We start from the raw sequence: 67,746 nt of genomic DNA on the forward strand, positions 1-67,746 counted from the left end.
GAGAGCTGTTGTCTGATGGGGTAGGCCAGTGGTCAGCAAACTCGTTAGACCACAGAGCCAGATATCAACAGTACAACGATTGACATTTCTTTTGAGAGCCATATTTTTAAAACTTCTTCTATCGCCGCTTCTTCAAAATAGACTCTCCCAGGCCGTGGTATTTTGTGAAAGAGCCACACTCAAGGGACCAAAGAGCTGCAGGTGACTCTCAAGCCGCAGTTTGCCGACCATGGGTGTAGGGGTTTCAGATTGGGGAGGAAGAGAGGTCCTGGAGAGGGTGGTGAGGTTGCACCGCAAGGTGGCTGGGCTTAGTATCGCTGAACTGTACAGTCAGAATGGTGAGTTTGTTACGTGTATGTTACCACAGCTGTAAGAAAGGAAAGAGGAAAAGGAGCCATGGCCCGCAGCATTAGCCCGCAATGCCGGGGTCTCCCCAGCCACAGGGGCCAGGCAAGTTGTGTACATGAATGTGTGACCCAGTTACTTGCAGAATGACGGTACACCCGTGACACTGGAGGGGTGGCGGCTCCCCACCCAACCAAGACTTGCCATTCAGGAATGTGGGTAGGTTATTTTTTTTCAAGAAAAGTGAAAATTCTGGATATTTAGCTGAAATTTCTGAATTCTTCAAGTTGGCAACTGATTTAAATTTTTAAAAACACACAGCAACAAACTGTTTTGGGGGCCAAATCTCTTCTGCAATTTAGATTCTGCTTCCAGGCCTCTCACCTCTCCCTCTGTACATAGACAGTCCATCTGTATCATCCGGCTCCCTTTTCTTCTTCCTCTGTCAGAATCACACCCCACACGTCTCCCTCAGCACTGGAGTGGCCAAAACAAGCCGTACCTGGGACAAGTCCCCTGACTGTCCACACTGTGTGCCCATGGGAGCCCACAGAGCATGCCAGAGCAGGCAGGGTGTGTATATGGTGCGCCCCAAAATGTATACATACACTTGGAATAATTTTAAAGGCAGTGTTTATTAAAAAATCCATTTCATTTTCAAAATTGAGCTACCAACTGTTACAGTGTGTATACATTTTTGTGTGTGTGTGTGGGGGGAACTCTGTATACTCCACTGTAGCATGTACCCTGGCATCAACATGGTGGTGGTCCTAGCAGAGCCCATCAGAGATGTTGGGGTCCTGATGTGTCTTTTCTAGCCCCAAACTCCACTATTATCACAAGCTTTTTTTTTTTTTTTTTTTTTTTTTTTTGTATTCTTAATGGCAACCTAGCGAAATTGTCCTTGACTCTCGCATCACACGTGATGCCATCCATCTCCTGAATCCTCTTTTAAAACCCAATCAACTTCCTCACTCTAGTTGATGTCCATTTTCATCACCGTTCTCAGGAGCCGGGCGATATCATGCATCTTTCTTGATTTTTGACAAATGCGGAAAATACAGCCCAGTCATTGAGATCTCAGGATAGAGAGGCTTTATTTTGGCAGAGTACCAACAGCCATGCAGACTCTAGATGTCGCCTGGAATTTCCCTTATAAGCCCAATACTGCAACTCAGCAAAAGAGCAATAGACAGCGCGTTCCGCGTTTGCCAGCAGCTTTACTTAAAGGTAGGACGGTGCTTGCAAAAGTAGGCCATGCGGGACGGTGCAGGGAGCACATCACTAATCACCTGCCAGGCCGCTTCTTGCTTATATCAACTTTGGTAGCAAAAAGGGAGCTATCGGGCATTTCCCGAGGCTAGGCTTTCTACAGTTAATTCTCAGCGACAGCACAGATGTCTCCTGCTTGTGAGAAACGATCAAAAGCTCCTTTTTGATCTAATATGCTCTTCCAAAGTGAGGACGCGAAAGTATTGCCTGAGAGGAACAGATCTGCACGCTCAGCAAACCCTGGTGGCTGATGGGAAGGTTGTAGCCCTGTAATCAGTGAGCCTTCCTGTCTCCTCCCGCGGCCCAGCTCAGCCCTGCACAGCCCTATGCCCCACGATGTGGCATCCAGCTGGCAATCTTTTCCAGATAGCTACAGCTTGCCTCTTTGAGAGCGTGGCCATTTCCCTCCCAGCCCTGTATCATTCTGCTGACATTGATGAAGGGCCTACTATGTGCCAGGAGCTGGGATATAATGAAGTTCACAATCTCTTGGGGGAAGCGGAGACATAAACAGAGTGTGTGAGTGAATGCTGTTGGTGCTCCGCCCAGATTTCCTTCCCTGGCCCAGGTACCCACCACTGCTGCTGTGCGGTTGACTGCTAACAGTTATGGGTGCCCTGCTCCTGAGAGTTGCCCCCATTCATTGGGGGCTGCTTCCCCTGGTCAGTTATGCCCACCCTGGGCAGCCACAGCCAAAGACTAACTGATACGAAAAAAACAACCTGCAATGTTATTCATGTTCCTGAGAATCCCACCCTCCCACGCGCACAGCATGAACCAGGCCAGGGCTAACCTTCACCTGGACCACAGTTTTCTGTGGCTCTCGCCCCTTAGCCTGCTCCAGGTCCTTGCAGGTCTTTCTGAAGAGCACTTCTGTAAGATGCCACATGTCCCAAGGGCCCACCTCAGGCTCCGCTCCTAAGGAACCCAACCTGTGACATTGTTATGGGGACGATGTTTGACAGAAATCTTCCTGAAATGTTATACTGCCCTTTGCCTTTTAACGCAAAGAATTCTAAATATAATTTTGGAGGAGAAAATATTTGCAAGTCACATATCTGATAAGGGGTTAATATCCAAAATATATAAAAGAACTCACACAATCAATAACAACAAAATCTGAATAAAGATGGGTGGAGGATTTGAATGACATATTTTCTTTTTCTTTTTAAATATATTTTATTGATTTTTTACAGAGAGGAAGAGAGAGGGACAAAGAGTTAGAAACATCGATGAGAGAGAATCATCAATCAGCTGCCTTCCACACACCCCCTGCTGGGGATGTGCCGGCAACCAATGTACATGCCTTTGACTGGAATCTAACCCGGGACCCTTGAGTCCGCAGGCCGACGCTCTATCCACTGAGCCAAACCAGTCTCGGCTTGAATGACATATTTTGAAAGAAGATTTATAGAGGGCAACAGGTACATGAAAAGATGCTCAATAGGGAAATGCAAATCAAAACCACAATAGCTATTACCTCATACCTGTTAGAATGGGTATTATATATATTTAAAAAATAGCACGTGCAAGCGAGGATGCAGAGAAAAGAGAACCCTTGTGCACCACTGTTGGGATTGTGAATTGGTGCAGCCATATGGAAAGCAGTATGGAGATTCCTCAAAAATTAAAAATAGAACTGCCATATGGTCCAGCAATTCCACTTCTGGGTAGTTATCTGAAGGAAAACCCCACATTAATTAAAAAGATATATGTTCCCCTATGACCATTGAAGCATTACTTACAATAGTCAAGATATGGAAACAACCTGAGTGTCCATCAATGGATGCCTGGATAAAGAAGATGTGGTACATATATACAATGGAATACTACTCAGCATAAAAAAGAATGAAATCTTGATATTTGTGGCAACATGGACAGACCTTGCTGGTATTATTCTGAGTGAAATAAGTCAGACAGAGAAAGACAAATACTGTGTGACCTCACTTATATGTCAACTTTGAAACAAAACAGAAAAACCAAATACATAGATACAGAGAACAAATTGTTTTTTTGTAAGGTGTCAGATATTAACTAGATGGATTGTGGTGATCATTTCACAGTCTACACAAATACCAAATCATTATGTTGTACAGCTGAAACTAATATAATGTTCTATGTCAATTGTACCTTAGTATATATCTATATCTATATCTATCTATCTACATATATATATATGTAGTCATATATATATGTCAATTGTACCTTAGTATATATCTATATCTATATCTATCTATCTACATATATATATATTCAGTTATATATATATAACTGAATATTTTGGAACGACTTCGCTTTTATTTCCTCCTCGGTAGAATGAGGACATTGAATGAGATGATCTCTCTGCCAACTCTTGTGTCTTGGAGTCATAACCATGAGCATCTCTCTGGGGATGGAGTGGAAGGAGGGACAGCCCTGGGTTCAGATCCTGACACCCCACATCTAACAGCCCAGGGTCCTTGCAAGCTGCTGGCCTTGCTGAGCAGCAGGTCCTTCTCCCGAGTGGGGAAGCGATGTCCATCTCAGGGTGGTTGTCAGAACGAAATGAAGTCATCCACAGCAAAGCCAAGCCAGCAACAAAACATGGCTGCTACTACCCTGTTTCCCCGAAAATAAGACAGTGTCTTATATTAATTTTTTCTCCCAAAGTTGCGCTAGGTCTTATTTTCAGGGGATGTCTTATCTTTCCATGCGCTAGGTCTTATTTTCGGAGGTTGTCTTATTTTCGGGGAAACATGGTAGTACCTGTGTGGTGTTATTACCACCTTAAAATAGGGACATCTGAAGAGGCCTGTAGGACAGCTTGCCCTACACTCGGTGCTCACAGTCTTCTGTGCTTTGTGAGGTGGTGGTGTTTGGTTTTTCCTCTGCTTTCAGGCTCTCCACTGCCTCCAGCAATTGAATTTTCTAACTCTAATCTGCTGTAGGTTGGAGAAACCATCTCACCAGACTTATTAGAATGGTTGGGTATTATTATTATTTATTATTATTATCATCTCTTGGCCTGATCAGACATGTTACATGATGTAAGTTGTAGATGTGTCACTGTTGACTAGATTATGACCTCTTAAAGCACCAAGACAATGTCTCAATCATAGATCCATGTCTAACGTCTAGCAGATAGCAGGGATCCAATACATGCTAGTTGGAACACGATTTTAATAAGAATTAAAAATGCAATGTAAGTAAAGAGGCTCAAAATGAAGACATAAACCTCTGCTGCATAAGGGAAGTCAGTAAGTTTTTCCTTCTGGGTGATTGAGGCTTCTGGGTAAATGATTTTTGAAATTAAAATAGGTATTAATAATAGGTATTCGGATACTGAAAGGGGAGAAGGGAGTCTGAATTTTAACTTTCAGTTTATGGCATTATGAGGGCCAAACCGCAGAAGATTAAAATTCTGCTTGTCTTCCCCACATTCCCCATGACGGGCAGCGTGTCTTAATATTGTGAGTTTTGCAAACAATAGAGAGAAACCCGAGGGAAAGCCACGTGGGTGTTCATCCCCAGTAGCTCCCCGTTGCCTTGCTGTCATTCTCCTTTGATGTCTCTCTTGTGTTTCCTGAAATGACACAGATTCTCCGGCTGCTGGGGGGCCCAGTGCCCGCTCTTGGAAGGTGGACAGAAGCCAGCTGAGAGATGAGAGAGAGCTAGGTTGCTTAACCAGCTGTCTTGACTGTTCGGGCCACGAGGCAGGGGCGGGCGGGAGGAGAGCTGGTCCCCCTGAGCTCCGATTCCACAAACTGCCGTGGTGCCTTCTGTGCACACAACAATTAAACCGGTTAAACAACTGCCTGACCCCGGGGTGCTGGCCAGGAGCCCAGTTCTGTCTTATCTGCCTGACAAGGAACCCACAAGGCGAGTCTTGGCTGGGCGGCCACCGGGCTTAGCATAGGAGCATTTTTTCCTTCTTTATCTTAAAGGCCCAGCAGCTTCGGGGCACATCTGATCTGGCCAAAGCTACGTGGGAGATGGGAGCGCCGCCTCTGAGTCCTTTCGGGGGCGGGTTTGGACCGAAGACTCAGCATCGGAACCCCCTAACCCCTTGGGCCCGAACAGGGACACCTGTTCTTGCTCGCTGGCCCAGGCTGTAGCCACGACCAACTACAGCAGCATCTCGGGGGCTCAGACACAGACATCAGGGCAGCCAGGGTTGGACATGAACGGGGTGAAGACGGCGGCAGAGAAGGTCAGGAGATTTGGGAGTGAGCTCGGAGAGGAGGAGCGAGGGTGAAGTTGGGGTTCATCGTCACTAGAGAACCAGGCCAGGAGTTAGCCAGGCCCAGTGACGCGGCAGAGCCTTCTACATACATGGTATTAGACTCTCGGGGCTGAGGCTCCAGTGCTGCTACCTACTGTCTCTCCATGCTCTTGGGAAATGCAGCCGGGCTTCCGTCTTCTCATCCATAAAAATGTCAGTTATGCCGAAACCGGTTTGGCTCAGTGGATAGAGCGTCGTCCTGCGGACTAAAAGGTCCCCGGTTCGATTCCGGTCAAGGGCATGTACCTTAGTTGCAGGCACATCCCCAGTAGGGGGTGTGCAAAAGGCAGCTGATCGATGTTTCTCTCTCACCGATGTTTCTAACTCTCTGTCCCTCTCTCTTCCTTTCTGTAAAAAAATCAATAAAATATATTTTTTTAAAAAAGTAAGTTACAATCTCTCCCCGGCATAGGTTTTGTGCGACAGGTAATACGCAGCTTGTGTATCACAGGTATTCAGCAGGTAGTAGCTGTTATTGCCATGGTATGCAAACTGCCCGGGTCCCAGAAAACCTCGGCGTATGCCTGCCGATACAAAGAAACAAGCCAGAGGCCTAGCTGCGTTTATTAGGACGTACGTGTGCCCCCGGGGGTGGCTGGCCGGCAGAGTTTACCGTAACCCAGGGTTTTATAGAGCAGAAGACAAAGCAAAACAGGGCGTGCAGGGGCGGGATGTGTGTGTGTGTGTGTGTGTGTGTGTGTGTGCGCGCGCGCGCTTGCTTGCCAGCAAGCTGTGTGCGGTCATTAGCTGCTTCTCTGCAGCTGTTTACAGTCTGGGCCAGGGGTCCTCAAACTTTTTAAAGTGGGGGCCAGATCACGGTCCCTCAGAGGGCCGGACTATATGAACTACTAATTCCTACTGTAACACCTCGGCTGCGCTCACTGCCCAAAAAACCTGGCGGGCCGGATCAGACTCCTCTGTGGGCCGCATGTGGCCCGCGGGCCGTAGTTTGAAGGCCCCTGGTCTGGGCTCACCTCTAGGAGTTTTCCTCCCAAGGCTCAGCGTCTACTTACGGATGGCCTTCACTACAGCCTGGAAGGGGTGGGGGGGTGCGCACGAAGGGCTCTGGGGGTGGGAGGGGCCCTGTTCTCACACCCCACACATGCAGGCAGATACTAGCCGAGACCATCGGGGCCTCTTTGGTTGGGTTTCTTCCCTACCCTGTGAGCCTTCCCCCGTGTACTAAGTTGGAGAGGAGGATTAGAAGAAATGCAAGCTGTTCAGGTTGCTATTCCAGCAGATTTCTTTTATTGTCATATATATTTGTTTACATTATTTTCAAATCAAACCCGTTGTACACATCTTTTCACATGCTCATAGGCAATTATGCATTCCCGGCGTCGCTTGCATGTCTCGGTACAAGTATTTCATTTTGACAGAAAAATAAACACGTGGAGGGAGGCCCCAGAGGTGGTGGCTGGACCTCTCCTGCTGTCGTGTGCACCACAGAATTTCCCTCGGAGGATAAATACATTTGCTGTGAAACCTGTAACCACCACTTAGTGTAACTGTGGGTGCCTTCTGGTTTTGTTTAATTCAGAGGACTGTGTTTCGACAGTTGAGAGGTATATTTCCTCATCTTGAAAAATGCAGTTGTAACCTCCTCAAATGTACAGGAGTGTGTGTGGCAACTTGTAGTCCCTCTCAGCGACACCCAAGTCTGCAAACATGGATCTCCTTGGTCCCTGCGGGAGTGCCCTTTACTTTGCCAAAATCTGACACCCATTTGAAGGCCCGGCTCAAAGCCCTCCCCCACAGGCTTCTCCCCCACAGGCCCTCTTCCCCACCCACAGGCCCTCCCCCCCCACAGGCTTCTCCCCCACAGGCCCTCTCCCCCCCCACAGGCCCTCTCCCCCACCCACAGGCTTCTCCCCCACAGGCCTTCTCCAGCAGCCTCAGAGGGTGAGGCTTTCTTCCTTCTCTCACTCCACAGTGCAAAGCACAGACCGTTCACGCATCACTAACCATGTGCTTCCTTTCGACCTGGAGGTGTATGTCCTGTGCCCCCGACCGCCTGGAGCCCTGAGCATAGAGACCATACCCAAGATGCCACTCAGGGGCGGCCCACTGGCAATTTGTTAAATGGAAAAAAAACCAAAAAAACCCCACACCTCAATTGTCCTAAATCAGAGCTTTTTTTGGGGGTGTGTGTGTTAATCCTCATTGGAGGATATCCCCCCCCCCCCATAGATTTTAGAGGGAATAGAAGGGAAGAGGGAGGGAGGGGGAGAGAGAAGACATCGGTGTGAGAGAGCCACATCTATTGGCTGCCGCCCCACATGCGCCCTGAGGTGGGAAACCTGCAACCCAGATCGGTGCCCATGACCAGAATTGAACCTGTGGCCCTTCTGTTTGCAGGCTGCTTCTCTAACCACAGAGCATGCCAGCCAGGGCAGAACTACTTTCTATTTTCATTTTCAGAGTGGATTTGCCCCCTAAATCCTGGAATTGGTGGCACATTGGGCATCACTGTCATATGCAGCTTTTCAGGGACTTAATCTGAACTCTTCCAATTCAGGAGAAAAGGGAGAAACAGTCATCTTTTTCTCCTCTGGACAAGGAAATGAATTTATGAAAAAAGAGAGAGAGAGGAGAGAGAGAGAGAGAGAGAGAGAGAGAGAGAGAGAGAGAGAGAGAGAGAGAGAGAAGATTCTGCAGTGGCAACCTCTGGTTACAAAATAAAATAGTGTCGAGTTACATGAAAACGTCTCCATGTGAACACAGCTCTCTTCTCCAGAGCACAGGCATGTATTCCAGCGTCGGTTTGAGGAGGTTTGTGCTGGAAAGCAGGGAAATGAAACCTCCCGGCACTGTTTGCCGAGGGGTTTGCTCCCCTCCTGCGTCGGAGCGGCCGAGAGCTGCTGGTTTGTCTCTGGGTTCAGGCGGAAGGGAGAATCTTTCCGGGAGAGATGGCGGTGCTCCCTGAGACAGGATCCTGGAGGGGACAAAGGAAGCATGTGGGCATTTTATAAGGGGGTCTGCATGGGGGGAGGGCGGGGGGGGGCGGGGGGCGGGGGGAGGCTGTCATTTGGACGGTTCCTGCTATTTGCACATCTTAGGGTAATCCTGCACCCGCCACCGCCTGGAGCTCCTTCCTGTCCACTTAGCCTGTCCCTCCCGCAGGGCCCTCTGATGTCAGGCCCCCTCTCTCTCCGCTCTGATTCAGTGGCTCGCTAATTGGATGCTCTGCCTGGCTAATGGCTTCCACCCAACGGCAGAGCTGACATTTACTTACTTGATTTCCACCCTCCCTTGCTCCCTGGCCTCCTTTGTGAGCAGAGCTTAAATCAGGCAGGATTTCAGATCCAGCGTCGTTATATTTCTGCTTGGGCTTGTGGGGAGGGGGACGGGGAGGGGGTGATTGCAGAGTAGATAAGAGCCTTAGAAACAGACCTTGGGCTGATCAATCCTGATAACTGCCGGTGAACCCAGACTCGTCTATACCACTAACCCAGCTGACTCGGGGCTGCCATGGGAGCACAGGGCCTCGGGTGCCGGGCATTAGGCAGAGACGTGAGAAGTTGCAGGCATAGACAGGAGAGACTTGATGGTAGACCAAGGAGCCATTGCTCCACAGGAGCCATCAGGCAAAGGGGTGCTTCCAAGCAGCCCACAGAGCAGGTTCACAAAGCGGCCACACAAAGCAACCCAGCCCACCCGGCTGGTCATAGCAACTTACACGCTTGAACAGAGGAGGCCACGTGCCCATCAGTGATACACGCAGAGGAGGTCACGTGTCAATCAGTGATACACGCAGGCAGAGGGGGCCACGTGCCAATCAGTGATACACGCGGACAGAGAGGGCCACGTGCCAATCAGTGATACACGCGGACAGAGAGAGCCACGTGCCAATCAGTGATACACACAGAGAAGGCCACATGCCAATTTGTGACTGCATGCTACATTAACATGACAGGCTACAGCCTTGCCTGCACACATGCACTGGGAAAATTGGCCTTGGTCATCCGGCGTTCTCTGATTAGGGTTCCCACAGCTGCCTCCCTTCGTTTGCTTTTTAACCTGGACTCCAGCCTTCTCATTTCAACTGGAACACGCTTGCTTGATTTTCACTTAATTGCAGACCACGGCCACACCAGCTGGTGCTCCTTCTCACCAGCGGGAAGGCTCCGAGCTGAAATGTGACCTCCTCCTCGCCAGGACTTCACACTCAGAGCTGTAACTTAGGGCGTCATCTTAACGGCTGCTTGAGTTGTCGCAATCTCAACTCACCCCCTTCCTTCCCTGTCCCAAATGTGAACATCTTTAAAGAGATAAGGGAAGCCATCCTGAAAGATGGAGCATCTTCACGCTACCACTGCCTTTCCATTGGTCTCTCAGCCTGTAACCCGAGCAAAACAAACAAAAAAAGGTGTCAACTCCCCAAAAACATTTGCTTATAAAATTGTTCTCAGATTCTGGATTATGGAATTCATGTCTTTTTAAAATATATATATTTTATTGACTTTTTACAGAGAGGAAGGGAGATAGATAGTCAGAAACATCCATGAGCCATAACCAGTTTGGCTCAGTGATAGAGCGTCGGTCTGCAGACTGAAAGATCCCAGGTTCAATTCCGGTCAGGGGCATGTACGTTGGTTGTGGGCACATCCCCGGTTGGGGGTGTGCAAGAGGCAGCTGGTCGATGTTTCTCTCTCATCGATGTTTCTAGCTCTCTATCTCTCTCCCTTCCTCTCTGTAAAAAATCAATAAAATATGTTTTAAAATAAACAAACAAGAAACATCAATGAGAGAGAATCATCGATCAGCCGCCTCCTGCACACCTCCTACTGGTGACGTGCCCGCAACCAAGGTACATGCCCTTGACCGGAATCGAATCTGGGACCCTTCAGTCTGAAGGCTGACGCTCTATCCACTGAGCCAAACTGGTTTCAGCTGGAATTCGTGTCTTCATAGTCATCTCCCGGTAGGACAGACTGGGACAAGCAGGCTTCCCTCCAGTTTGGAGCCTTTGGGCAGCGGGGCTCCAATCTCCAGCAATCACTTAAGCGAGCCGTTTGCTTTCGGTCTGTAATCTGTCTCCAGGCATCAGGTTTACATGGTTCTTAATTATATCCTACTTCCCACCCACTCCAGTCCACACACACACACACACACACACACACACACACTTCTTCTTTACTTGGGAAGCAGTCTCGGGCGTTTCTGATGCGGCACACCATTCATTCTTGGGCTGTTCTGACTGGCCGTTCCCGCAGGCCACTTCATTGGTAGGGACAGCCTGCAGGCAGTGGTCACCATGCTACCCTGTTCAGGGGCCCACGTGCAGCTCGGAGCAGGGAGGGGCTGTCTGGGAGACAGACAGTGATGGCAGAGGGGCAGCACTAACGAGATGGCTCTTGGAACACACGCCGAGCAAACTAGAGTGCGGTTCACGCTTGCTAGGTTATGAAATCAGGAGCCGGGTCCATAAGGCAGCTTAGTTCCCCAGGTGTCGCCTCTGCAGCTGAGAGGCTGATGTTCAAGCCTCAGGAGACATCAGACTATCTGAGTCTCCATAGGTGCCCGCCACCTACAACACCCATAAGCCCTCGGTGCAGGCACCTCCTCTCCGGGCAAACCTCCTCCTTCAGCTCCAGCTGTCACTCTCTCTTTCCTCTTTTCCCAGGGAGAGGGCCAGGGGATCAGAAGAGCATGAAGAGTTTCTATGTCCTCTACACCCACGAGGGATATGGCTAATTATATAAACTTATCCAAAAATCAGGGTATAACTTACATACAATAAAACCCATAGTTTGATCGGTTCTGACAAATGTATACCTCCTTATAACCATTCTCCCACCAAATGTAGCTGCATAGTTAATCCTCACATTGAATCCTTATGAGATTCATTGGTGTTACTGGCTCAGTTTTAGAGCTGAGGACAAGAAGGACCAGACAGAGGATAGTCATAGCCATAACAACAGCACACACGAAGCTGGGTGCTGATCTAAGTACTTTACACGTGTTATCTTGCTGAATCGACTCCACAACCCTGATCGTCCCATTGTGCAGATGAAGAAACTTGTCCTGGGGCTCACAGCTGAATAGTTGGATGGATTTTCTGGTACTCGGTTTTCATTTTTACCCTCGGTTTTCATTTTCACCCAAGTGAACCTTCTCAGAGAATAAAAAAGTTCCCCGTAGTTAGCTTCTCTTTTCCTTGAGAGAGACACCCCCTTCAAAAAACAAAAACAAAAACAAACAAACAAAAAAAACAAAACCAAAAAAACACACCAGAACTCACAGCCAGAAAGGAGGAGCCTCATCTCTGTGAGCCCCACCTGCTTTCTCCAAGCTCGGGATGGGCTGCCCTGCCCCACGGACAGAAGAGATTGGGCACCATAAGCGCCTACCGACTGTGGGGATGGTTTCCATTTTGGACACGTGGCAGTTAACTGGTTAAAAGGCAGCCTTGCCGAAACCAGTTTGGCTCAGTGGATAGAGCATCAGCCTGCGGACTGATGGGTTCCAGGTTCGATTCCGGTCAAGGGCATGTACCTTGGTTGCTGGCACAACCGGTAGGGGGTGTACAAGAGGCAGCTGATAGATGTTTCTCTCTCATCAATGTTTCTAACTCTCTATCCCTCTCTCTTCCTCTCTGTAAAAAAAAAAAAAAAATCAATAAAAAAAATATATATTTTAAAAAGCAGCCTTGTTTTATGACCCCTTGAAACACCGGGTTTGTCATCTAAGAAACTCCTGCAAGCCGTCTCCTCAAGTGCAGGGATCCAAATGGAAAAAGTTCAGCGTGGTGTGCTAGAACCTGTCCAGCTTTGCCAGCAGTGCTGAGCGTCTTCGAGGGACCTGCTTGCCCTCTTTGAACAGTGATGCCCTAACTGCACCCTAGCAAAAAGGCAAAGGCATGGGGTGGCTCTTGGGGACCCTAATACAAAACGTTCAGCCCACCCCCTGCCGGTTAGCCACTGCCCCCCTCACCATCCCCAAGGGGGAAACCTGCAGTGATTGGATTAGGGCTGGACTGAACCTCTGCCCTTGGCATGAATGCCCTGGCAGCATCTCAAAGGACAACCCTTCCTCTCCCCCTTCATCCTCCCCATCTGGCAGAGTCTGCTCCCTAAATCTCTTTTTTGTTGGCAGTTATTGTCTGTGTGTGAGCGGCCCCCCTCCTCACCCCGGCTCCTCACTGAGCAGGCCCTCTCGGCTGAAGCATCAAAGATGCCGGGTTTCTGGCGAGCTGGCTGAGGGCCTCCTGCTGGGAGTCCTGCCTCCTGGAGCTCAGGGGCCCTATTGCTTCCAGGCACTCTGGGGGGCCCTCTGCACAGGGCCTGGCTCTATCCTGGCCCATCTGCCAGAGGCAGCAGCAGTGGGCTCATCCATCCAGCAGGAAGCCCTGGGGACCGTGCCAACACCACCCCAGCCTGCTCCTGGGAGCAGCCTCAGCCAACCGCTGCCTGACCCTCTTCAGCGCCCCCTTCTTGGTTTCTGGCACCTGACGTCCCCTTTTCCTGGTCAGGTAAGTTTTTTCAATCCTCTGTGCAGAGTGTCACCTTGGCATTCCTAGTGCCTGCTGGGTTTTGAGAGCAGGACTGCTCTGCCCAGACAGGCCGGCCTGGGACCGAAGGCATTTTTTTCGTGAGCTGGGCCTCTGTGGTTTTGCAGGCAAAGGTTCCTGGTTTTAAACCAGATCATTAACTTCAAAGATCACTGGCTGAGGCACAGACTGACCAACACACAGCAACCTCCACAACTTTTGAATATCAACTATGTGCCAGTAGCTGTGCTTGGTTCAGAGGGCGTTGCAAGAGTGACACACAACACAGTCCCTGCCTCCAAAACGCTTAAGAAAGATAGAGCAACTGCACAGATGGGTGTGCAGGCTCTAGGGTCAGGCAAGCTGGGCTTCACTGCATATTCTGACCATGTGACCCGGGGCAGGTCTCTTAACCTCTCTAAGCCTCAGTTTCCTCAACTGCAAAATGGGGATAATAATAGCACCTACATTATAGGTGACATTACACACACACACAGAACAGTTCAATAATCAACATCTACTTCTTAACTATTACTATTAAGTTCATATAAAGTTGAAATTATGTAAAACATAATTTAAAGAACTTGGCATAGCCGAAACAGGTTTGGCTTAGTGGATAGAGCATCAGCCTGCGACTGAAAGGTCCCAGGTTCGATTCCGGTCAAGGGCACATACCTTGGTTGCAGGCACACCCCCAGTGGGAGGTGTGCAGGAGGCAGCTGATCGATGTTTCTAACGCTCTCTCCCTCTCCCTTCCTCTCTATAAAAAAAGAAAAATCAATAAAATATATATTAAAAAAAAGAATTTGGCAGAGTGCTCTAAATATCAGTGGTGATTATTATCCTGCGAGGCAGTGCTAAATGCTAACATGGATACAGATTAAGTTTTTTAGAAACGCAGAGAGATCACTGTGGGCAGCTCCTGGGGAACACTGAAGAATGCATGGGATTTCTGCCCGCTGGGAGGAGTGCTTGTCCCAGAGAGCACAGGCCACGGTGTGGGGCCTCCTGGGCACCAGCGAGAGGCTGGGCTGAACTTTGGTCTTCCGCTCTTCTGGGCTCCCCGTTCGGGGTGTGACACTGTGAATACTAGAGTGACCAGCCCAACACCGGGGTGTGGGGGAGGGTGACACTTGAATGAGAGTCAGGCTGGGGACCCTGAGACCAGGGTCCAGGTCCTGCCTGAGCCTCCAATTCAACTGGGTGTTCTTAGGCTAATCTCTTCACCTGTGACGTGGGAATACTAAAATCTGGTTTACCTCACACTTACTGCCATTACTGACCATGGCCCAGGAAGGCGAAATTATAAATCAGCCCTGGCCTGTGTGGGGATCATCCTATGCGCCAGAAGGTCACGGATTCGATTCCAATCAGAGCACTTCCCCGGTTACGGGTTGTGGGCTCGATCCCCAGTAGAGGGCGTGCAGGAGGCAGCTGATGGATGTTTCTCTCCCTCTTCCTTCCTCTCTCTCTCTCTCTCTCTCTCTCTAAAAATCTTTTTTTATAAATTATAAATCAATATGTAAAATGCAAAGTGCTATTCTTTGAGATAAAGAAGAATTAGTCTGCCATCTGCACGGCTCTGGGGGAAATGTGAAGAAATAAATCATTTGACAAGGAGACAAGAAAATCTAGTACAACACCTGACTCATAGTTTTTGAATGAATGATCGCTCCCGTAATTGATTGATTGGCTGACTCATCCATCACTCGGCAAATATTTCTGGAGCCCCCACAGCATGCTGGGCATTAGGCTTAGTGATGAGACTGATGAACAAGAGAGGCGGGGACCCAGCCCTGAGATGCTTATGAGCAACTTGGGGAACTAGCCACTTGCAAACGTACCTGTGCTTCTCTATCAGGTACCTGCTGACTGTCTTCCAACTTCTTTCAAAGATCGTTATGATTGCACATTTATTTATTTATTTATTAAATATATTTATTGATTTTTTTTACAGAGAGAAAGGGAGAGGGATAGAGAGAACTAGAAACATCGACCAGCTGCCTCCTGCACACCCTCCACAGAGGAAGTGCCCGAAACCGAGGTACATGCCCTTGACTGGAATCGAACCTGGAATCCTTCAGTCCGACTCTCTATCCATTGAGCCAAACCGTTTTGGCTGTTGCATGTTTATTTTCATTGATTTTATGCTCCCAAGACCTCCTCCCTGCAACCTCCTCCCTCCACCCTGCAACCCTCCCACCTCCCTGCCCCTGGGTCTTGCGAACGTCTCCTCTCTGCCCTCTACTGGAGGGGAGTTATAAAAGCCTTGCAGTCAACAGCTCAATATTCATTACTCATAAATACCAAGCATTCCTGCTGCTTCCCATCACCCCTGAGATGAACCACGGAGCCTTAATATTTAAAGGAGAATGCATTTATAATTAGTGCCTTCACGTTCTTTGGAGCCATTGCAGAGATATCCTATTTAAATGCAAATTGAACCTTCCCGAAGGAAAGCTAATAAGTGATGAAAAGAGATAGCCAGCCCCGAGGAAGCAGGCTGGAAGGGGGGAAGGGGTGTTGATGTGCCCTTGTCAGAGCTGTCACTGCTGTCATGTTGGTGACTCCTGCGTGGCCCGCACTCCCCTCACCAAGGGCTGGGCTCTGAGGCTGGGGGAGCCCAGCTCCCTTGTCCTTCATGTTCTCGGGGATGCCCAGGCCCATGGCCATTTGGGCGGGTCCTCCCTGGGCTGCCGGAGTTCATCTCAGAAGCCTGGTGGCCTGGAGAGGAGAGGATGTGGGCTTTGGCATCAGGCAGACCTGGGTTTGAATCCAGGATCCTCCTGATGAGCTGTGAGAGTCTGGGTGAGTTTTCTAATTTCTCCATGTCTCTGTCTTTGTAGGGTAAACAGCTGGTAATGCTTGTTCCTGTCGAGATTGCTGTAAAGATCAGGTGACAAACAGAGAAAACAATAGGTGTCCAAACAAATGCTCCTCTCCTTCCACTGTCCCAAGCTGCGGCTGAAAGGGAGAAGCAGGTGGCTGACAAAACGGTGGCCCTTCTTTCCCGTAAAAAAGCCTAAGATGGGGAGGGCGAGCATTTTCTGCAAAGGGCCAGACAGTAAATGTTTTACGCTTTGAGGGCCAGACACTTTATTGCAGCCACTCCGCTCACACCGCCACTGTAACGGGAAAGCAGCCACAGACATGAATGACTGAGCATGGCCGCGTTTCAATATAACTTTATCTATAGACACTGAACTGTGAAATGTACGTCATTTTCACGCATCATAAAATATTTTTCTTTGGGTTCCCCCCCACACACACACCCAAACATTTAAAAATGTAAAAACTGTTCTTAGGTCACGGGCTGGACAAAAGCATCACAGGCTGGATTTGGCCCCACGTCACCTTTGCAAACCACTGGCCCAGGCGATCACCAGAGGCTTTCTCCTGTGATTTGGGGGTGTCTGCACCAAGGAGCCTCTCAGAACATAACTCCCGGGTCCTCAGGGGAGGGGTGTCATCCAAGGAAGCAAAACCGGCACTTTAGGGGCCCGGACTGCCGAGGACAAAAGGACACGCAGGACCCCTGGTGGTGGTCCCTGCGGGGGTGCCAGCCACTGGGTCAGGGCATGAATAGAGGTGTCATTCTACTTCCTGTCTGGTGATGTCCAGGGCAGGACAGATGGCTGCTGGGCACTAAGCAGGCAGCCACTTTCTCCTGGTGCCAGGTGGGGGAGAGTGCCCTGCTGCTCTTAATTGGGAAGGCAGTGTAGGGCCCCTCCCTATACCCAGCTGCCATGCTGGGAGCCTGCTCGTGAGGACACAGGCCCTCGGATTCACCAAAGCCTTGGCCTGCTCTCCCCTTCCTTGGGCTCTCTTACATTTTTTTTTAAGTTTTTTAAATTGATTTCTGAAGGTAAGGGAGAGGGAAAGAGGGATAGAAGCATCAATGATGAGAGAGAATCATTGATCAGCTGCCTCCTGATTGCCCCACAGAGGATCGAGCCCACAACCCAGGTATGTGCCCTGACCAGGAATCGAACCATGACCTCCTGGTTCATAGGTGGATGCTCAACCACCGAGCCACGCCAGTCGGGCACATCTATTCTGAACAGTCACACAGCCCACTTGCAACCAGCCTCCCCCTCCTCTGTCTCTGGCACAGAGAACACAGGTCACCGCACTAGTGGGCAACCTTGCTGCTGAGGCAGATAGCTGCCTCCGGGGGTGGGGGGTAGGGGAATGAGGGGGTGGGGAAGTGGGGTTGGGGGTGAGTGGTTTAAAGCAGGGCACTGGTTGCTGCTGCTCTGCAGTCCCCACCCCTCCCTTCTATGTGCCTCTGTCTGGGCCCTTCTATAGAACCTCTGGGAAGGTGGGCATGTGTGCGTTCATGTGTGTGTATGTCTGTGAGTGCCCACATATGTCTGTGTGTGCATGTGTGTATGTGTGTGCTCATGCATGTGTGAGTGATGCGAAGCACCTGAGGATGAGAAGGGGACGAGGGGAAGAGAGACAGGGCCCGTGAAAGCCACTCCATATGGCTGTCAAGGTCCTGCCCACGGTGGACAGGCACCTCTTTCAGGCTGGAGGGTCAGCTGGACCTGCCTCTGGCACCCGTGGAGGACTCTGAGCTCTGGGGTGAGCAGGGGCACAGGGTGAAGAAGGAGGCTGCTCCCTGAGACACTGCCCTGACCTGGGGGGAAGGGAGCGTGGAGGAGGGCTGGGACCTCTGAAGGCGGCTGCCCTCACTTCCTGTTCCGTACAGGCCTGGGCTGCGGGTCATCTCACATCCTGTGGGCCCCCAAGCCCCTTCCCGCCCTGTAAAAGGGCCTAGAGCCTTGGATTCCACCGACATGGGGTTCAGATAAGACTGTGCACCAGCAGGGAGGCCAGGAAGGAGATCAGCCATGAGACAGCCCCCTAACAGTGAGCGGGCGATCAAACAGAAGCCCAGTGAGTGGTATTTATCGGGTAAGCAACATCCACTGGGAAATGAGGGGAGTCCATGGGGAAGGGGCCCCTTTCTCTTCAGGGCGAGATGAGATGGCCTCACAGCCGGAGCTTCTGGCCCCCAGATGAGCCAGTGTTGCAGGGATGAGGGACCCCAGCAGGAGGTAAGCAGGGGGGCTCTTGTTCAGGCTTCGGTGGGAGGGAGATCTTACCCCTGGGCCTGAGGAGCTCTGTGGGTCCAGTGCCTCCCCCAGGGCTCCCCCCATTCTGAGTCTGCCGTCAGGAGAGCCGGCCCCCCTTTCTCTCCCCCGCCCCCCAGCTCAGGCACACGCCATCCGTGACGGGCAGGCTGGCCCATCTGCCAATCAATCTCCGGCGCCGATTTCCCAGCTGCAGCAGCGGGCCAGCGTGTAAATCATTCAGGGCCGCTCTCAGCCCTGCCAGGACGTGAGCTCTTTTTAATTAAGAAGAATGGAGGATGCTGCTGACTCGGGAAGCGGCGATATTAACTTACTAATGGGCACTTAAAAAGCCATGTTTGCCTGCTCAGCGGCTGCCTTCCCTGGCCTGTGGCCTCCACTCTCTGCAGAGCTGCCAGACGCTCCCTCCCCCACCCCCATCCCAGGCTTTGCTACCCCCTCCCTCAGAAGGGTTGGAGGATCGCCCAGCCTGCTGACCTGGGACGCATGGACACATTTTTGCTTTTGGAGGAAGGGCCGGAATTGGGACACCTTGAGCCTCTGCCTCTGGTCCTGTGGGAAGGCAACACGCACCCAGAGGTGGCAGGACCCCATAGAAAGGGTGATGAGGTTCCCAGGTGGGTGCCCAAGGTCTGCACCGTGCCAGCCCAGTGGCAACACCTGCAGCCGTCACAGGGCCCTGACCTGGCTGACGGGGGCAGAAATGAAGGTGGTGGCCGGGGAGGCCCCTGGAAACTGCCTTCTGGTCACTGGACCTTGGGGGACCAGCAGTGCCTACGTGAGCAGGTGGGGCCAGACCTCTGGACCTTTGTACCACCCGGAAAAATGTGAGGACGCCCATTCTGGAATCGGCTGCTTTGTTCCTACGGCTAAACAATTCTTTCTTTAGCTACTTCCTGCCCTGTATGTCCTTGGGAGGAGGAATACTCCGGCTGGGAGAGGCCTCAGCCTGCTGTCTTCTTCATCTTTTTCCTTTCCCATGTTGCAGACATAAGAATGGATGCCACTCGCCCAGAGGTGCCGAGGCCAGGAAAGGGAGCGTGGGCTGGAACAGGGTCTCCTGACTCTGTCCTGTGCCCTTCCTAGTCCCAGGCTCTCCCAGGGGAGATGGCCCCATGACCTCTCACCTCACCTCCTGCTGGTGTTTGAATTCCCTGCCGCTCCTGGGCAGGACATTCTTCCTTGTCTATAACCCAGATCCTCAGGCTTTATTGTAAGTCCATTTCCTTTTACAGCTTCCTCAATAAACACAGGGCAGTCCTGGCCAAGGCCATTTAGAGAACGTGTCCCTTCCTGCTGGCATGACCATCTCCTGCCCTCAAGAGCAGAGGGGTTGTTTACATCCGGAGGCAGCTCCCTCCTCCTCCCCAGAAACACTAAATCACCCTCTGAACTCTCTTCCCTAAACCATGCACCTCCTGGATCTGAAAACCAAGATGGCCTTTCCCCCACCCCGCCATCCCACACCCGAGACCCACTTCCCGATTCTACCAAAGTGGCAGGAAGCTGCTCACCAGCGGACAGATACATTCCTCTTCTGATACCCATTAAGTCTCTCCTGGCATAAAACTAGGCCAGTGGTTGGCAAACCTTGGCTCTTGAGCTACATACCGCTCTTTGGCCCCTTGAGTGTGGCTCTTCCATAAAATACCATGTTCGGACACATAAGTACAGTGTGATTGAAACTTCGTGGCCCATTAATAATGTACCTACCTACCTATATAGTTTATGTTTAAAAAATTTGGCTCTCAAAAGATATTTCAATCGTTGTACTGTTGATATTTGGCTCTGTTGACTAATGCGTTTGCCGACCACTGAGCAAGGCCGAGGAGGGAGCAGGCGGGTAGCTGAAGACATGTGGCCTCCAGCCTGTGTGGTCCAAAGGGAAAGCCCTAACCTCTGAGGCCATTTCGAAGGACCTCACGTGAGTAACTCACCCCAGTGTCATGTGGACAAGTGCAGATGATGGTTCTGACCCCTGGCACCTGCGTCGCGCCATCTCCAATCAAGTCTCCTGGCGCCCTAAGTCCCTCTTCTGGGCTGAGGTGGGGACAGAGCCTGAGGAGGCCCGAAGGGACTCTCCCGGGTTGGGGAGAATTCCCCCTCCCTTTGATCCGGAGCAGCCTGAGTCCCACTGGGTGAGTCACCTCACTTCCCACCCCCGGAGCCCAGCAGAGCTTCTGGCGGGGAGTAGGCGGCGGTTATAAAGGAAGGGCATCAGCCGCTCTCCAGATGAGAATGTTGTCAAGCTGCAGAGGAAAAGGTCTTTTTCTCTAGGAGGGAAAATATTCTGTCCAACTCAGAGGCTCCAGCAATGCCTGCCCCGGGGAGGGAGTGGGCCGTGGTGGGGTGCCTGCCTTCTGACATTGGCACCTGCTGTTCGGGCACACGGGCCTGATACAGACAGTCAGCAGTCCGAAGGAAAGAAGACTTGGATAGGGTGCCTGGTGCCTGCCCAGGAACAGTGCTGGCCTCCTGTTCCTCCTGCAATTCCAGGAAGTAGGTTTCCTTCTTCCTTGTCCACAGACGAGGAGCTGAGATGCAGGGGACAGTGACTTATTCACGGCCACACAGCTAGGGGGTGCCGAGCCAGGAGCCAAGCCCAATGTCTCTGATTCCGGAGTCCATACACTTCCCACTCCCCCGGGATCTGGGGGGCACTGCAGAGGGAATGACGGAGAGGGGGGACCCCAGCGTTGGGAGCTCCAGGCAGGTTCTGCCAGGCAGAATGATACCCCCAGAGCATTCTGGTGGTGCCCACTGACAGGATGGTAGGTCAGTATTTCTGAGGAGGCAGAAGGAGCCGTGCAGGAGCTAAATAAGTCCCCTTTCCCCACCCCATCCCTAGTGTGCCCTACACTGGGGGTTTCACCAGTCCCTTCAAGCTCCCCACATAGCGAGTGACTCCAGCCACGGTTTGCCATGGGAATTCACCTGGTTTACAGGAAGAAATTGCCCTTCCTCCTCCCTCTTCAGCTCCCCCCAAACCTACCAGAGGTCAGGGGAGTCAGGCTCCTGCTGAATGTAATACTCAATGAGCCAAAGTATGCATTTTATTGCACATAAGTTAGACCTGATGAAACCCCAGATATGGCCGGCCAGTGTGGCTGGATGGTTGTGCATCCACCTATGAACTAGTTACTAGGAGATCACAGTTCAATTCAGGTCAGGGCACATGCTCAGGTTGCAGGCTCCATCCCCAGTGGGGGGCGTGCAGGAGACAGCAGATCAATGATTCTCGCTCATCATTGATGTTTCTACCATTCCCTTCCTGAAATCAATATATATATATATATATATATATATATATATATATATATATATATATATATTTTTTTTTTTTTTTAAACAACCCAGATGTAACTTTTTCTGGGGCTGAGCATCCCTCAACAATTTTTTTTAAATTGATTTTTTTAGTGAGAGAGGAATGGAGAGAGAAAAAATAAATTTGTTCTTCCACTCATTTATGCATTCATTGGTTGATTCCTGAGCCACACTCAGCAAGTTTGATCGATGCATAAGCATCACAACAATAAAGACTCTACGGTACCAAAGGCTTCGTCTTTAGAGTCTCACAAACACCCCTTTCCCACTTCCCTCCCCTCCCAGTGTAACCAAGGCCAAAGGTCAAACACTCTTTAAGAGAAAAGCGAAACCCAGGCCCAATGCAACGCAAAGCCTCAGAGCAGAAGGGTGTGGGTTTAACATGAGGAGGAGACTCCTCACGGGAAAAGCGGTTACACCCTAGAATGGGGTGGTGGGTCATGGGATCCCCCCCTCTGCTTGGCACTACTTAAAGCCCCAGCTTGTTGCAAGCAGCCCAGGCATGGAGACCAGGTGATGCAGGGAATCTTAAGTGATGGTTGCTAGGTTACAAGCTTCCTCAACGTGCACTCGAGTAAAGACTAAAGGACGCCACCTGGCACCTGGCGGGAGGAAGCGCCATGGGGGAAGGAGTGGGGGAGATGGAGAGAAGCCAGGACTTCCAGAACAAGCAATGATACCACGGCCTGCAGGGCGTCCTGTTCTAGGTGTTTCCCAAGCATCTGAGTCCCTAAACCCATGGTCCTCACAGGGGGTGGTGCTGTGGGACATGAGCTTTGGATTTGAAAGGGGCTCATTCTGGGGCCTATCCCAGTCCTTCCCGGCCGGGCTGCCCAGCACGTCAATGGGAACATTCCGGGGTCTGGGCTCCTCTCTTCACTGTAATCAGACAAAAAGCCAGGTGAGAGTGAGAAAGCGTGATGTCCTTAATCGTGTACAATTCTTTCATTTGGGATTTGTGATAAAGTGAAAGGCCCCTGGATACAGATGTCACAAACTAGATGCAAAATGACGTCACAAAATGAAAAGGCTAGTTAAAATAAAAGGACACGGAGGCTCAAAGTCATTAAATAATTTCAGAGCCAGAATTCAAACCCAGGTCTGTCAGACACCCAAGCTGAGCGTTTTTAAGACTTGGCTGTATTTCAGTAGGACAATCACCCCATAGGCCCCGCAGTCCATCAGACCAGGTGGCCACTGCTCTCCCGGGCAGCTTTGTTATTGGGGAAAACTGTCCTGAAAAAGCTATTAGAGAATAATTTCAAAGGAATATTTGGCAAGCCTCTGGATAGGTGCCGAGGGCCAAGATTGGATATCTATTGGAAAGACAGCCTGTGAGTGTATCTACGGTGGTGTCTCTAGTTGTGTCCACATATCCGTGCATCTGTCAGTTCCTCTGGGGGTCTCTCTATTTGCAGGGGGCGAGTGGGGGTGGATGGAGGTGATGTGTAAGTTCTGCATGGTGCATGTGTTACTTGGATGCACCTGCGTCAGCTCTGCGTGGGTCACGCCCACATCCCGTGTTTCTATTAGTTTAACCACTTGATCATAGCTTCCCCCAAAGCAAAGCTGGCTACGGAGCCAGCCTGTCGCGAACTGGGTTTGTGTATTGTAGATACACTGGGTAATTGGACTCTCCGCCTCCTCATCCAAAACAAACACATACAAACCGCCCACCCCCAAACTGGAGGGAGTCTGGGCCCCATCCTCTGGGTACTTGGGCCTAGTGTCCCGCTATTCCCAATCCTGTAGACCAGACCAACGTCTCCGCCGGGCCCCCTCGCTGCCTCCCGGCGGCCAGGCGCGGCCGGGGCTTCTGTAAAGAGGTCACAGCTACTCCGCCGCGGGGCGCACGCGGGCTCCTCCCGCACAGGTGCGGCGGCGGCTGCGGGTGGGAGTGCGTGGAGCCGGCCCGCCTCCTCCCCCGCAGCAGCAGCCCTTGTCCTTCCTGCTATCCATCTATGTATTCTCTTCCTCTGCCTGCCTGACAGCGGGGCGCGAGCCCGGGAGGGACAGAGCGCCGCCGGGCGGGGACTCGGGGCTCCCGGTGATGCGCTGTTTGCGCTCCGCGCCACGCGGCTCCACCGGGCTGGGTAAGCGGTGCGGGGGCGGGAGGCCGCGGGGAGGAGGGGGAGGAGGGTGGAGGTGGGGACTTGAACACCGAAAGGTTTTAACTCTTTGCTGACCGGGAGGCAGCCGGGCACCCCGAGCCCGAGAAAGCCCCGCCCCGCCCCGCGCCCGCCCCGCGCCCGCCCCGCGTTCCCCGCGCCCCCGCGCCCCTCGCGACCCCCGCGCCCCCGCGGATTTCTAATCCGCCCGCGCGCAGGGGCAGAGGACAAAGCGTTCCAGGGCGCGATGCCGCCACGGGGTGGCGCTCTGGGCCGCGGCGACCGCCCTTTAAAGTTGGGGAATGGCTGGGAGCCCACTCCGCGGAAGGCGAGGGCCCGTGGCGCGGCCGCCCGTGACTCGCCGCGCTTCCCCCGCAGGCCCGGCGCGGACAAGAGTGATGCGGCGCTGAGGGCCGGTGAGCGCTCGCCGGCGGCGTCGGGGCCCCGGCGGGGCCGGGCGGGACCCGGCACCAGGGCGTGGATGGAGGCGGGGAGAGGGGCCGCGGAGTAGCCGGCGCCTTGGTGCACCCTCCCCTCCCCATCCCCCCGGATTCGCACCTTCGCCGGACCCCGGCGTTCCCGGCGGGCGGGGCTGCCATGGAGGTGCCCACCGCCAAGGACTTCCAGTGGAAGCGCCTGGCGCCGCTGCCCAGCCGCCGCGTCTACTGCTCCCTGCTGGAGAGCGGGGGGCAGGTCTACGCCATCGGGGGCTGCGACGACCACGGCGTCCCCAGGGACTGCTTCGAGGTCTACTCCCCCGAGGCCGACCAGTGGACGGCCCTGCCCCCGCTGCCCACCGCCCGGGCCGGCATGGCCGTCACCGCCCTGGGCAAGAGGATCATGGTGATTGGGGGCGTAGGCGCCAGCCAGCTGCCCCTGAAGGTGGTGGAGATGTACCACATCGACGAGGGCAAGTGGAAGAAGAGGAGCGTGCTGCGCGAGGCCGCCATGGGCATTTCTGTCACGGCCAAAGGCAAGTGGGGCGAGGGCTGAGGGCGGGCGGGGAGGAGGGATGGGGAGACCTCGGGGAAGGAATGGGGTGGGGCAGGGGGATCCCATTCCTGATCCCATCTGATCCTTCCTTTAAAAAAAATTATATATATATATATATATATATATATATTTGATTTTTTACAGAGAGGAAGGGAGAGGGATAGAGAGTTAGAAACATCGATGAGAGAGAAACATCTATCAGCTGCCTCCTGCACACTCCCAACTGGGGATGTGCCCACAACCAAGGTACCAGAATTGAACCCGGACCTGTAAGTCCACAGGCTGACGCCCTATCCACTGAGCCAGTAGACACTAAAACTAGAGGCCCATTGGCCAACCATATTTTACAGATGGTGAAACTGAGACTCAGTGAGCGAAGGGTCTAGTAATCCCACATGATGCCACATCCCCACTCCACCTGGCTCCTCCTAACCAACTGGCAGGCTGGGCCGAAGGGGAGGGGAGGGAGGGTGCAATGACTCTGCACACCCCTTCTCTCAGCAGCATGCTGGAGCCCACCATCCACAACACCATCCCCTGAAACTGGCTTGCACCTGCCACCACCTCCAGACACATACTTGAGGTCCTGGGGGTGTTCACACCATCACCGCCCCAACACCAGGCTCCCCTGAGGGGGCTTTGGGGCCTGATTCCAGGGCCCTCTCCCCACCCTCAGGCTCTCCCTCTGCCTCCTAATCTCTGAGCTACGGATAAGCGCTGTACTCCTGCAGCATCTTGCCCACCCATACCTATCATGGCATGGGTGTGCTGACCATGTGGTTTTACAATTCTCATTTCATCTTCCTCAAGCCCCTACTTCCCTTCGCTTCCGGCCTGGAACAGCCCAGAATAGAGAGGGAGCTCCAAAAGTCCCTTTTGTTAAAACATAAAGGGTTTTGTGAGAAGTGGCCCAATAGGAACTAGGATAGTCCAAATCCAGACAGACTTAATGGGATGCAACTTTCCCTCCCTCTCTGGCAAAAGCATCCAGCTGCCTGCTGGGTCTTACTATGGAGTAGGCACCAGTATCGCCCGGGCACCTGCTCTGTCTCTGCCACTGGTCTAGGTCTGGGGAGGAGAGAAAGATGAAGGCCTGGGCTCTGCCCTCAGGAACCCAGGTCTGACCAATGGAGGTGACCAGGGAGAAACTCTAGCCCAGAATCCTTCAGGGCCCGATGGTCAGTGGAGCCTCCACAAACTCCCAGTAAGAAGGAGGGCATGGAGGTCCATGCTTATCCCCAAGCCTCAATAAACGGTGCTAAGAGATTCAGAACTAACATTTATCGAACCCTCACCATAGGTGTTTTATATATATTAACATCTTTGATCTTCACAACCTGTCAGATGAGGTAAGAGCGATTGTCCTCATTTTGGAGAGAAGCAGTGGGAGGCCCAGAGAGGTTAAAAAACCTGCCAAGGTTGCACAGTAAGTGATGATGGAGTCTATGCTCTTAACTGTGGTACTGAATGGGTTCACCAATCTATATTAATAAAAGGATAATATGCTAATTAGAGCGGACGTCCTTCTGGACAAGGTGCAGTGGTTGCAAAGGGCCAAGGCTCAGTCTGCTGCAGTCAGCTGCAAAGGGCAATGGTGTGGCTATGAAGGGCCCAGGCTCAGCCAGCAGTGGCAGCAGCAGTGGGGTAATAGGGGCGGCGCCTTCCCCTGATCTACCAGGTCACCTCCCGCAGAGGGAGGCCAGACAGCGGCTTAAGGCCAGGGGCCTAGGGAGAGACAGGGGTGATCAGGCCAGCAGGGGAGCAAGTTAGGGATGATCAGACAGGTAGGCAATGGGGTTAGAGGCAATCAGGCAGTCAGGCAGGCAAAAGGGTTAGGGGCAATCAGGCAGGCAGGTGAGCAGTTAGGAGCTAGTGGTCCCAGATTGCGAGAGGGATGTCCGATTACCAGTTTAGGCCCAATCCCACCAGCTCTGGGATCTGGCCTAAACTGGCAGTCAGACATCCCCCGAGGAGTCCCAGATTGGAGAGGGTACACGCCAGGCTAAGGGATACCCCGCTCCCCATGCACGAATTTCATGTACTGGGTCTCTAGTTAATTAATAAGCATTTATATGCCTGCTTGCCAGGCATTGTATTTGATGCTAGGGTCACAGATTAATTCTCAAGGACTTACAATCTATTGGAAGAACTAGACAAAGATTATTTCAGGAGAGTGTGGTGCCTGGACTGATGCAAGTGTCATGGAGGCACTGAGCAGGTGCTCTCAGCTCATCCTGGTGCTCAGGGCTCCCAGTGAGTCTGAAGGAATGAGTAGAGGGGACGGAAGGATTCCCAACGGCAGGTGTGTTTCAGGCAGCCCAGGGCCGGGAGAGGTGGAGCTTATGGAAGGTAAATTCATATATAATCAGGCTAGGGTTGGGGTTTTTGTTTGGTTTGTTTTCTTCCCCAGGAGGATTAGAAAGTAGAAGGAAATGGTACTCATTCCTGAAGTACTCTTGAAGAACAAAGGCCTCTGAGAGTCAGACGTGGGGAGGACTGGCTCCTGAGAGGTGGGAGTGGGTCCAGGGAAATAGCCCTGTGGGGGGCTGTGCCCCTGACAGGCTGCAGGCGAGGCCCAGGGACCCTTGGATGCCTTGCCGGTCCTCTCGGGGACAATGGCAGAGAAGCGCCTTGAAAAGGCACCTGCAGCCCAGAGCAGTGGAGCGTGAGGGAGAGCTGCTCTCCCAGAGCGTCCAGCTCCCTGCCCGGCAGCTTCTCGAAGGGGCTGGTTTTCTCTCCTCCGAGCCTCGTCCTCATACACCCCGAGCCCTAGTCCCTTCAGTGCAGTGCCTCCTGGAGCCCACCGGCTTCCCAGTTTGTGAAAGAGGACAGTGGGGAAGGCAGGGGGCAGTGCAATAGCTCTGCAGACCCCATGGGGGTGGCAGGAAATGGAAGAACCAGCAGCAGTCCAGTGTCCCCCAAGGCCAATGACAGCAGGGCTGACCTCATTTCCAAGGCTCCTGCTAGCTGTAGAGAGCGCCAGTCTCAGAGTGCCTGGGCCAGGCCACTTCTGGGGGGTATCAGAGCCACGTCCCTCCGCTTCCCATCCCCTCTGGCTTCTCAGGAAGGAGATGGAGGGACCAGACCTGCAGAGGATTGTCTAGGTCTGGACTCCGCCGCAATCTGCCCTACGCAAGGCCTGGTGTTTCGGGCTTAGCTAACGGCTGGACACGAGGTAGCTGAGGCATGCAGGAAGACCCAGGCTCAACATCAGCAGGGTCTTTTCAATGTGGCCTCAACCCTACTGTGTGTGTGTGTGTGTGTGTGTGTGTGTACGCGTGTGTGTGTCTCATTCAGCCAGAGCAGTGGCCTGGCCTCATTGCTGGTGTTCAGGGAGTTTTCAGAGCCTGGTTGTGATAGGTGATGAGCACAGGTGGGACTGTCTCACAGTATCTGTGAGCTGAGCCCGGGGTTGCGTGTGGCCTTTCTCCTTAGATTACCGAGTGTACGCGGCAGGCGGGATGGGTCTGGACCTGCGTCCACACAACCATCTTCAACACTATGACATGCTCAAGGACATGTGGGTGTCACTAGCACCCATGCCCACCCCGCGCTACGCGGCCACCTCCTTTCTGAGAGGTTCCAAGATCTATGTGCTGGGTAAGGACGGTTGTCTGTCCCACATCAGGCGTTCCTTCCCTCCCTCCCTCCGGTCAGTTCCCCCTGAGAAGCATCTCCTTGTGTGTTGAGCATCTCCTTGGCACTAGGGGGAAAGCATGCCAGCCCATCCATAGGGAACTCCTCTATGACTAGGTAACCGTCAGAGGGGGAGGCCCAGGCCAGTCCTCAGGAGCTCACTCCTCCGCCCACCCCCCACCCTGCTCTGGTCTCCAGGAGGACGGCAGGCCAAGTATGCAGTCAACGCCTTCGAGGTCTTTGACATTGAGACCCGCTCCTGGACCAAGTTCCCCAACATCCCCTGCAAACGGGCCTTCTCCAGCTTCGTGACCCTGGACGACCGCTTGTACAGCCTGGGAGGCCTGCGGCAGGGCCGGCTCTACCGGCAGCCCAAGTTCCTCCGGACTATGGACATGTTTGACATGGAGCAGGGTGAGCTGGGGCCATCTATCTGCGTCTGGCTGACCCCCCACCCCTCCCTCCTACCCCCACCGTACCTCTCTCCCATCCGCACTCCCAGGGCCGCTCGCCCAGCTGGGCGAGCCTTTCAGAAGTCTCCACATCCCTCTCCATTCAGGGGTTCTTTTGGGCCAAATTCTTTCATCCGCACTGAGCTCCCTTTGGTGGGCTGGTTTTGTTTCTATCAAAGCCTTTGCCACCCATTGTCTATTCTTACAACATCCAGGCAGGGCCACGGGAAGCCTCGTAGAGAATCGGAAGGATCCTGACCCCTGCGCTCACTGCCGCTCCTTAGCTTTTTTCCCAGCGCGGAGCCTGTGAGATCAGAGGTGGAACAAGTAGTTGGTTGTGGGGGATCACAGTTCCTAGGACTGCAGCAGACTTGGGAGAGGGGGTTCGCCACAGAGCGCGTTCATTCAGACAGCGGGAGGCATCGTGTGAGTGGAGAGGAGGGCTGTTTGGGACTCCGTGTGAGTTCGGGGCGCTGGGGTCGCACCTGATTCTCTCTGTGTTCTCCCACGGCCTGCAGGGGGGTGGCTGAAGATGGAACGCTCCTTCTTCCTCAAGAAACGCCGAGCAGACTTTGTGGCCGGCTCTCTGAGTGGGCGGGTCATCGTGGCCGGAGGACTTGGTAAGGATGGGGCTTCAGGTGGGTGCGGGGGCTCTGGTGCTTGGTGGATCATTGGCACTTTGCACAAGCAGGAGAAGGAGCTGGCTCCTTGCACTCTGCCTGCATCTGCTTTAAAAAAAAAAAAAAAAAAAAAAAAATATATATATATATATATATATATATATATATATATAGTTTTATTGATTTTTTTATAGAGAGGAAGGGATAGGGATAGAGAGTTAGAAACAATGATGAGAGAGAATCATCGATCAGCTGCCTCCTGCACACCCCCTACTGGGGATCGAGCCTGCAACTAAGGTACATACCCTTAACCGGAATTGAACCTGGGACACTTCAGTCCGCGGGCCGACGCTCTATCCATTGCTCCAAACAGGCAAGGGCCTGCCTCTGCTTTATTCCAAAGAATTCACAACACTCCCTTTCTCCTAGCCTGGACTTCACGTGTCCATATGTGGGCCCGATGTCGTCTTTCTGTCCACTTACACAAGGGACACGGGACCATAGAGCATAAACAACATACTGATGACCATGTAACTGGGGTGCTCAGGCCCCTGGGGGTCCTTGCCCAGAATGGCAGAGGCAGAAGTGTGGCAGGGATTGGCCTTGGTCCTCTCTGACCACGTCTTCTCCCCGGATTCCCAGCTCCATTATGGAATAGGGAGCAATTGGATCACACACGTTAGTGTGATGAATTCAGGACTTGCTGTATGACCCTCCCTCCCGGAGGCAGAACCCCAGCAGCAAGGGGGGAGAGAGATGGGCAGCGGGCTTCCAGGCAGACGGCGTTCACTCAGCGTGGACAGACTCCAGTTCACTATCTCCTAAAAGGAGCACAGTGTGAGCTAGACCACGTGGGCTGCTTCCCGTACAAGGCAGGAGGTAACAGTGTCTAGAAACTTCTGGTAAAAGCAGTAGATTGGGGAAAGAAAGCTTACTCATGAAGAGATGGAAAGCAGGGAGGGCAGAGTGGCTGTTTGACCAAAGCTACTGGCAGGGAGGTATGGAGGTGGGGTAGGCAGGGGCAGCCAAGGAAGTTGAGGTTGCTTGGCTTTTACCAGTGGGAGCGAGGGAGGCGGGGTGACTGCAGGGCACGGATGGGTGGCTGGACTCCTTTGAAAATTCCGGTTCCCTTTCAGGGAACCAGCCCACGGTCCTGGAGTCGGCAGAGGCGTTCCACCCGGGGAAGAACAAGTGGGAGGTGCTCCCGGCCATGCCCACGCCCCGCTGTGCCTGCTCCAGCATTGTCGTCAAGAACTGCCTCCTGGCTGTGGGGGGCGTCAACCAGGGCCTGAGTGACGCGGTAGAAGCCCTGTGTGTCTCTGACTCCTAGCTGTCCTGGGCCCGGCGCCTTCACCCTGGACTGGATCACCTGACTCTGGACAAGAGGCGCTGTCTTGTCAAAGCCGTTTGGGCTTCTTCCCAGAGGCCAGCTCCTATCAGCAGCCAGTGGGGCCAGGCTCCGGGGCTTAAATGACCTCGCTCCGCCTCCTAATCCTACCAACTCCCAGGAAACTATAGGAAGTCCCAGTGACCTCCAGCCCCTGGTTGGAGCTCAGCGGACCTCGGGGGAGAGTCCCCACTCACTGCTCAGGCAGAGGCATGCACAGGAGTCTCTGCTCCCTGACTCTCTCTGAGTCCCACCTCTCCCCTTCTCCAGAGGAGGAGCTGCTGCCACTGTCCTTCCCCAGCTCTCAAAGAGTTTGGTGTCTCTTAAGATGGAAATGGAGAAGGGTTGCAGGGGAGGGGGGCGGTTTCGAAATGCCTCCTCTCTCCCTTGGCCTACATCCCTTCCCCATTTGCTGGTCAACGGTGAGCCTGCCCTGGACCTCGTCTCCGCAGCAAGAATTGGCCTCAGAGGCAGCTTTGGAAGCGAAATTGTGGACTGATCCCTGTTGGCAGCCTTGGCAGGAAGGACCCAGGCCTCCCCAGGGTCCTCGATGGGCATGTGATGCTGGGGAAGGAGCCGACTCCACCCCGGCTCTGCTCCCCACGCCTCTCCTCACTGTTCCTCCTTCTGCCACCCCTTCCGCCGACCAGAGGCCTGGCCCTTCTGTCCCCAACAGCCCCAGAGTGTTTCCGTGTGAAACCTCATTTACACTGTGGCATCCGAATCCACCAAGGATGGATTACTTGCACTCTGGTTATCTGCAGCAGCACAATGATTAAAATCTATATTCTTATCTTCCTGGCATCTTGGTACGGGGTGGGGTGGAGGTGGAGGTGGGTGTGGGGGGGTGGACAGGTGTCTTGATGGTTAGCGGGGGACTCCATGAAACAGTCCCTCTGACATTCTCAGGCTAAAGAGGGTCGCAAGGGACCCCCTGTTTCTGGCTGTTGCCTCTGAAGAGGTTCTGCTTTCGAGCCAGCACTGCCCCAACCAGGCACCTCCCCTCTAGGAAAGCAGCCTAGCTTCCTTTTCCAAAGAAGGGAGGCTTCACGGATGTGTTGAGGAAAGGTTGCCCTCAGTAACGGGCTGCTTCCAGTTCCTCCTCACTTCTGGCTTCCATTCACTCAGCTTCCGCTGGTTTCTGCCTGGCCCCAGAACTTGGAGAACATGCTTCTTCCTGATTCCCAGTGATTTTTAAAAGCCCTACTGGCACCAGGGAGACAGACGTGAAAAAAGGCCTGCTCCTGTGAGGCTGCGGGGGAGCCAGAGAACACCACGCTGACTTCTCGTGAGGCAGGAACGGAGGCAGAAGGCCTGCCCGCCTGGATCTGGGGCAGGGACGCTGGGAGTCGCCTTCCAGAGGCGGTGACTCTGCTGAGCTGCACACGTGGAACCTGCGATGTTCAGAGCTGGGCTGTTTGTTTCTCCTCTGGCACCTGGCCTTTGTCCTTACATGGTCCCTAGGAGGGTACCGCCACCTGCCGGCCCTGCCTTGCCTTTCCTCCCAGCTAGAGGCATCCTGCAGCCACGGGTGCCCCCTGGTGAGCCGGCTGCAGAGAGGCCTTTTCTATAGCTTCTGGACACCCCTATTTCAGCTCAGCCCCCTGAAATAACTGTTGGAACACGGGGCAAAGGGGTTGCAGGTACCGAGGGTAGAACAGCATGTTAAGGGAAGCCCTGGCTTGGTCTCCCCAGGCCACTTCCATTTCCACACTGTCCTCACCACCCTCTCCCTCCCCCCAGAAAGGAGTTTCCACACTCTCCTAGAGGAAGCCAAGCCTAGCACCAGTGTTGGTGGGGTGTATGGGGCTTTCCATGTGCACAAAACAGTACCAGATCCGTGGATGGGACTGAGGTGTGTTAAGATGGTAGAGCCTGCTGCTTCTGTGAGGCAGGTAGGATCGTCCCATCTTGTGGATTAGAAAACTAAGTCTCCTGTGGGGCTGTACCTTCCTTGTCCAAGATCACAAGCTGGTAAGTGACCGAATGAGGTCTGATTCTAAAACGACCCCACTGCATTGCCTCCAATAAAATAGCACCTGGAAAAATGGAGAAAATCAACCGCACTAGCCTAGCTTTAGGTCCCAAATGTCAAACCTCAAAGGACGGAAGACTTTCTGTCCCAAGGAATTAGGATTGACAAGGAAAGATTGGGAAGGGGTAACGTGAACTGAGCAGAGAACAGTCCTACATGCATCTCCAAGGAAAGGTCCCTTCTCGCTGCTTCATCCCATTGGCTGTTCCAGGGCTTTGTTTAACCCTGGCTGCCTATGCTGTGCCTGGCTCAGTGCCTGGCTCAGTGCCCGATGCCGGTTCCTGCCGCCCAGCAGTTGCAGCTTGGGGAGGCAGATGGGATTCAATCTGCGGTTACTATTTAATGAGACGAGATCGCTGTCAGCCGTTGCGAGCACAGCCCAGAAGCGACTCACCCGTGGTGGCCGCAGAGAGCTCCACCAAGCTGTGGACGTCAGGGCAGGGTTCCAGGAAGCAAATCTTGAGCTGCACTCTGATAGGAGAGGGAGGCCAGCCAGGCCGGGAGGAGGGTCCCAGGCTTCGACGCGAGAGAGATGGGTTGAATCATGATCGTCTTGTGATCTTGGGATGTTGTTAACCTCTCTGAGCCTCAGTTTCCTTATTTGTCAACTGGACAAAAGAAGGCCTCACTGTGAGGTTACGAGCCCCCTCCTTCACATAAAAGAATTCACTTACATTGGGTGGGTAGCTCCATTGCTATTTTTGTTGTTGAGGGAGAGGTAAAGGGGTTCACAGCCCACTGTGGGGAAGGGTTTGATTTACTGCAGCACCACTTGGAGAATCTAAGGAGATGGGGTTGGCAGTGCAGGGCCTTAAGAAGTCTAGACATCATCCACAGGAACCTCCAGGCCCATCTACAGCCCGTAGCTGGCACAGGATCGGACCCAGGAATCAGCAGTATCTCAAACCTCCTGCCCAGGGATGGGCTGCCCTCTCTGTGTGCTGTGGGCTCTGACAGGAGTGCCATAGGTTAAGATGGGGGCTTTTTATACACTGTGGTGGGGTGGGTGGGGGGAGGGACAGCCAGCCTGTTGATCCGGGCTTCAGCCGCAGCACCCATCTGTGCCAGTGTCACTCGGGGCCAAGAGAGATGCTGCCTCCCACCTTCCCTCAACCCGGCCGCCGGGAGCTGGTGACCCGGCTGAGGAATGTGCTTTGCTTGGGATTTCCAGGCCAGGGACAGCTTGGGAGGCCAAGGGCTCAGATTGCCAGTGGGAGCCAGGCACGGGGCAGGGAGGCGGCACTGGGCAGCCCTCCCTCGCTCCCTCCTGGGCACACAGCCCATGCCCTGCCCTGCCCTGTCCTCGCTGGCAGCTGTGGAGGCAGAGCCCACAGGAAGAAGACACTCAGCCCCTTCAAGGGAGTATGAAGTCCTGAGCACTGAGCACTGAGCACTGAGCCCAGTACCCACCGCCATAATCCCCAGGCTGCCGGAGCCTTTAACAGTTTACAGAGAGCCCCGCTGTGCATGGTCCCCTTTGATCACTGAGGACCTAAGGACCAGGGACACTGAGACCTCTGCCCCCATCCTGTGGCCAGCAAGGTATAGACTAGACTTAGAACCCCACCCTCTGACTTCTACTCTGAGACTCATGTACCCCCTGCCTCACCCAAAGCAACAGATCCTGTATCCCAGGATCTAACCCAAGGCCCCTGCACCACAGGGTTAGTGGAGAATCAATAAAATAGCGGGTGTGAAAGTGTTGACCCCCGTAAAGATGAAGGGCTGTCTTTATTTATACCCCATCTCAGTCCATCAAGGACCCCACAGGACTTCAAGCAATCGTACAGCAGGGTTAGTCAGTGAAAGTATGTGGCAAGATGGGGGAGTGGGGGAGAGCTATGACAGCAAGGGGCTTCTCAGACTCCCTAAGCTACAGCTGCTGTGACTGGGACAGAGGACAGTTAAGGTGCCCAGTGGATGAGCCATGAAACATTTACCCCAGTCATAAGCATAGGTCCCCCTTCCCTCCCCACAGCACGAGGTGCACCCCTCAGAGACCAGGACTGGACACAGCGGTGAGGGCCAGAAAAAGACAAAGACCTTTTGGTTTTGCCATTAACAATGAGATGAGGAGATCCTTTCAAAACCACTGACCCGGAGCCCTAGACTAAATCTACACAAATATCCACCCTCCCCACCTTCCATCTCTCAGAATCCCCTGGTCTGGCGTGCAAAAAAAAACCTGTCTCTGATGGTGGTTTAAAGGCCCTTTCTCTTCTCTGCCAAGTCAGGCTGCTCCTTCCTCCCACAGAGCTCCAGCCGGGCCAGTTTTCATGGTCACTTCCTACCTCTGAGCTTATCTTAACTGTGCTCTGTCCGGGTCACAGCAGCTGTAGCTTAGGGAGTCTGATAAGCCCCTGCTGTCATGGCCGCCCTCCCCCCAACACACACACACACACACACACACACACACACACACACACACACACACTGGGTCTCTGCCAGGATTGGGGGAGGAGATTTGGGGGGACAAGAGCCCTGAAGAAACCCCAAGCAAACTATAGGAAGCCATCAATCTGACACGATGGGTGCAGGTTTCACATCTCCTTACATCCCACAGCGAGCCCACGAGGCGGGCATGAGCCACACTGCAGGGTGAGTAAACTGGGACATCAAAAAGCATGGTCTAGCCAAAACCGGTTTGGCTCAATGGATAGAGCGTCGGCTTGGGGACTGAAGGGTCCCGGGTTCGATTCCAGTCAAGGGCACATGCCTGTATTGTGGGCTCGATCCCCAGTAGGGGGCTGCAGGAGGCAGCTGATCAATGATCCTCTCTCATCACTGATGTTTCTCTCTCTCTCTCTCTCTCTCTCTCTCTCTCTCTCTCTCTCTCTCTCTCTCTCCCTCTCCCTCTCCCTCTCCCTCTCCCTCTCCCTTCCTCTCTGAAATCAATAAAAATATTTTTAAAAGAAGCATGGTCTACTTGAGACTTGGGCAAATCAAGAAGCCTCTCTAAGGCAACTCATGATGGCTGAGAGCACTGTTTCCGGGGCCAGGTGGCCAGGGCTTCGATCTGGCTCCACCACCTGCCAGCTTCGTGATCCCCCAGAGGCAGTTACCTAGTTTCTCGGAGTCCCAGTTCTCTCATCTGTGGAATGAAGATAATCACCCACTTCTTAGAGTTGCGGTGAGGATCGAACTCATTCATACAGTGGCTAGCACACCGTGGGGAAGCTGTAATGCGAGAATCATTGTCATCTACAGAGTTGCCGAGGGAAGCCAATCAGTGGCAGAGCAGAGCACCCCAACATGCCAGTCTGGGGGTGAGAGAGGGAATGGGCTCCTGGATCTACTAGTTTTAGGGAGCAGTTACCAGGTGAACAAAAGAGCTGAGTGACTGAGATGTCTAATCTGTTCCTGCTTACACATTGCAGAGAAGCTACAGCTGAGTGGAAATGGAACACACAGTTGATTTATCCAAATTCCTTTTTAAAAAATATGTTTTTATTGATTTCAGAGGGGAAGGGAGAAGGAGAGAGATAGGAACATCAACGATGAGAAAGAATCATTGATTGGCTGCCTCTTGCATGCCCTCCACTGGGGAATCAAGTCTGCAACTTGGGCATGTGCCCTTGGCCGGAAATGAACCTGGGACCCTGGAGTCCGCAGGCTGACGCCCTACCCACTGAGCCAAACCGGCTAGGGCCAAATACCTTTTTATAGATGATGAAACTGACCCCAAGAGTGGAAGTCCTTGGCCATGACTATAATGTGGGTTGTGGTTTTTTTTTTTTTTTTTTTTTAAAGGAGCTGGAACCCAGGATTCCTGACTTCCGTCCATCTGCGTGTGCTCTCCCTGCTGCTTCAGCTGGGGAGACAAGGAACTCTCTGGCTTGGGGAGAAGAGCTAGCTTTTTCGAGGGTCATATCCCATCTGGGCCTGGACAGTGAATAACATGAAGTTCCCATTGCAATCAAGGGCTTGGGGAGGGTTTTTTGTATTTGCAGCACAAAATCCCCCTCAATTCCCAGTAAGCCTGGCTAGGATTTAGATTGTAAGCAGCTCACTAGTTTCATCTTGTGTTTCTCCAGGCCAGTTGGGCATCACAAGGCAATGCAATCCTTAGGAACAAGCTGTGACATTGGACTGGCAGGGTTTGCCTCCCCGCTCTGTTACTCCCAGCTAGGGGCTAGTGGTGTAGGGCAGTGGTCGGCAAACTCGTTTGTCTAAAGAGCCAAATATCAACAGTACAACGATTGAAATTCCTTTTGAGAGTCGAAAACTGACTTCTGCGCATGAGCCATGAAGTTTCAATCGACTGTACATGTGTGCCCGCACGTGGTATTTTGTGGAAGAGCCACACTCAAGGGGCCAAAGATCTGTATGTGGCTCGCAAGCCGTAGTTTGCTGACCACTGGTGTAGGGCATGACACTGGATCCAAAATGCTCACTCAGAACCAGGGCTGCCTCAGTAAATGTTAGATTTATTGTTACACCTGTTGTAGTTGCGGGGTACATATTTTCTGAATGTATGAATGAACCAGTGATTGAATCCTTGAAGGAACAAATTGCCTAAGGCAGTGTTTTTCAACCTTTTTTGGGCAAAGGCACACTTGTTTCATGAAAAAAATCACGAGGCACACCACCATTAGAAAATGTTAAAAAATTTAACTCTGTGCCTATATTGACTATATATAAAGTAATTCTCTTGAATAGGAATCAAATAAACACAAAGAAAGTATTTTATAATTACTTTATTATGAAATATTAAGTAAACAAAATAGTGAAAAATTATAAAATTCTTGTCTTGTCTGCACCTACGGCACACCAGGCAACATGTGCCGCGGAACAGCGGTTGAAAAACGCTGGCCTAAGGGGCCCCAAATTGTGCTACAGCTTTGGGCATCCCATAAAACTTGCTAGACTTACTTTGGTCAGAAGAGGGCAGCATTGAGTCAGCAATCCCAATTTGCCCAAAGAGTTCCAGGATCTACAACCCTCTCTTTTGACTCCCACCTCTTCCAATGGCCAGGTTCCCATCTAGGCAGTTCCACCAGGCAAGGCCTTTCCTCCGTTTACCAAATCCCACCCTCCCTCCAAGAGGGCACCCCTCCAACGCCCAGTCAGCCTCCTGTGAGGTCCTCCCTCAAACCCCTCAAAGGCCCATCCTTTAAGCCCCACATGGCACTATCTTGAGAGTCCTCCCACTTTCTGCCTTGAATTGTGTGTTTATCTTCTTTCCCTTACTAAACGGTAACTTCCTGAGAGCGGGGAGCTAGTTCTTAGGCACCCCTCAAGACTCCAGAGAATTTCTTTCTCATGCGACCTGTCTTACTCCCCACTCCCACCTCACCTCCACAGCCCGACCTTGGTGTCCCTCACCTGCCCTCCTGCAAGCACCCTGCACTCCACATATCACTGCAGTCCTTACTCTGAACCGAATTTTAACGCTGCCTTCTCGAGCCCAGATCCACACAGACACCGAGATTACTACATGTGTAAGGATTGGGACACGTGCTTGTTCGTAATAGTTTTCCCCGTGTGGCACCTAGTAGGCCCAATGGATGGTTATCCCCAGATAAGATTTGCTTGTTTATTTCTCACTAGAGGGAGCCCTTCTGGCTGCGATCAGTGATTAAACGTCAGCATGCGGGGGGAGGGGGCAGGCTTCCTCCTCCCAGGACTGGACAGTGGGACAGGCAGGATGGAAATAGCTCAGCCCAGATTCCCGGCATTTCCGAGCACATGGCCCAGGAATTCCCCAGGATTTGCTGGCAGCTGAGTCACCTGACGTAATTAGATTCCCTGTCAGGCGTTCAGGTCTCCCTCTAAGGAATTTGAGAGTTGAGTTTCAGCAGTTAAGATCATTTCCGAGACGCATGTCTGTTTGTCTGCCTCCCTTGCCTGTTTGCTGGAAACAGACAGCGGCCAGATGCACGTGCCACGAAAGCCCTGTCCTGCAGCCCCACAGAGCCCTCAGGCTGCCCCTCGGCTGGGATAGGGGAGATCACTTTTCTCTGAGGTCAGAGATCCACATTCTGGTCAAAGGAAGCTGACGTGGGGGTGGGGAAGAGGCAACAGGGACGGGAAATCTACTCCCCACTGCCATCAGTTTCGCTGCTAATGGAGGGAAGGAAATCGCTCCTCTGTAGTTGCTTTCACTCTAGCCTTTCAATTCCATTGCATTCCTTTGGTTCCTAGCGTCTGTTGAGTGTCCTTTGGTGTTGGGAACACCTGGAAGCATTCATAGGCGTCTGAGCATGAAAGAGGAGCTTAGGCTCACCTGTATAATTCTTTCATCTTACTTATGAGGAGATGTTGATTCACTTCTCACACCCGTCTGGTCTCAGCTTCAAGGACCCTGTATGCAGGAAGCTGCCCCTGACCAACCTCCTCTTGCCTGGTCTAAGGGCTCCCTCCTGTTACACACCCCAAGGATTCTGTTAGCCCCATTCTGGACACATCTTCCCCTAAGATTTGCTTGTTTATTTCTCACTAGACTGAGGACAGAGACCATGTCTATCTCGTCACCATCAGATCCACAGACCCAGCACTAAGAATGTGTAGAATGAATAAGTGATTGGTAAAAGGCCCCAGAACTGGCTGGTATGTCAGGGCTAGAACTGAGGTCTCCCAACACTGTGCCCTGTGCTTGCTCTTATAGTACCCACACGTATCCATCTGTATGATCCCAGCCAGCTGAGCCCCTAGGGATGGATGCAGATCTCAAGGGAGAAAGCAAACAGCAGGTCAGGGGAACTGTCACCTGGGTCACATTCTGTTTTCCAAGACAACCCTGAGCAGGGGGCGGGGGGGGGGGCGGGGGGGGCAGTAGAGGGAAGAGTACCAAACTGGGTCCCCCTCCTATGTCCCTTCAGATTTGGGAAAGGGGGGGATTTATTGCATAAGTTGATCTTCTTCAGCCGCCAGGGGGCAAAGGGCCCCATTCTCCATCCTTAACTCCCGCTGGAACGGCTCAGAGCACCAGTGGAAGTAAGAGAGTAGGCAGACACCAAATACAAAACTCAGTCACTGGGGATCTAGTCCCTCTTGACCCTCAGCATGCCCTGAAGACACAGCTGAAGGCACCATCCTCCTGGGGGGTCTGGCCCCAGTTTCTTACAAGTGGGTATCGGTAGTATCAGTTTTGATACCCACTTCGCAGGATTGGGTTATCACGAAGACTCAAGGGGAAGTGTTAGGGGAGGAGGAGAACCTGTGGCTATTTGATTTCACTCTAAATGACACTCGGCATGGACCTGGTGCTATGACCTACCACCAGTCCTCCTGACTCCAAACTCAAAGAGAGGAAAACCTTGCAGGGACAACTATTTATGAATTTAGAAGTACAAGTTAAGCAATGGGGGTGTAGCTTTATTTTTTCAATGAATGTTTCCCTTTGGTTCTTTTCACCTCCTTCCAACACTTTATAAAGCCCCACCACATCTTGAAGGCCCATTCAACTCTAGAAGCCTTCTTTGATGGAGTGGTAAGAACTTGCTAGAACCACATTTCTGAGATCCAATCAAGGTTGATTGAACTAAAGATGAACTCAGAAGCCTGGAACAGCTAGCCCTCCCACGTAGCTGGAGCCCACCTCTATCCCATCCTATATCCTCCTTTTCGAAGTGGTAAGTGGCTTTCTAGACTTTGGCTTGAGAGACGCAAATTACTAGGATGGCGAAATACTTGGGTGACTTCTAGTCCTGTCAGATTGCCCCAGGCTCATTGAGAACATAGCACAAGAGAAGGACAACAGGTGACTCCAAACAGGATCAAGCGCCACTCAGAGGCAAGAGCAGTTCCAGGGCTCCTCAAAGTTTCCAGACAACACACCCAGCAGCCTCCACCGGTGTCCTTTAGTTCAGTGGTCGGTCGCCAACCTTTTGGCGACCTCAGGTTTAAGGCTGGGCCTGTCCCTACGCCGGTTGCACAGGAGGGGGTGGGCGGGCCCCATTGACACCTTTCCAAGCAGCGCGGAGAGGGGAGGCGGGGCCGGAGTCCTGGGCGGACCAATGAGAACGGCCCCGGACACACAAAGTCGGCGAGCGGGCCAATGGGCGCGGGGGGTGTGGCCTGGCCGCGGGCTGGGGCATTTATAACAAGTTGGAATGCGGCGCCCGGACGCGCGCTGCGAGGCGGCGGTGGGCTCACGGGCAGGGTTCGGAACGTGTGCCCTGGTTCTACCCACGCAGCCGACCCCTACGCCGCCTGCTCTCGGCTCCTGCTCGCCATGGAATCGCTGGCTCTCGCTCGGCGGCCCGGCCCGGCTCCTCCGGCCGCCCTGGCCGACGGGCTCAAGTCGCCCAAGCCGGTGATGAAGAAGCAGGCGGTGAAGCGGCACCACCACAAGCACAACCTGCGGCACCGCTACGAGTTCCTGGAGACGCTGGGCAAGGGCACCTACGGCAAAGTGAAGAAGGCGCGGGAGAGCTCGGGGCGCCTGGTGAGTGCGGCTTCTTCCTGCTCGGGCTTTGCTGGGGGGCCAGAGCCTTGCACCGTGGGTGCGTGGGGACCCCCTTTATTCAGTCTTTTAAAAATATATATATATATATTTTATTGCTTTTTTATAGACAGGAAGGGAGAGGAATAGAGAGAAACATCGAAGAGAGAGAAACATGGGTCAGCTGCCTCAGGCACACCTCCTATTGGGGATGTGCCAGCAACCATGGTACGTGCCCTTGATGGGAATCGAACCTGGGACCTTTCAGTCTACAGGCCGATGCTCTATCTACTGAGCCAAACCGGTTAGCTTGGTCAAGCTTCATTCAGTCTTGACCAAGCTGAGATTTCGGGGCTGGGGCGGCGGTGACGGTGTGTATGGCAGATGTGTCTGTCCCTGGTTGTGCGGACAAGGGTCGCAGACCTGAGAACCCCAACAACACCGGGCAGCATGTGGCGATGGCCAGTTAGTGATGGCCAGTGGGTGCAGGGAGCCTGGAAGTCTATGAGCATCCTTAGGGATGAGAGGTCCCCCTAAAGAAGATGGAACCTGAGTTGAGTTTTGCTGGGAACAGACTTCCAATCCAGTGGAATGGGAAGAGGAAGTAGAAGGCACCTGATCCTGGTAGGGGGGTTAGTCGCAGTGAGTGTGTGTGTTTGGATGAATGAGTGAGGCCTCTAGTTCTCAACTCAGTCCTGTGTGTCTGGCAGCCCAGCATACTACGGAGATGTGCACGGGGATGGAGGGGGGGATGGGGTTTGGACACTTAGGTCCTTTCTAAATCTAAGAGTGAGTCAAAGTGTCCGTATGATGAGTTTTTTTAAAATATATTTTTATTGATTTCAGAGAATGAGAGGGAGAGAGAAATAGAAACATCAATGATGAAGAAAGAGAATCATTGATAGGCTACCTCCTGCTAACCCCCTACCAGGGATCGAAACCAAAACCGGGGCATATGCCCTGGCCAGGATCCAACTCTGACCTCCGGGTTCATAGGTCAGCACTCCACCACTAAACAGCAGCAATGCGATGAGTTTTTTATTCTGGGAAATGTGAAACCAGGCTCTGGCGCAAGGTCCACTGTGCCCCAAGATTCCTTCGGGCCCAATGCCTTTTCAGAAAGGTGTCCTGTTAATTTGGTGTGTGTGTGTGTGTGTGTGTGTGTGTGTGCGTGTGTGTGCACATTGTAGTAATCATAGTGATCTGTGGGACCTTGAGCAATTAATTTATCTCTGTACGCTCAGTTTCTCTTTCTGCAAACATGGAGAAACCTCAGCCTCCCTCACCAGCTGCTGTGAGGACTGAGTGAGAAGTAAGTGTGAATGTAAATTGCTCTGACATGAAGAAACCACTGTGAGAACTGATGCTTATATCTGGAAAGGCCAACCCTGAAAGAGTGACATGCTTGCCGAAAAGTTGGTGAACAGAGGTTTTCAAACTGGAGTTTCATATGCATAGGAGTCAACTGCTTGTTTGAAATCCTTATTCTCTGCTCCCACACCCATAGGATTTTATTCTGAAGGTCTAGGATTGGGACCAAATAATCTGTATTTTAACAAGCCTTTTAGGGCAGGTGCTCTAGGAATTGTTTTGCCAAATCCAGTTGAGTGCTGGCTATGAGATGTGTGGAAGCACAGGTGTGTGTGTGTGTGTGTGTGTGTGTGTGTGTGTGTAGCCATGGTTTGCCCTATCGGCTGTGGCTGCAGTCGCCGCCCCGGATTGTTTGCTTTAGCAGCCAGTAGCTGGTTTGAAATTTAAGAAGTCCTTTCATTGGTGAAGGAGAGTGGATGCTGGCAAAAGGGGATGGGTTTATGGCCCCATCAATAGACCGGGTATGCTTTTCTGCTAATGCCTGGCATGGTCCCCGTTGCCTGCTGCCAGGTTACAGCTATTGGGCAATCATATACTTCCTGACTTTCCTTTTCTTTCTCTTTCTATAAAGTGTGAGGGCCTGGTGGGGCTCCAGCTTCAGACTTCTGGGCCCAGGCTTTGTCGGCGGCTTAGCTGGAAGATAGCTGATTGTGGGGGGCAGATTGGGTTGGGGGGCCTGGGGGGCCTTAAAACTGGGAAAGTGAGATTTAAGTTTAGAGAGCTCATCAGGCTTTTGACCTAGGTCACTGCATTTAGAAGAGAGAGGGAGGAAGGCGGGGAGAGAGGAAGGTGGGGAGGGAGGGAGCACTAAAGAGATCTTATTGATTCTGGAATGAGATAAACCAGCTTTCAGTTTCCAAATCTCAGCGACTGGAGGCAGGGGTTCCAGCTCTTGTTACATCAGAACACTGACTCCAGAAGATACTCCCCACCCCGTGCCTTCTGCTGTATGCAGGGAGCCGAGATCTGTAGGAGTGGGACCTGTTCCGAACCTCCCCGATCCGTATAGACGGTTCTGTGCTTCTGCTGGGCACTTGCTCAGTGTCTCTCTTCTCCTTGTGGAGCAGCTGCCTGCTGTGCTGATGGTTCCTCAGTTCTGGAGAGGAGTCCTCTTCCCCACCCCACCCCCTCATTCCTGCCTCTTCACTGTTCCCTCCTTCTCTCTTCACTGAAGAGATACCAACCTCAGGATCTTCAATGGGAGAGAGGGACATGGAGCCACCCAGACCCCCTCAAAATGAACTGAGATTACTGAGAGACTAACGTCAGAGGAAGACCTGCTGGGTGACTCCCATCCCCATCTTCTCTCCACTTTTACAGACCTTTTCCCGTCCCCAGCCTGCCTAGGTGAGATTGTCAGGGGCTTGATGGGACTGTCCGGAGGAAGGGGCAGGTGGGCAGGACTAATGGCTACTCCAGGAGGGCATCAAAGGAAAAACAAATATTTGCTCTGGATCTCCTAGTCTCCAAGTGCATTCCTGGTATCCCGATGACATTTCCTCCTGTGGTCCTCCCAGCTCCCTCACTCCCCATCCCCCTAAAGAGAAAAACACCTGCCGGTAGAGTCGACCAGAGCCTTTGGGATGATCTGCATGGAAGTCTTAACCTCTAAGGGCTTCCATGAGGAACACGAGGGGGGCCAAAAGGCTGGTGACCCGGGGCAGAGGTGCTTCTGTCTGATATATGCAATGGCTTGTTGGGATTTGAAAATGACTGAGATGGTCCTATTCCCTTCATTGACAGATGGGGAGACTGAGGCCCAGAGAGGAGAGGAGACTTGTTTTCTGGCTGGTTAGTACATACATGCCTGCAACCTAGGCCCTGATCTGACCACCCCAAGTCCTGGATCACCACGTCTGAGTCTTGGCCTGGGAGTTGGCCTTCAGTTGTCCCCTGGCCTGTCTCAGTGTGTTTTGTCATCCCAACAAGTCTGCTCCAGTCACCTTTCTCAGCACTTCAGGCAGTGCCGAGGGTTGGAGGATCGCTGAGAACCGACACACTCTCTCTCTCTCTCTCTCTCTCTCTCTCTCTCTCTCTCACACACACACACACACACACACACACACACACACACACACGCACACTGCCTGTGAAGGATCCTAGTTTGGTGAACTACACCACATTCCTGGTTTTCACCTTGTCAGGAAGGCTGCTTGACTCAGAGTCAGACTGCATGGGTTCAAAATCCTGCCCCTATTGCTCACCCACCAGCTCTGTGACCTCTCTGTACCTCAGTGTCCTCATCTGTAAAGTGGGGTTATGGTAACTCCTACTGCATGATAGTCTCGTAGGATGAAATAAGATAATATATGGCAAAGTGCTGAGTACAGTAGCTGATACAGTGTCCTCCCAACCAGGCTGCTGTGACTACAGTCCCTCCCCCTCTCCGGGAGACATCCATCCTGGGTCTCCCTGCCCTGAGCAAGACCCTGGGCTGTGCTCAGCTTCTTTAAGCCTAAACCGCTTTGGTCTCCGTTCAAAGTCCCAGTCTCTCCTTCAGCCCCGACTCCAGAGGACTCCCACCTGGCCGGCCGCCCTCCCAGCGCCTCCTGCACCTGCCTGCTCAGCAGCGGGGAGGAGGCCCCGGCTGCGGGCGACTCTTGTCCTTGGGCCCCGGCCAAACCACACAAGAGAGCTGGGCAGGGAAGTGCCTTGCCCAGCAACCTGGCAGAGTGGGCAGGAGGGTGGCAAGGACGGGTGGGCACAGTATGTGGTTTATGGGAAGCAGCTTGGACTCCCCTCATGGTTGGAGCCCATCCCTCTCCCTGGCTGGTTCTCTGGCAAGCTTGGTGGGAGGGTGAGCCCCCACACGCTGGGCCCACCCCCACTCTGCCCAGCCCCAGGCCAGCCCAGCTCCATCTCTCCTCCATTATCTAAGTGGGTCATCCTCCATCTCCTTCCCCACCTCCCAGGTGGCAGCTGCTTCGTGAAAGGTCAGAGAGGAGCCAAGGACCTTGGCTCCAACTCCTGGCAATAGCCATGACCAGAGATGCCCAGTGCGCACCCTCCTTCCTGGGACCTGGGATCAGCACCTTTAGATCTTGTTTTTCTAAGACCTTCCTGCCATCCTCTCCTGAATCCAGATCATTCCTCCTGATCTGAGTTGGGGTGGGAGGGGGGCAGGTAGGAGGAGTGTTTAACCATTGGAACCCCAGCACCCATCTCTCCAGTATTTGTGTAAGTGGGATGGGGGTGGCTGGTGGTGGTGTGCAGATTGGCCCAAGGCAGCGTGTGGGGCATTCCCTTATCCAGGGGTGGGAGGGAGGGAGCTGGAGGCAGGGTGGGGCATCTGTGAGGATCTTTTGTCTTTTGAGACAGGCAGCTTCTCCAGGGAACACCTCTCTCTCTTGGATCCTGACTCTGCCTTCGAAGAGTCGGTGCACCTTTTCTGCAGTGTTTGCCATTTGCAACACGGGGCAGGGGGTTAGCCCTGCAGGGCCACAGGAGTGAGAAAATCCCTGGGCTGGGATTGGCAGGAGCTGTGCTCAGACAGGTTAGCAGAGATATAGCTCTTTATAACGATCCTTGGCTAGCACCTTCCTGGCATGGTCGCAGGTGACCCATTTCTGAAGACGCTCAGCGGACAATGCTGGCGTTTGGAAGGGAGCTTAGAGATCGTGGTGTGCAAATTTGTGAATGGCCCCTTTCTTCCTGGCCTTTGCTCAAACATTTCTCTCTGCCTGGCGTGCCCGTGCTGCCCCTCCCTAGCCTATCCTCCTTGGCTTGGCAAACCCCACTCATCTGTCAAGACCTAAAACATTTCTCTCCCCGCTCCTCCCGGCCGAGGAAGCTCCTCCAGTGCCCCTGGAGCCCCTGGCAGACAGGGGCCTCCGTTTTCACACTCATCACTCTCCACTGGAGTTGATGTTCATTGCCAGTCCTACCGCTGCACTGAAGACCTTGGCAGAGGGACTGTCCAATTGCTGTCTGCATCCCCAGCACCTCACATAGCACCAGGGAAGTAGTGGGCGTTCAGCAGGTGTTTGGAGAATACATGACCTTTCATTTTTCAGATGAGGGCAGCAAAACCAGCCAGACCAGTTGACCAGATTATTTAAGTGACTTGTCTTGAGTTGCAGAGTCCAGCAGTGGCACATAAAGATGAGAGATACCTGAGCTCCTGACACCCTCTCCACAGACCTAGTGTTTACGTGTCCATTCATATAATCGTTGTGTCTGGGTTCCCTGTTCCCTCTGAGTATCTAAACCTGGGTACTTCGGAGGGGAAGGGGTCCCTGTTAGTGATATTGCTGGGATGAACCAGGGTTGTCCCTGGGCTTGTGATCTCTCTACCTCTGGGTGATCCACGCAGCTCCCGTCAGTACGTTTTCATTCTAGAGAGTGGTTGCTCACTAATCGCCTTGCCGATGGAGAACAAAGGTCCCTCCGAATTAGTGCCCGTGACAGAGGTTGCCTCTCCACCCATGCCCGGGAAGAAAGGCAGAAAATCTCACCTGGCACCGGCCCCATCAGTCAGGGAGCAGCCCCATGACCTCACCAATATCTCTAGATGGCGATTGGTGTTCCCCAGGAAACAGTCGTTGAGTGCTTTCGATTGCAGAGCTCTGTCTAGGCCTGAGCGTTGGCTACATCTTATCTGCTTTGCTAGGCTAGCCAGCAGGTAGCGAGAGGCCCTTCTCATGGGATGGGCTGAGGAGCCGCGGCCCAGCCTCACCAGGGCACTGACATCTTGCTCTTCTGGTTTGTCACCTGCTTAGGGGCTGGTGGAGGCCTGCTGACATTACTTGTTCCTCTCCTGGGAGGTGCCAGCCACACTGTGCTGTCCTAGGACCTAATGTAGATGATTGGGGTCCTTGCCCCCCCCACCCCCTGAGGCCAGAGCATAAGCTAACAGGAGGATGGAACTGTCCGTGGAGGTTAACAATTCTGATTTAGGGCCATGGGCTTCCAAATTTGAGAGAAATGGATCTCAAGGTTTGATTTGAACCCTCTATCTATCCATCAGCGTGCTGTTTCTAGCACAGCTCAGACCCCTTTATTGGGGGGGGGGAAGGGGGAGGGGGGACCTCCTTTCTTTTAGGTCTTGTCTTTTTGAGAGCTCTGCCTCCTGAGCCTCAGATGGTTTCTTTCTTGTTGTATTTGTCTGTGTGTACACAGTTATACATCCCACATGTGCTTAGCCTTTTCATATATGCGCATCTTAAGCCCTCACATAGTTCTGTCTCATTATCAAGTTATGTGATTCATGTATGTTTTTTTACTACCTGTTAATAGGTTATTATGGCCCTTTATCTGAAGAGTACATCGTACTTTATCCATTGTCTGATTATTAAAATGCAGACATTTAGAGAGGAAAGAATTAGCCTATAAAATTGTGTCTTCCGGGAGAGGATAAGGGTCTGGGGAGAGAGATGTGTGGAAGCCGAGCTCCAGGCTGAAACCTCAGAGCTGATGGAGGAATCCAGTCCCTTTGTCCCCATCCCCACCCCCATCCAATTCTCAGTCAGGGGTTTTGCAGCACAGCTCTGGGGGTGTTTTGGAGCAGAAGGGGTGGGGGCGTGCACCGAGCACCTGCAGCTGCAGCGTGGGCCTCCACAGCATCTTGGCGGGAGGCTCCATGGTGACAGTCCCTCCCGCTGCCATTGTCCTCCCTGCCCCGCTCAGGGAGCAGAGAGCTGGGCCTGGCTCTTTCCCGGAGGCAGCTCCCGGGGAGGAGGGCAGCCGATGGCCCGTTGCCGGGGTGACGGCCCTGGGCCCTGTCAGCAGCTCCTCTTACGGGATTACGCGGGGCTGTTCCGCATTCTTGTCGCTGTCCCTGTGAGCAGGAAGCCATTGTCTGCCTCCGAGCCCGGTGAAAGGGGGGATTAGAGGCCCCCCCTCCCAGGAGTGGTTTCCTTTTCTCCGTCTCCTTTTGAAACTCTCCTGGGAAACTGAATGAGGAGCTGTTTACCTCGGCCTGTGCCTTGGGGTTTCTCCTAGCTTGCCTGTCTCCGGTGAAGGGGAAGTCTTGTGTTTACCATTTGTGTCTCTGCACCAGGCTCGACAGGAAGTGACCAGCCCTGGGACACCCCGCCCCTGCCCAGCACTGCTGCCAGCAAGGCAGGCCTCTACGGCCGTGGCATTTGTGTGGCTCATCTCACAGCCAAAGCGGGAAAGCACCACACGTGTCCGTTCAGCCTGTTTGTTTCACGGAAAAGAAAGCTCTGAGGAGGGGTGGGACGGCCCCTGGGGACAGTGACAGAGCCTGGAGGAGAACCGCTGTCTCCTGGCTCCCAGGCTGTGTCTTCTGCACACACACACACACACACACACACACACATATACTCTCTCACACACACACTCTCTCACATATACTCACACACACACACTCACACTCACACAAACACTCTCTCTCACACATATACTCTCACACACACACACTCTCACATATACTCACACACACACACACACACACACACACTCACATATACTCACACATACTCACTCACATATACTCACACACACACACTCACATATACTCACACATACACACTCACTCACACACATACACACACACTCACACACATACACACACACTCACACACACATACACACACTCATACACACCCACTCTCACACATATACTCTCACACACACACTCACACTGCACAGTTGTGATTCTCCCCTTTCTGTCACCTTGGCCCTGTGTGGGATGGAGAGAGAGGGGGACAGAGACCCCTCAGTCTCCAGAGCTTTGTTGCAAGGGCATCTGGCAGCTCTTTCTTCATTCTCCCTTGCCTCCCTCCACCCTTGAGGACCGGCCACAAAACCCAGCTGGAGCATTTGTCCTTTTATGGCATGTTCACCTTTACAGACAAGAGGGCGAAGCCCAGAGGATGCGGTTGCTGGGAGAGGGACAGTCCTTCCCTAGACTGAAGAAACCTGTGTGGGTTTTTGTTTTCATATTTTTTGTGTGTGGTAAAATATATATAACATAAAATTTACCATTTTAAGCATTTAAGTGTACGATTCAGTGGCTTCCAGTACAGTTTCCATGGTATGCAACCATCACCGCTATGCATTCCTCCCATCGTTTCATCTCTCCAGACAGCAGCTCTCTGTACCCATCAGACAGTCCTGCTCAGCCCGCCACCAGTCCCTTCGCCTGGCAACCCCTGTTCTGCTTTCTGTCCTGGGCATTTTCCCCTCCTGATCACCTCATCGAAATAGACTGGTACGGCATTTGGCCTGTGCGCCTGGCTTACTTCACTTCATATAATGTTCTCCAGGTTCATCAAGGCGGTGCCGGCTAGTGACAGTATGACTTTGAGCAGGTCACTTGACCTCCCTGGGTACCAGTTTCCTTGCCTGTAAATGGGGATGAAGATGCTTCCTGTGCTTACCCCCCAGGGCTGTTGGGAGGGCCAGTTAATTTACTAGCACAACAAACAGTTATGCGGTGCCTACTGTGTGCCCAGCACTATGCTTGGCATCAGGGACCCAGTGGTGGGCACATCCTCGTCCTCCTGGGGTAGTAGGGTAAATCTGCTGTGTGAATCCTAAAGCATCAGCCTTCCCGATGGTTGTTACTTTCCTTGTTCATCGTTGGTCCTGACTCCTTCCTGCTGCATGGACCACCCCTACAGAAGGTGCTCTCCAGCCTCTCCGCCATCTTCCCTGGTGGAGGTCAGAGTGGCACCCTGGGGTGCGTCCTGTGGCCTCGGCGGCAGCAGCAGGCGGACCACAGTCAGGACTTGGAGAGTGTCCGCGGGGACACTGTTAGCTGCCAGACCTTCCTCTTCACTCTCCAACATTCTCTTTCCCCAGGTGGCCATCAAGTCGATCCGGAAAGACAAAATCAAAGATGAGCAAGACCTGATGCACATTCGGCGGGAGATTGAGATCATGTCGTCACTCAACCACCCCCACATCGTGGCCATCCACGAAGGTACAGAGGCAGGCATTTGCACCTGTGTGTGTGTGTGTGTGTGTGTGTGTGTGTGTGTGTGTGTAGAAGTAGTCAGAACAGATGATACAAAAGGAAAGACAAGAAAAGAAAAAAGACACAGGCTTTAGAGTTGGACAAAAGCTGGATTTGAAATTCAGTGGTGTGGCTTGGGCAGCTATTCAATTTAGTTTCTGGGTGGGCCTCAGTTCCTCATTTGTAAAACGGGATAATCCCACCTACATCACAGGGGAGTTGTAAAGGCCAAATAAAATGTCACCGTGCGCTCAGCTCGTGGGAGGAACTCTGCGTATTGTAGGCTTTTTGTGGTTATTGTTCGGGCTTCTGTACTTGAACGCTACCTCCCCAGCCCAGTGAGAGCCTCCGCCATACGGGGGCGGCTGACACAGGGAGGCCTGCACCTGCCTCGGGCGCATGGGTGCTGAGAGCCAGCCTCCTAGGGCCTGCCCCGTCCTCGGAGTCATTCCCGCCAGGTGCCTGGCTCCCTCCTCTCCTTATCACCTCTCCCAGCCTCCTCTTGCTCTGACAACAGTGGCAGCTTTCCACTCCAGCTGCCTTGTTCCGTGACCGAGACAACAAAGCAAGCAAGAGGAGGGGGGAGAGACAAGGGAAAGAGGGGGAACACCTTCCCACACACATCTGTCTGCTTCCAGCCTTTACATAATGTCAGTTAGATGGGACAAGGGATAGCAGCAGAGGGAGGGAGACTATGGCTTTGCCCTCTGTCTGAATATTCCTGGTGGGAAATATGAGAGAAGTCTTCTCTCTTGGGCTATATCATAGGAAGACGAAGGGCAGAGCCGCTCACACGGCCCTGTGGCCTGAGCCTGTCCCACAGGAGCCCAGGCAAGTAGCTGAGAAAGCCCATTGTATCTCTGTGTATTCCCCTAGGGCAGAGTGGGCATGGTGGAGTAGTGGTTAAGCCCTGCTGAGCGTGGTGATCGGTGTGTGTGTGTGTGTGTGTGTGTGTGTACACATATGGGTGCATGTCCCACACCCATATCCCCGGCCAGGTCTGCGCACTGAGCTTTGAAGCTCAGGATGTGGCTTCCCCCTCCCCCTTCCAGTTCTGCAGATGTAGGGCCGTCATAGTTACCATGTGAGCGGCAGGGCTCTCCGGATCCATCCCCATGGTGACACAGCCCTCAGGAGGTTAGACTGGGGGGTGGAGGGTTGGGGGACTGACCTAGCTGCTGTCCAGAGTGTGCTGGCTCTTAAACCCCGATTTCATGGCACAGAGGCTGCAGAGCTATGGAGACGCACAGGGGGAGAGGCTCAGCTGGACACCCCCCAGGAGGCTGGGCCACCACCCATCAGGGCCACTCACTCATGCTCCCCTGGGAAGAAGCTCAGTCCTCCCCGCCATGTATCTGAGTGCCTGGGAGCTGGGGCTCCTCCTGGGAGAAGCCACCTCCCTCAGCTCCCTCTCACCTGCTAGACAGCAGAGCCCGGGGCTGGCCCAGCAAGCCCAACTCCTAGGACCTGTTTGACACAACGATGCAATGTCAGGGCCATGCGTGTTCTGACACAACCCAGCTGAAGGGCCAGTTTGGCGACCTAGTCGTTCCCTAACCTTTCCAGGGGGCTGGAGCCAGGACGAGGCCTCACGGGGCAAGAGGGCCCCTCCTCTACGTGCTGATGAGCCAGATGGGGCAGGCTGCCTGCCAGGAGCCCAGCCAGTCAATGAATTACCGAACATTCTGATTGCTTCTGTGGACGAGGCCCTGGAAGGACTCTGGGTGGGAAGTCAAAGGTGTTGGGGGAGATGAGTACTCAGCTCTCCAGGGTACTGTGTAGTGTACAAGCCACTTACATAGACTTCTGTTCCTTTTCTGACCCTCAAGGCAGGCATTGTGTGGGCATTCTTATGTATATTACATATAGGAGGACACTGCTAATAAATCTAACCGTAGGTGGCATGTATTGAGGGCTCATTTATGTCAGCGCCCCCCTCCCCCCCCCCCCGCCAGCTTGCTCAGCCAGCCCCCTGCTGTCACCAACCTTTTTTTTTATTATTTTAAAAAAAAATGTATTTTATTGATTTTTTTACAGAGAGGAAGGGAGAGAGGGATAGAGAGCTAGAAACATCGATGAGAGAGAAACATCGACCAGCTGCCTCCTGCACACCCCCACTGGGAATGTGCCTGCAACCAAATGTACACGCCCTTGACCGGAATCGAACCCAGGACCCTTCAGTCCACAGACCGATGCTCTATCCACTGAGCCAAACCGGTTTCGGCATGTCAGCGGCTTTATATCTAGTTCTCATCGCAGTCCTCAGAGGTTGCCATGATCATCCCCCTCTTCAAAAGAGGAAACTGAGGCACGCTGGCTGAATAACTTGCCAGGGCCACTCAGCCAGTAAGTTATGGGGCTAGGATTCCAGCCCCGAACCGACGTTCTTACTGCTGGGTCTAGAAGAGGTTTGCCCTACGTCCCACAGCAAAAAACACGGACTTCCGAATCCGACAGCCTTCCCATTCTCACCCGGGGATGGCTCTGCCCTTGGGGAATCTGCAAGGTGGTTTCACGAACCCACAAAAGCCAGAACCTCCAGAGAGGGCGGGGGAGCCAGTGTGCTTGGCCTTAACGAGTCACTGCTGAATGATGTGGAGAGCGTCAGAGGCCCTTCTCCTGCCCTTACCTGCCACCCTCCTGCCCCATCACAGGCATCCCCAGAGGAAGGTCCTGGAGGGGGTGTCCGGTCCAGGGCCAGGGAGAGGCCAGCGGCCCCCAGGGGGAGCAGCGTGCGCGGGAGGGTCCTGATGTCCCGTCTTGCTCTGCCCAGTGTTCGAGAACAGCAGCAAGATTGTGATCGTCATGGAGTACGCCAGCCGGGGCGACCTGTACGACTACATCAGCGAGCGGCAGCGGCTCAGCGAGCACGAGGCCCGTCACTTCTTCCGGCAGATCGTCTCCGCCGTGCACTACTGCCACCAGGTGGGCCCCACCCGCCCGGCCCTGCTCCGAGGGGGTGGTCCCGGGCTCCGGGGCTGGTTTGGGCCAGAGAGGTTCCAGGTTTCTCCAGGATTACACAGGGAGATGAGCAGAGGCAAGACTCGATTCTGGGCCTAGTACAGTGGTTGGCAAACTCATTAGTCAACAGAGACAAATATCAACAGCACAACAATTGAAATTTCTCTTGAGAGCCAAATTTTTTAAACTTAAACTTCTTCTAACGCCACTTCTTCAAAATTGGCCCACCCAGGCCATGGTATTTTGTGGAAGAGCCACACTCAAGGGGCCAAAAGAGCCACATGTGGCTCTTGAGCCGCAGTTTTCGGGCCATGGGCCTAGGGGATGCTAGGCTTTGAGTCCCTTGGCCAGGGCTGGAAGGGCCTGTGATAACCATGGCTATTCCCAGTCTACTTGTCTCCCCCCGCCCCGCCCCCCACACACACTGCCTCGTGTTTGCCTCCCTTTCCAGACTAGGCCCTCATGCCCCCCCCTTCCTGCTGACCTCCCCCTGAGCCTCCTCCTCCCTCTTTCAGAATGGGGTTGTTCACCGGGATCTCAAGCTGGAGAACATACTCCTCGATGCCAATGGCAACATCAAGGTGAGCCCACGTCTTGTTTCCAGCAGCTCCCCCTCCTCCCCAGCCTTTCCGCAGCCTTTCGCCAAGTAACTCGAAGCCCTTAGGGGGTCCCAGGAGGAGTCGAACGAGCTCCGACTTACATGTTGGTGCCCCCTTCGTTTTATGGATGGAAAACCGAGGCCTCAAAATAAGGGGCTACTCACACAAGGTCCTGTGGCTAACGAGGAGCTGAGCATGGGCTTAGAACCAAGGTCTGCTGACTCCCCAATCAGTGCTCTTGACATTACAAGACTGACAGGAGTCTAGGTCTAGGGGCAGTTTTTGCTCACTTGGGACTGGCAGGGAGCAGACCGTCATTCTCCCTGCCGGTGTGCATATGTGCACACATGCGCACACACATGCGCACATCCATCTGCTGCAGTTAGGTAACCCTCTGGCACCTTTCCCCAAAGGCCAGGCCTTCTGGCGCCAGCTTCCCGCAGTTTAATTTAGGAACGAGAAGGGCACGCTGATGAGATAACCTCAGAGCACGGCGCTGGAAAGGGGAAAGGCCAGGCCGGCCCCTGCATGTACCTGGGAGGGCACTGACTCTGCACTCAGACTTCCTCAGAATCTTCTCGAACTTGGGACATAGTCCCTTCTCATAATAGTCCCTGTGCTCTGAGGTGCCCTGGCACTTACTTCTTTCCCCCTTCCCAGCCAATTCCCGGAACAGGTGGAGCTGGCTTTGATGTATGGGGTGGGGGAGGGGAGCAGAGCCCATAAACCCCGGACCTGCACGAACTCTCCATCTGCACCAATCACCCGCCTCATTATGGGCTTGATAAGGGGCCAATAAAGTCATAAACGAAGGAGCCAGGCTTTCGTAAACAGGCCCCCTCCACCCTGGACACACATGGCCCTCTGCTGGGGAGGAAGAGGTCAGGAGCAGAGGGCACTGGCCTCAGCCTCTGTCTGAGAGGATGGTTGGGGAAAGGTCTCTCTGGAGAACAAGAGGTGGACTTGGGGCCTCTCACAGCCTCGGGATCCGATGGCTCAGGGAGTCCTGGGAAAAGATTCCCTCTCCTGGGCTGTAACTCCAGCCATGATCTTTGTTCTGCCCTCACCTTTGCTTCTCAGCCATACTGGGCTGACCCCGTGATCCTGCCCGGGTGTGGACATAAACAAACCCTTCTCTAGGAAGGGCGGCCCAACCTTACATGCTTACTCAGAGCTGGGGTGGCATGCGGCTGAGGGTCGTGACACTGGCAGGAGATGTTAAGTCTCCCCCTCCATCTGGTCAACCTCCCATTGGGTCCCATTCATGGGTCACACCTGTGCTAGGAGCTGCAGGAGGGATGGAGACAGAAGGAGGTCCGCACGGGGAGCACTGAGGTGGCAATATGAGGAGACAGAACTGCTAGGCAGTGGCTATAGTAAGCCATTGGAAACTAGGGCTTCGGGGGAGATCTTAGGGCAATGGAGGGCTTCCCAGGGGAGGTGGGCTTGCTGGATCCGGAGGATGCATACGCCTGGGGTGGAGTACAGCGTGAGCAGAGGAGCCTGGGCACAGTGAGGACCCGGAACCTCCCACACTCATACCGGAGTGCTCATGGACACAGCTTCCGCAGGGCGCTTCCTTCCAGGGCCTGAGCCGGGTGGACAGCGCCCAGTGCGGGCGGGAGTCATGGGCAGCCTTTCCTCCTGCTGGGGCCTGGGGTTCCCCAGGGTCTGGGAGGGGCAGGCTGAAAGCACCAGGCCATCCCAGGCCTTGGCGTGACCCTGTGTGTTTGTCTCACCCTGCAGATCGCTGACTTTGGCCTCTCCAACCTCTACCACCAAGGCAAGTTCCTGCAGACGTTCTGCGGGAGCCCCCTCTACGCCTCGCCCGAGATCGTCAACGGGAAGCCCTACACGGGCCCAGAGGTGGGTGCCCACCCTCCACCACCGGCCTCCTCAGGCATTTCCTGTGGGACTTTAGCTCCTCAGAGCATACAATTCAACACTGCTCACTCACCCCCACTCCCCCAAAGCAGTGACTTGCCAGGTCTCTAGCCAGCAGTGGCCAAACTGGGACAAGAACTCAAATCAGTTGTCCCTCAGCCTGGTTCTGGGCTGCTCACCTTCCTGGTTCCCATCACCTTTCCCAGCGCCCAGCCAGCCACCCCTTCCTGTCCCTAAAGGATGGCCTCGCCACTGCCCTCGTGTTTGTGGCTGCCCCCGCCAAGGAGAGGTGATGGACAGCACCCCTCCCCGGAGGCTCAGTCCCTCCTGCAGCGTCACTCCTTTGCCCTCAGATACTAGAGGGAGGTGACCCTCAGGTGCACTGGCCTCTCTCTCTGGTGTGCAAGGGGGGCTGGAGGCCCTCCAGTGTCCTTGCTGATCTGCCCCCTCCTCCCCTCTCAGGTGGACAGCTGGTCCCTGGGTGTTCTACTGTACATCCTGGTGCATGGCACCATGCCCTTCGACGGGCAAGACCATAAGACACTGGTGAAACAGATCAGCAGCGGGGCCTACCGGGAGCCGCCGAAACCCTCAGGTGAGTGGGCGGTCTGGGTGTTCGCACCCAGGCCCCGGTGTCCTGAGCTAATGCCTGAGGCGGAGTCAGTGGCACAGAGCGAGGAGGACACCCCATGCGGCTGAGAGGACCCTCCGCCGCCTCCTGCTCTTCTCTCTCTGCCTCCGGTGTCTGTGACCTGGACAAGGAGGGATGTCTCTTCCTTCCCTTGTGGGCACGCTCTGTTGTATTTGGGGAATGCTTTCTAAGGTCTAACCTACATCCCTTTCGCTTTAGTTGACTCACTTTCCATTGCTTTTGCCCTCATCCCTTGAGTTCTTTTTGTCCTTTCTACCTACATTGTAAGCATCTTGGTTTACCCTTCAGCACAGTCCACATTCTTGGAGGGTTGCATGGAGAACGAGGATGCACACTCACATACAACAAGGCTAACAAAGGGGCCCGAGCCCTGAGGGGCATGGCATGAGAGAGGAAGCTGGCAGAGTCCATCCAGGAGAGCCAGAGGCTGGGCGGTGGCCAGGCTGGGGCGTGTGTGGAGCCCTCGGTGGGAGTCAACGTAACTTACCACGGAGTGAGGGGTGAACCAGGGAGAGGGGTGGTGGGTGCCCGTCCTCATGGCTGCCCACTTGAAGCCCCTTGTCTCTGTCTTCCAGACGCCTGTGGCCTGATCCGGTGGCTGCTAATGGTGAACCCCACCCGCCGGGCCACGCTGGAGGATGTAACCAGTCACTGGTGGGTCAACTGGGGCTATGCCACCCGTGTGGGGCAGCAGGAGGCCGTGCACGAGGGAGGGCACTCTGGCGGTGACTCTGGCCGGGCCTCAATGGCCGACTGGCTCCGGCGCTCCTCCCGGCCCCTCCTGGAGAACGGGGCCAAGGTGTGCAGCTTCTTCAAGCAGCACTCGCCGGGGGCGGCCAGCGTGGCCCCCAGCCTGGAGCGCCAGCACTCCCTCAAGAAGTCCCGCAAAGAGAACTCCATGGCCCAGTCCCTCCAGGGGGGCCCGGCTGGTGACACCGCCCCTCGCCCCAGCAAGGACAACCTCAAACTGCCGAAGGGCATCCTCAAGAAGAAGGCCGCCGCCTCCTCCTCGGAACAGGCCGGGGAGGACTCTGAGCTCAGCCCGGCCCCTGAAGGCCCAGAGCAGGCCGCAGCCCCCCTGCTCCCCAAGAAGGGCATCCTCAAGAAGTCCCGGCAGCGGGAGTCCGGCTACTACTCCTCTCCCGAGCCCAGCGATTCTGGGGAGCTCTTGGACGCGGGGGACGTGTTTATGAGCGCGGGGGACTCCGTGGAGCAGAAGCCGGACCAGGCCTCGGGGCTGCTCCACCACCACCGCAAGGGCATCCTCAAACACAACGGCAGGTTCTCCCATGCGGCCCTGCCGCTCACGGCGCCCGCCACCTTCTGCTCCCTGAACGAACTGGCCTCGGCCTGCCCTCCGTCCAGGGCCAGCCGCCCCTCGGGAGCTGTGAGCGAGGAAAGCATCCTGTCCTCCGAGTCCTTTGACCAGCTGGACCTGCCTGATCGGTTCCCCGGGCCTCTGCTGCGGGGCTGTGTGTCCGTGGACAACCTCACGGGGCTGGAGGAGCCCCCCTCAGAGGGCCCGGGAAGCGGGGGCCTGAGGCGCTGGAGGCAGGACCCCCTGGGGGAGAGCTGCTTTTCCCTGATGGACTGCCAGGAGGTGACGGAGGCCTACCGACAGGCCCTGGGCATCTGCTCAAAGCTCAGCTGAGGGGGGTTGGGGGGGGGGCATCGCCCCAGTGGTTAGGCTCAAAGATGCACCTGGCAACACCCTGAGGGGAGCCCCTTCTCCCCTGCGTCCTAGGACCAGCGTCCCAGCCCAGAAGGCTGAGATGGTTGGCCGATTAGTCCTTGGGGAGGAACGGATATGGGCAAAACGGGCACGTGAAAGGCATTGAGGGTTCGATGTCCTCAGCCCCTTGGAACCAAGAAGATAGTGGAGAGGGGGGGAAGGGTAGAGAAGTAGAGGGAAGGCCTGTGGCCAAGTCCAAGTTTTTCGACTCCTGTACGCAGCCCCATGGGAAGAGCACGTTTTGCAGCAGCCATGTCCTTAATTGCTGTGCATGGTGCCTGCGCCTCGGGAGGGATGGAAACTCTCCCCATCCCCACCAGGCACTAAAACTGGAATATGGAAACTGCTCCTGTGCCTGGGACGTCCTCGGACAGTCTCCTGCGTGTGCCCGTCCTCATTCCTCCAGCAGGGAGAGAGCACACAGCCTGTTTTCCGCAAAGGCTCTCGCCCCTTTCCTGTCCTCCGAGCCTCCTGACGCCCAGGCCTCCTGGCGTCGCTGCTATGAATCTGAAAGACTTGAAAAGGCTCCGGCTGCTACTGGACTTCATCTCAAGGGGCCCCGACGCCTCAGGACCCCACCGTGAACCTCAACGGCTCTGTGACCTTCTCCGGCCTCTAAGCTGCTCCGGCTCCTGAGAATGGATGCGCCTATGTCTCTGGGGTTTCCGGACCCCAGAACGTCCTATTTATGGTTCCAAGCTCTGTGTTCTTTTTAAAAAAAGTGGATGTTGCTGTTTTCTATACTGTGAATACTGTGTTCTGGAAAACCCGCCATATGTGTAACGTTTGTGTACAGAGAACTATTTTTGCAGTGATTCCCTATTGATCGTGGGGGAAGGGGGCCCTTTTTTAAATCCGCGTGTTCCGTGGCACTGGCCAGAGGGGGTCTCTGGCTCCCTCGTCCACGCCCTGATTCCGTCTACCTGATGGTCCCTCTTCCCTTCTCCGCGGCCAGGAAAAGAACCGCGCCATTAAAAACCAGAACGGCGACTGAAAACAGCCTCTGTTGTCCTGTGTGGGGAGGTGGGGCACAGATCTTTGAGCCTTAACACACTTCTGCTGGGAAATAGAGACGCTACTTCATAAAAACAAGCCAACAACAAGCACCCAGCTGTAGCCCCCAGAAGCTCCTTGAGACCCCTGCATTCCTAGTTCTGCCCTGTTAAACGCAGAGGTGGGGGGTGGGGGGGAAGCCCTGGGCTGAAGGTCCCAATTTGCTCTTCCCATCATGGGCACTAAAGGGAGAACTGGGCTTGGCTGATTGTCTAGCCCTGCTCCCAGCCTTCTCTGCCTCTCCTTCCACCCCTCTCCCACCCAGTTCTGTCCCCCGCTGCTTGAAGACACCCCCACTGCCTTTATTCTCTCTCCAAAGAAATCCCCGTTGCCCAGTCTGCCCCCACCGCCTGACCCCTAGTGAAATAAAGAATGCTTGGAATGCCCCCCTCGAAGGCCGTCCTTCAACCCCCAGCAGAGCATGCCCAGCCCGCTCTGCTCCTTTGAGAAACTCCAGGGTCCCATGAGGACAGATGAAAGGGAGAATAAGGACAAAGGGCAGGCAGGCAAGCAGCCCAAAGGCTCCAGCTTCAAGCAGGTTCCCTCCCTATGCCCTACTCCCTACCCCAACACACCCCTGTCCCAGCCAGCTCCAGCTCCCTTTCCTCAGCACACCTGCTCTTCTGGGTTGGAGCCTCGGAGCCTCTGGATCTTCCCTCCCCTTCTCTGCAAAATCGATGGGTCTGGGAGTAAGTAAGAAGTCCAGGCAAGTATGGGGCAAGGTGCTAGAGCTAACAAGAAATTGCTCGGACTACAATCAGAGTATTTCAATCTGATATCTTCAAGGTACTGCTGAGGACTGGAGCTCTGGGCTATAAACTCCGGGTGAATGCCAGGAAAATATAAGGGAGGGTTTTTACCTTCAAGAGGCATAGAGTTCAGCTGCAGAGTTGGCTGACTCCTTTATTCATCCAGCTTAGGAATCAGCCCTATTCTCTGCTAAGCTCTGTGGAGACAAAGGTTGTTGCTGTATCTCTGGTGCAATGCATAAGATCTTAGCCTCAAGGACAGCAAGGTGGCATGTGTAAAAATGAGTAAAATTCGGACTTCTGGTCAAGAGGATGGTGTAGGTAAATGTGATATTCGCCTCCTCCCACAACCACATCAAAATTACAACTAAACTACAGAACAAACCATCTTTCAGAACTGCCTGAAACCTGACTGAATCCAAGTCTGACAACTAGGGAATTAAAGAAGAAACCACACTGAGACTGGTAGGAGAATGGAGAACAGGACGGGCTGGTCCCACACCCATGTGTGATGGATAAAAATTGAGAAGTGAGAGGTTCCAGCCCCACATCAGGCCCCCAATCCTGGGTTCCAGTACCAGGAAGAGGAGTCCACATAACTTCTGGCTATAAAACCCAGCAGGGATTGTGAGACGGAGGACATTTGGAGTCCCAGGCAGTTTCTCTTAAAGGGCCTATACACAGACTTACTCAGACTCCCTCTGAGCTCCAACACCGGCGTAGCAACTCAAAAGGCACCAGGAACATATAGGGAGGAACTGGATTGTCTTGCATCAGAGGGAGAGCTGGAGGGGAGCATCTTTCTGCTGACAAAAGTGCTGGCAGAGGCCATTTTTTCTTTCTAAAGACCCCCCCCCCCCCTCCCTGACCCCTTCTAGAGCCAGCAGGTAGGCTTCATATTTGAGTCTCTATCAACCTGGATCACACTGTTCACTCTGCCTTGGTGGTTCCCAGAGAACCAGAGAACCTGCCTCACCCAACTTCGGTGCCCACCAGTGGCTTTTTAATACAAATATCGTGGCTCATGCTTCAGACTTTCCTAAAATCTCTCAAACAAGCAGCATCCAGCCTCAGTGTTCCCTATACTTCTCACTAAATGGCCCCAGACTTGGCACTAGCAGCAGCCAACCTTGGTTCACAGCCTTGAGTCTCACCTGAGCACCTCCAAGGTGGCCCCAGGCACAATACAGGCAGCAGCTGACCTTGACTTGCACCTTCCAGGAGGCCCAAGAGCTAGTGCACCTGGTGGGCAGCTTAGAGCATCATCCAATCATCTCTGCAAGTGACATATTCAAGAGGCAGATTCAGCGGGCACCAGAGCCCTGCTGAAGTAAGTCCAGCTCTGTGGAGTGGGCCCCTGCACAGTTGATTCTCCTCAGAGGTTGGTGGTCAGTGGTTGCAGCCAGTCTTTGCAGCTGATTAGCCCCGGGGATAAATCTCTCCCCATAACATGCCAACATTAATCAAAACTCAACTACAATAGGAGGGTTTACACAGCTCACATGTGGTAGGAGGAGGGATATATCTGGAGTGCCCAGGGAGGCTATACCACTGTACCCTACAAGACACCTATTACATTAAACCACTTTGCTAAGTCTGGGAGACATAGCAGCTCTATCTAATACCTAGAAACAAACACAGGGAGGCAGCTAAAATGAGGAGAAAAGAAACATGACCCAGATGAAAGGACAGAGCAAAAGTCCAGAAAAATAATTAAACAGATTGGAGACAAGCAATCTACTAGATGCAGTTTAAAACACTGGTTACTAGGATGCTCAATGAACTTAGTGAGAACTTCAACAGCATAGAAAAGGACATGGAAACAAAACAAAACAAAAAAGAACCAGGCAGAAATGAAGGATACATTAATTGAAATAAAGAATAATTTACAGGTAATAAACATTAGAGTAGACGAAACCAAGAAAGAAATCAGCAATTTGGAATGTAAGGAAGGAAAAACTACCCAAAAAGAAAAAAGAACCCTCCTGCCCTGCAAAAAGAATGAGGACAAGGTAAGGAGCCTCGGGGACAACTTCAAGCATACCAACATTTGCATCATGGGGTGCTGGAAGAAGAGAGACAGCAAGGAATTAAAAACCTATTTGAAAAACAATGACAGAAAATTCCCCTAACCTCATGAAGGAAATAGACAAATAAGTCCAGGAAGCACAGAGAGTTCAAGATGTACCCAAAGAGGTCCACACCAAAACACATAATTAAAATGCAAAAGTTTGAAGACAAAGAGAGAATCTTAAAAGCATCAAGAGAAAACCAGTTAATTTCCTACAGGGGAGTTCCCATTAGACTGTGAGCTGATTTCTTAACATTCCCCCAGGTTGTGGGCTTGATCCCCAGTAAGGAGAGTGCAGGAGGCACCTGATCAATGATTCTCTCTCATCACGGATGTTTCTATCCCTCTCTCCCTCTCCCTTCCTCTCTGAAATCAATAAAAATGTATTTGTATAGTGTCAGATGAGTATGAGATTTATCTGCATAATCACTTAGTAAGTTGTATAATGTCTAATCACTGTAGTGCACACCTGAATCTAATATAATTTACTAGAGGCCCAGCGCATGAAATTCATGCATGGGTAGGGTCCCTAAGCCTGGCGGGTAATCAAGGCCGATTGGGGCCTTCTGGCTGCCAACTGGGGACTTTCTTCCTTCCGTGCTGCTCCCTGGTGGTCAGCGCACATGATAGCAAGCGATTGAACTCCCAGTCGAACTCTTGAGGGGACACTTCGCATATTAGCCTTTTATACCTTTAATTGAAAAATAAAAATGATTTTAAAAAATAAGTAAAATTCAACATAGAAATTGTCAGTTCAGAGAATGTGGAAGGAGACTTTGAATGATGGAAAAAAGAACTGAAACCTAGAAGTTAATAATAGGGGTTACAGCCCAGCCGGCATATGGTTGAGCATCAACCTATGAACCAGGAGGTCACGGTTCAATTCCAGGACAGGGCATATGCCTGGGTTGCAGACGTGATCCCCCACTGAGGGCGTGCAGGAATGATTCTCTCTCACCATTGATATTTCAATCTCTCTCTCCCACACCCTTCCTCTCCGAAATCAACAAAAAATATATATATTTAAAGATAATATAATAGGGGCTACCATTTATTAAGTGTTTATGCATCAAGCACTGGGTTGTGTTGTTTCATTTAATACAATTTTCATCATTCTCATATTGCAGAAGTAGAAATTAAAGCATTAAATAATTTGTCTACTTAGCAAATGGGAAAACCAGACCTCCAATCCAGGTCTGTGGGATGCCAAATCTTAGTGGGATGGGGTGGGAGTACATTTTATCTGGATTGGATTGGAGAGTTGAGAGCAAGAATATAAGTGACTGGAACTACAAGTAAATATTTATTGAGCATTTATTACATGCCAGGCTCTTTTACAGGCAGGAGGTATATAGTAGTTCCTCCTACAAAAATATCTTCCCCTTATCTCCCCAAGCCCCAAAGGAAGCTGGGAAAGAAGAGGGTGAGTGGGAACAAGGAGAAGCTACAGTGAGAGGAGGGACTGGAAGGGCAGCCACATAAAGAAAATGGGGGAGCAGGAGGGAGCAGGAGGCCATAATCCCTGCTGCCTCGTCCCCTTAGCACTACCTCAGCAGGAGGGGAGCTGGCATTTCAGTGGAGAAGGAACTGAAAGATCCTGAGATAGCTGTCCTCCTACTGACCAGTTTGCTTAACCCCTTCTAATCCAGGGGCCAGCAGGGCACACAGGCCGCTGGGGCGATGTGGGGGAAGCCTGCTAGGGAAGGAGAATCTGGGTGGATAGAGAGTATCCAGCCCTGAAGAGACCTAGACGCGGGCTGTGAACCCCACGCAGCACGGCCCTTCCCCTCACCTGCTACGAAGCCCCATACCAAAAACATTCCAGAAGCAGGCTCCGAGAGATGACGCTGGGCCCCAGGGGAGAATGCTGGAGTCCTAGGAATATTTAGTGCCACATGAGCGCTTCCGGAATGTGAATAACCCAGACAAAGGCAAGGGCCAGTGTTGGGAGCCAGGAAAGGGCCCTCGGAATATCTTGGTCAGAACCTTCTCCCGTCCTCAGCCCTTTCCTGGGCAAGTACATCCAAGCTGTACCTGAGTAGAAGCCCCTTTGTAGAACCAAGTCTCCTCTATGTGGAAGGAGGGACACCCACCCCTTCAGAGGGCTGCCTTGGACTCTGACTTCGTTGTGTGGGGAACACCTTCCCCTCCAGGCACAGTGCCCACATCCTGCTGGAGCTTCTGGGTCAGCTCAGTCAGAATGTGACACCTGACTGGCCGCTGAAGCATGTCCTGAGGACCAAAGACCCGGATGGACCCAGGACAGAGGGTTAGCTGAAGAGCCTGTCATTTTTAAGCAAAAGAGGAGACGGAGGGGAAACCACATAATAGATGGTAGGAGTGGTCTTCTGAAAAGAGGAAATAAACTTGTAGGTTCAAGGATCAGAGGGCAGGACCGGGACCTGGGTAGGGGCTCCTGAGAGCCAGGATTCTACTTGTAGGGCAGCCGGCTACATGATGTGTCCAATGACTTACCGAGTGCCTACCCTGTACACTGTTCTAGTCTCTGAGGAGTCACTGAACAAACTGACAACCATCTCCACCCCACGGGGCTTCCATTCTAGTGGAGGAGGAGAAAGCCATAGGCGTGAGAGATTAGTAAACTACATAGTATATCACGTTCTGCCGATGGATGTCTCCCCTCCCACGGTCCTCATGTCTAAGTCAGTCCCCCTAAAAGCTGGAGCAGCTGCGGAAAGCTCTGCAGCAGAACTTGGAGCTTTGAAACAGCCCATGGGAGCCTGAGGAGCCATCCTGAGCCAGCGAGGCGCTCCCAGGCTGTGGGGACGGGAGACCCAAACACCAAGGCTCCGGGGGCTCTGGTTTGTCACGATGCCACTGGGGAGGAGGGTGGAGATGGATGCAGCCACGAGTGAGGGCCACACAGGGTGGACAGAAGAGTGAGGGACCGAGAGGGCTGTCTCAAGAGAGAATTCTCAAGGACCCGGTGCCCACGTCACTATGGGAAGGTTTTGTCGGTGGTGTGGATGATGACACCGAAGAACATCGCGGAGAGGTTGTCTGAACAGCGTGGGAAGACTGAGATCACGACTGACCGAGGCTGGGGCAGTCGTGACCTTTGCTGGGTGACCTTTGATGACCGTGACTCTAGACGAGGCTGTCGCTCAGAAGCACCGCGCTGAGAATGCCATCGCCGTGGAGCAAGCAGAGCCCTGTCTGAGCAGACGGCCGGTGCTCCCTCCGGCCCACGTGGTTCTGGAAACGTCGGTGTTGCTCGTGGAGGTGGTTTTGGTGGGAATGACAGCTTTGGCCATGGAGGAAACGTCAGAGGTGGCAGCCGAGGGGAGGGGGGGTGTAATGGTGGTGGTGGTGGTGGGTATGGTGGCAGCGGCATGGGGATGGCTGTAATGGATTTGGTAACGAGGGAAGCGGTTTTGGAGGTGGCAGAGGCTACAATGATTTTGGCAATTACAACGATTAACCTTCACATATTGGGCCCGTGAAAGGAGGAAGCCTTGGAGGCAGAAGCGCTGGCCCCTGTGGTGGTGGAGGCAGCGCTTTGCTAAACCACGCAGCCAAGGTGGGTGGGCGGTGCCGGCAGCAGCAGTGGCAGTGGCAGCGGCAGAAGGTTTGCATTACCGCCAGGAAACATGCTTAGCAGGAGAGGAGAAGGGCCAGGGCAGCCACAGGTCACAGCGATGTGTGAATGCAGCCCAGCTCAGTGGTAGCAGGGCCAAGCTGCTACCAAGAAGACATAGTTTAGACCAGTGTTCAGCAAACTCATTAGTTCACAGAGCCATATATCAATAGTACAAAAAATTGAAATTCCTTTTGAGAGCCAGATTTTTTAAACCTAAACTTCTTCTAACGCCGCTTCTTCAAAACAGACTCGCCCAGGCCGTGGTATTTTGTGGAAGAGCCACACTCAAGGGGCCAAAGAGCTGCATGTGGCTGGCGAGCCGCAGTTTGCTGACCAAGGGTTTAGACAACACTCACGTGGAAGGGCAAGAACCACGAGGACTGTATTTGTGACTAATTCTGTCACAAGTTATTTTCATTTCTGTTCAGTGGAAAGTGGAAAGCATTCCAACAGCTTGTTTTCTTGTAGATTTTTTTTGTGTGCCTGTGCTGTTGACTGCTAAATGTAACCGTCTGATCATGATGCTGATAAGTGTCTTTTAAAAATGTGCTGGGTAAAGTTTATCTGCTCTGAAGTCATCAGTGTGGAGTTAGAATTCCTTCAGGGTGATGCTAGCTCCCTTTTGAAATGATTCACAACATGCTTGGGCAAGAAGCCGTTGGCTTCAGAGACCTAGGTGTGGTCGAAGGGACAGTTACTGTGCTGTGACCTGGAGTTCGCCATGAAAAGTTTATTGGGTCATGAATGACTGTTGGCACATCCTATGCAATATATCCAAGTTGACTTGTGGTACCAGACACAGTTATTGATGGGAAAGAAGCTTGTGTGGCATCCATTATCATGAGTAGTCGAGAAACAATTTAATATCCTCTTTAAAAAGTATATGCTATGTCAGCAGGCAATAAGAATTAGGAGAATGAGGATGGGGCATTGGAATGGAGGGGACAGGGAATACAATTTCAAATAGGAATGATCAGAGGAAGGCTCACCGAGAAGGTGGCATTTGTGCAAAGACCTGTGGAGGGGAGGAAGCTAACCAGGCGGATATCTGGAGGAACAGAGTCCCAATGGAGGGAACAGCCAAGCATAGACTGTCTGGTGGGAGCAGGTCGGGCAAGTTCTAGAACAGCCAGTGAGGCCGGAGCAGAATGCGTGGAGAGAGAGGGGGTCAAGAGAGATGAGGGGTGGCGAGTAGCTCATGGTGGACCTGGGAGCCATTAAACAGGCTCTGGCTTTTACTCTGAACGAAATGGGGAGCCAGTTTTGAACAAGGGGCGTGGCATGATCTGACTTTCGATTTTAAGAATAGCTGGGGGGTGGGAGGTCAACTCCATGATCTTTGGCCTGAAGGACTTGAAGGATGAAGTGGCCATTAGCTGAGACCAGGAAGGGGTATAGGTGGGCGTGGGGGGCCTGGGAGCACTTAGGCCTCCAGTGGTGATAAGACATATAAGGCGTCTGCAGTTTGAGGAGGAGATGAGAACTAAAGATAGGGATTTAGGAATTGTGAGAAGGAATTCCTGCTAGGGATGGAATGTGGACCTAGGTGATCTCAGAGGTTTCTGAGTTGTAGAGTCTAGGACTTTATGGAATAGGAACAGTTACTTCCGTAGCTGATACGTTGCTAGTAGGGGAGGTGGGTGTTGCTGGGCTGGGGAGGCAATTTGCCTGGTTGGGGAAGACCAAGGGGATCTCTCTCAGGGAAGACAGGAGGTTGCGGGGGAAATGGTCCTTCGTATAGT

The 67,746-nt window shown here is 53.2% G+C and overlaps 2 protein-coding genes across 2 annotated transcripts; both read left to right on the forward strand.

The window, feature by feature from the left end:
- The first annotated feature begins 24,286 nt into the window (after positions 1–24,286).
- KLHDC8A (kelch domain containing 8A) lies at positions 24,287–31,782 on the forward strand. Its single transcript, XM_084866977.1, has 5 exons — positions 24,287–24,874; positions 28,330–28,494; positions 28,729–28,944; positions 29,501–29,602; positions 30,739–31,782. Exons 1-5 carry the CDS (start codon positions 24,499–24,501, stop codon positions 30,930–30,932), a joined length of 1,053 nt encoding a protein of 350 aa, XP_084723103.1. The 5' UTR covers positions 24,287–24,498; the 3' UTR covers positions 30,933–31,782.
- A 9,266-nt stretch (positions 31,783–41,048) lies between these two features.
- On the forward strand, positions 41,049–59,523 carry NUAK2 (NUAK family kinase 2). The gene is made up of 7 exons (XM_084866978.1): positions 41,049–41,413; positions 50,549–50,669; positions 53,476–53,627; positions 54,179–54,244; positions 56,009–56,128; positions 56,609–56,741; positions 57,374–59,523. The coding sequence occupies exons 1-7, from the start codon at positions 41,201–41,203 to the stop codon at positions 58,447–58,449; spliced, it is 1,881 nt and encodes a 626-aa protein (XP_084723104.1). The 5' UTR covers positions 41,049–41,200; the 3' UTR covers positions 58,450–59,523.
- The last annotated feature ends 8,223 nt before the right edge of the window (positions 59,524–67,746 follow it).

The sequence above is a fragment of the Pipistrellus hanaki genome (assembly GCF_964339955.1).
Source record: "Pipistrellus hanaki genome assembly, chromosome: 18".
NCBI lineage: Eukaryota > Metazoa > Chordata > Mammalia > Chiroptera > Vespertilionidae > Pipistrellus > Pipistrellus hanaki.

Coding starts and splice junctions, on each gene's coding strand:
- NUAK2 (XM_084866978.1), top strand. CDS start 41,201: ATGGAATCGCTGGCTCTCGCTCGGCGGCCCGGCCCGGCTCCTCCGGCC. Junction 41,414..50,548: donor GGGAGAGCTCGGGGCGCCTG/GTGAGTGCGGCT, acceptor CTCTTTCCCCAG/GTGGCCATCAAGTCGATCCG. Junction 50,670..53,475: donor CATCGTGGCCATCCACGAAG/GTACAGAGGCAG, acceptor TGCTCTGCCCAG/TGTTCGAGAACAGCAGCAAG.
- KLHDC8A (XM_084866977.1), top strand. CDS start 24,499: ATGGAGGTGCCCACCGCCAAGGACTTCCAGTGGAAGCGCCTGGCGCCG. Junction 28,495..28,728: donor TTCCAAGATCTATGTGCTGG/GTAAGGACGGTT, acceptor TCTGGTCTCCAG/GAGGACGGCAGGCCAAGTAT. Junction 29,603..30,738: donor CATCGTGGCCGGAGGACTTG/GTAAGGATGGGG, acceptor GTTCCCTTTCAG/GGAACCAGCCCACGGTCCTG.